At 45.0% G+C, this 72,089-nt stretch overlaps 2 protein-coding genes and 1 pseudogene across 2 annotated transcripts; 2 read left to right on the forward strand and 1 right to left on the reverse strand.

Moving 5' to 3' along the window:
* Positions 1 to 14,404: 14,404 nt before the first annotated feature.
* Positions 14,405 to 36,276, forward strand: LOC103645590 (FIP1[V]-like protein). The gene is made up of 9 exons (XM_020546910.3): positions 14,405 to 15,274; positions 17,353 to 17,585; positions 19,245 to 19,374; positions 19,462 to 19,530; positions 19,616 to 19,759; positions 20,243 to 20,344; positions 22,246 to 22,520; positions 28,118 to 29,735; positions 34,904 to 36,276. Exons 1-9 carry the CDS (start codon positions 14,576 to 14,578, stop codon positions 35,447 to 35,449), a joined length of 3,816 nt encoding a protein of 1,271 aa, XP_020402499.1. The 5' UTR covers positions 14,405 to 14,575; the 3' UTR covers positions 35,450 to 36,276.
* Positions 34,141 to 34,349, reverse strand: LOC111590801 (uncharacterized; annotated as a pseudogene).
* Positions 36,277 to 37,217: 941 nt separating the features above from the next.
* On the forward strand, positions 37,218 to 37,754 carry LOC100274767 (uncharacterized). The gene has a single exon (NM_001149055.1). The coding sequence runs from the start codon at positions 37,269 to 37,271 to the stop codon at positions 37,566 to 37,568; it is 300 nt and encodes a 99-aa protein (NP_001142527.1). The 5' UTR covers positions 37,218 to 37,268; the 3' UTR covers positions 37,569 to 37,754.
* The last annotated feature ends 34,335 nt before the right edge of the window (positions 37,755 to 72,089 follow it).

Here is a 72,089-nt window from a genome sequence, read left to right on the forward strand (position 1 = left end):
ACTTCATTTTGGTGTACAATGTTGACAAAAAAATGCAATTTATTCTGACAAAGTGGTGACATACATCCTACAAAAATGCATGCATCCCTCATATAAGGCTAATTACTAAGTGAGAGATGTTCATGCTTGTGATGGATCTATACTACCATTTTCTCCAAATCATTTTAAACTTTAATGGCATGTTTATTGAACCAACCTATGATGTTGTGTGCAGTTATGCATTTTTCAGACCTAGTTTACCAATTACTGTACTTAATTGATGCATTTCGTAAAGATATTTGTTACAATACCATAACCTAGCTAGAAAAATCTAAAAACTTGCATGGACCATTCATTTTGGTGTACAATGTTGACAAAATAGTTTCAACTCATTCGGACAAAGTGGTGACACACATCCTAAGAAAGGCATACATCTCTCATATAAGGCTAATTACTAAGTGAGAGATGTTATTGCAAGTGAGAGATGTATAGTACCACTATGTCAAAAATATTTCAAAATATTATAACATGATCATAAACCAAACTAATGTGTCCATGAATAGATAATTGCAAAAAAACATGGAGATAAATAAAAAACAAAGAATTAATATAAAAATGGTAGGCAAAACACAAAAAATGTCTACTTGCAGACGCCTGAACCTAGGAGCTTGGTCTTATAGTTAGCAGGTCAAACCATTGAGCTATGCACGTGTTTTCGATATATACCAACGCTAGTATACTTAAACGCATTAGCCTCCACATTGCCAAACACATTGGGCGCCAAAAAACATGTTTCGCTGTCGTCACTAAAACAGACTCCGCTCTCATCCTCTATCTCCCGCACTCCTCTTATTTCTCCCCCACTCCTCTTCTTTCTCCCCCACTATTTTCTCCAAACCTAATCACCGCCGTCGGGACACGACGGCTGTCGACGACCTGCCCCCTCGACCAGGTACCTCACCGCCGCCGCTGGGACACATCCGCCGTCGACGACCTGCCCCCTCGACCAGGTACCTCACCGCCGGCCCCTTACCTCTCATCGCGTCGATGAGCTGCGTCGTCGTCGAGTTCACTCGCCGCATCCTACTCTATCTCATTGCCATTTGCATTTCTCTCGCCCCTTCCACCTAACACGCCCCATCCACATTGCTCTCGCCAACCCCTAAACCCTAACATCGCTGGATTTGGGTCATCGCAGACGACCTTGATGGTGAACAAAAGGAGGCACAGAAGTCAGAAAGGTCCAACCCCTAAACCCTAACCATCGCTAGATTTAGTTTAATTATTCATTCGTTGTTATCAGAGATATTGTAAATTGATTTATGTAATCATTGTGCACTGATATAGTTGTGTTTGGTTCCTTACATTGTGTTATATGCAGTCACATCCATGTTTTAGTAGAGAACTTATGTTTCTAGTACTGGTAGACAAGGTTCAAGAAAGCGCGATTAGGCGCGGTTAAGCGCTGAGCAGAGGGTCAATGCATCGCTTACCTACTAAGCGGGCAATTAAGCGCTGGCCCTGCTTAATCGTTCCCATCCGGCATGTTTAAGGGAGAAGAGGAGGGAGAGGAAGAGGAGGAACACCTCCGGGGTCAATCCAGCAGGCAGCAAATCGACAGATCGACGAGAGAGAGAGCGGACGGACCTACGATGGCTGCAGGCAGCAGATTGGTGAGAGAGAGGCGGAGCGGCTTCGCGGTAGAGGTGAAGATCGCACGAGGGAGGAGAGGCTTCAGGAGAGGGAGCTGGAGAGCATACGGCACGGAGGAGGATAGGCTTCGGGAGAGGGAGGCGGAGAGCACAGGGCGGCGGCGCGGGGCGTGGAAGGAGGCAGCAGAGTACTAGGTCATCACGGGAGAGGGGTTTTGCGTTGAGCCTCCTGGCAGGTGGGCCTAGTGGGATGCAGACTCATGAAGAGAGGAGGTGGGGGTTAAGGGCTGCTGCAGGGTGGCCCAATATCATGTATTTTTTCTCTTTTTAACAAAAATGCTTAAGCACGATTAATCACGCTTAAGCTTTTTCACCACCATACCGCTCGCTCAGCGCTTAGTGCTTTCTTGAACCTTGCTGGTAGAAAGAGATGATAATATCTCCACTTTTTTTGTTCATCAGCTTGTGTAAATCTACATCGCCTAATCAATGTACTAGCTAGTACTTTGAACATTGTTTAAGCCTGCATAAAGATTTCCACAACCAAACAAGGGAAAAACTACAGTTATAGTGCAACCACAATTATGAAATTGCACAATCATAACCAAGCTTCATTATGACTGAATCTACACATCTTATCTATTTGCTTTTAGTCAAATCCTTCCCTGCAAATAGTAGTACCTCTTAGCTTTTAGTAAAATCCTTTACATTATCTAATACGCACAGTATGCTTGTTCTTATCTATCTTGCAAGTAGTTCAACATGAGCGAACTGCTTATGAGAGAAGACGGGATAAACAAGTGGAGGAGAATATAAAGAAGATGCAAGATTTGGGTCTGAACAAATATACTTCTGTTCTAAATAATTATGTATCACCATCTGCATCAACAAAGGGGAAAATGCAGCAAACAAGATAAATAATAGTTCAGATTCGGATTCATATGTCTCTTTCTATCTCCTTGACGATGATGATCAAGGAGATACTGATGATGACACTGAATCTTATGAGCAGCCAAAACCCCTGGCAATGAAGGTGCTCCTTCTATCTTCAAAGTAGTGGATGCCAAATAGTTGCATTGCATTTCAATGTTTTTAATCTGGTGTTTAATATATGCTCATGCTTTTAGATTCATCTTCTGTATTTCATACCTCTTAATTAATATATGGTCTTGCTTTTAAATGCACATGACTATTTTTTTGTGGACAACATCCTAGAAGAGGTAGAAACACAACCCTTGCTTCAAAGAAGAAGATAGACCCCAACATGGCTCCAGGCATTAGGTTCAGCAAGAGAGTGAGGGCAGGTGCACAACCAGAGGAGCAATCTTCAAAAAGGCTTCACTCTACGGAGACAGATGGCCACAATGTACAGGAACCAACAGATGGAAATGATCACATACCAAACAGCCCTACTACACCTGGACTTGCTGATCATTTCAGCAGAGCTGCAGAGGAAGCCATGGCATCTGCTGCTCATGACAGTACAGGTGATGCTGAAGGCAACAGTCGTACTACACCTGGACTTGCTGATCATTTCAGCAGAGCTGAAGAGGAAGACATGGCTGATCATGACAGTACAGGTGATGCTCAAGGCAATGTAGCTAGAGATGAAGAAACGGAAGGCAAGTTCTAGTTTTTTCAGTCAAATATGGCATCTCTTTTGCTGATTTGCATGAAACAAAACAATTTCATTATTCAATAAAAGCGAATTATATTTTGTAGCTCCTACACAGCGAGCACCAAGGAGACCCATGGCAGCAACCAAGGGAAAACAACTGGACAGGATGACTAAAGTTATGCAAAGGAGACTGTCCATAGCTATTGAGGAAGGCAAAAAAAGGCCACATGAACCTGTTCAAGCTGCCAAGTTTGCATCAGAGGCTGGCATCATTATTCGGGAAACCATGCCTATCCTAACTCGGTGGAAAGATTACAAGGACGACCAGAAATACTACAACAGCTTTGTGTCACAGCTAAATGTAAGTGCATTACTGATTCTATGGTTCACTTGTATACTGCTTAACCTGAATTGACTAACTATGGAATTGTCATATGCATAGGGGCGCTTGTCCGTTAACACTGAAGACAAGGCAACAAAGGAAGCTTGCACCGATATGCTACGCTCTGCGGTAAAAAACCAGCGTTATCGGCTCAAGCAGAAATACTTCAATGGTGTACCTGCAAATGAGATTAGCACAACTTCTCCTGTATCTTACATGACTGTTGAACAGTGGAGGGCATTAGTTGCAAAGTGGTATGATCCAAAGAACATGGTATGGGTATCTTGTCATATATTGTTCTTTCACTATAAGTTTGCAAAGGATCTTCGCATATTGAACCTATGATCTAATCTGACATGTTCATTCTCTTGTAGGAAATAAGTGAAAAGAACAAGCAGAACCGCGGTCAAGTCAAGTTTCATCAGGCTACGGGTTCTCGCTGCTATGTGGCACACTTACATGCATATGTAAGTAACTATTACCTTGTACTACTACCTGCACTTTTGCACTCAACTTCTATTGCATTTGATCTGAGCAAACTTCGTTGTGATTGTTTATCCACGAAACAGAAGCAGAAGAGAAACCGAGAAGAACCCAGCTTAGATCAGACTGAAGAACTAGATGTGGTGGACGCCTTCAAGACCTGTCATACCAGCTCCAAACGTGGCCTGAGTGAACCGGCAAGAGAAGCACTTGTAAGTTCAGTTGTTTGCTTTATTTAGTGTAATTTTTATGAGATCATATGAGGGAGGCTGGCTGTGGGTCGATGGAACGAAGGGGAGTGAGATCGATGAGTGAGATCGCCAGTCCCATCCCAGGGGAGTTCAGATCATAGTCTATTTTGTCTGTCATTTGTCTGCCATCAAATTTCTGAAATGAAAGTAAATATCATAGTCTATTTTTTGTAGGACCCGTGCACTAGAAATGTATAGCTTTTAGAGTCTTTGTTAAGCAAATCTGCTATAATTTGTAACTGTTTTCACATTATTTTTCATAGTCTATTTATAGAGTCTTTCAAATGTATAGCTTTTAATTTGCCATCAAATGTATATCTTTTAAGAAAATCTGCTATAATTTGTAACTGCTATAATTTGCCATCAAATGTATAGGTTTTAGAGTCTTTGTTAAGCAAATCTGCTATAATTTGTAACTGTTTTCACATTATTTTTCATAGTCTATTTTTAGAGTCTTTCAAATGTATAACTTTTAATTTGCCATCAAATGTATAGCTTTTAAGCAAATCTGCTATAATTTGTAACTGCTATAATTTGCCATCAAATGTATAGCTTTTAGAGTCTTTCATAGTCTATTTTTCATAGTCTTTGTTAATGCCTTGTAGGACCCGTGCACTAGAAATGAAAGTCACTGTTTTCACATTATTGTCAGCGACAAATCTGCTATAATTTGTCATCTCTACATGCCTCAAATTATTGCAATAACTAACAATTGACATCTTGTTGTTGCTCATTAGCATTAACATGTAACTGTTTCTGTCCATGATATTTCAGTCTCATATGGAGGCTTTGAGGGCTGAACCTGTTGCTGAAGGTGAGATGCCAGCATCCAGTGTGCACCTTGTGTCGAAGGTGCTGTCCCAGAGCAGCTCACACCAATTCCTGAAAAGCGTCGGCATCAAAACATCGGCAACCTCCAAGGCATCATCATCAAATCATAGTGAGCTTCGGGAACAACTTGCAGCTGAAGCGACGACTGCTGTTCAAGGTGAACTCGACCAGCTCAGGAAGAAATGTGAAGAAGCTGAGGAACAGCAGGCGAGGACACAAAGGGAGTTGGAGGAGTACAAGAAGATAACAGAGAAGAACAGCAAGGAGATGGAGGAGACCAATGTGCTCATCAAGAAGCTCTTGTCCTTGCATGGTAACTCTTCTTCGACATGAGGGCTGCTAGTCAGAGCTGCTGTTTTTGGCCTGTTGTTTGACATGAGGGTACCCAAAAACTCTAGTTGCTCGTGGGTGTCAACTTTTTATTATATGCTGTTATGTTTGTGCAAACTCAACTGAAATGTGAAGTCAAGTGGTGATGCTGTGAACTGAGTTTAGTGTTGTCCACTTAGTTTGTATGCGCACTCGAATACTAGTTGTATTCATCTACGGAATATGGAATTGTGTGCTCATTCCTCTGTTCTAGTATCTTTTGCAATTTCCAATAAAATTATTCTCTGCACATCTATGACCAAACTGGTGGCATATAATAAAACATATGCCACGTCAGATGCCACTGTACTAGCCACGTCATCGTTGACGTCAGCACTGACGTCAGCTGCCACGTCACTAGCCACGTCAGCGCTGACGTCATACGCATCAGGACCTTCCAAACGGCTGATAATGACCAAACCACGGCTCTCTCTATGATGATACTGTACCGCACAGAATCCAAATGACGTTAACAACGCCGTCAGGTTGCTCGGGCAGACGACGAATTATGACGGAAAAGTGTCTTCCTCTATGACCACAACTGATCGTCATAGAATGAATTCACTTCCATGACAACGCGTATTTCGTCACAGAATGTATACACATCGATGACGAAAATGGGTGGTCCGTCACAACACAACAAATGTGACGCGACCCCTATGACCAAATCGAACTCGTCACAAATTCGTCACAAATCTTTATCTGTGACGATATATACACATGCCGTGACGCAATACGAACGTCATCGATGATAAGATCTCTACTAGTGCAATCTTTCAGGAGGGGCATTAAGTTTGACATTGTCTCCCTTTTGGAATCCAATGCCATCCTTGATGCCAGGGCGTCTCCCACTATAGAGCATACTTCTAGCAAATTTAAATTTTTCATTTTCTAAGTCATGCTCATTTATTTTGGCATTAAGTTGAGCTATGTGATCATTTTGTTTCTTAATTAAAGCTAGGTGATCATGAATAGCATCAACATTAATGTCTCTACATCTAGTACAAATGGAAACATGTTCAGCGGTAGATGTAGAGGGTTTGCAAGATTTTAATTCAACAACCTTAGCATGTAATATGTCATTTTCACTTCTAAGGTTAGAAATGGTAACATTGCAAACATCTAAGTCTTTAGCCTTAGCAATTAATTTTTCATTCTCATTTCTAAGGCTAGCAAGAGAGACATTCAATTCTTCAATCTTAGCAAGTAAACTAACATTATCATTTCTAAGATTAGGAATTAAATCATTACAAACATTTGAATCAACCTTAGCAATTAATTTAGCATTCTCATTTATAAGGTTGTTAACAACATCATGGCACGTGCTTAGCTCACTAGATAGTTTTTCACATTTCTCTACTTCTAGAGCGTAAGCATTTTTAATCTTAACATGCTTCTTATTTTCTTTGGTTAGGAAGTCCTCTTGAGAGTCCAAGAGTTCATCCTTCTCATGAATAGCACTAATTAATTCATTTAATTTTTCCTTTTGTTGCATGTTTAGGTTGGCAAAAAGGGTGCGCAAATTATCCTCCTCATTACAAGAGTTATCCTCATCACTAGAGGTTTCATATTTAGTGGATGATTTTGATTTTACCTTCTTCCTTTTGACATCTTTTGCCATGAGGCACTTGTGGCCGACGTTGGGGAAGAGGAGCCCTTTGGTGACGGCAATGTTGGCAGCGTCCTCGTCGGAGGAGGAGTCGGTGGAGCTCTCGTCGGAGTCCCATTCGCGGCACACATGGGCATCGCCGCCCCTCTTCTTGTGGTACCTCTTCTTTTCTCTCCTCTTTCCCTTCTTGTCGTCGCTCCTGTCACTATCACTTGACAATGGACATTTTGCAATAAAATGACCGGGCTTACCACACTTGTAGCACACTTTCTTGGAGCGGGATTTGTAGTTCTTCCCCCTCCTTTGCTTGAGGATTTGGCGAAAGCTCTTGATGATGAGCGTCATTTCCTCGTTGTCGAGCTTGGATGCGTCGATGGGGAGTCTACTTGATGTAGACTCTTCCTTCGTCTCCTCCGTCGCCTTGAATGCGACCGGTTGTGCTTCGGGCGTGGAGGAGCCATCTTGCTCGATGATCTTCTTTGAGCCTTTGATCATCAACTCAAAGCTCACAAATTTTCCTATCACTTCCTCGGGAGACATTAGTGTATATCTAGGATCACCACGTATTAATTGAACTTGCGTAGGGTTAAGAAAGATGAGTGATCTAAGAATAACCTTGACCATTTCATGGTCATCCCATTTTTTACTCCCGAGGTTGCGCACTTGGTTCACCAAGGTCTTGAGCCGGTTGTACATATCTTGTGGCTCTTCCCCTTGGTGAAGCCGGAAGCGACCGAGCTCCCCCTCGATCGTCTCCCGCTTGGTGATCTTGGTCACCTCGTCTCCTTCGTGCGCGGTTTTTTGCACGTCCCAAATCTCCTTGGCGCTCTTCAATCCTTGCACCTTTTTATACTCCTCTCGACTTAGAGAGGTGAGGAGTATAGTGGTGGCTTGGGAGTTGAAGTGCATGATTTGGGCTACCTCGTCCTCATCATAATCTTCATCCCCTACGGATGGTACCTGTACACCAAACTCAACAACATCCCATATACTTTTGTGGAGTGAGGTTAGGTGATATCGCATCATATCACTCCACCTATAATAATCTTCATCGTCAAATGTCGGTGGTTTGCCTAATGGAACGGAAAGTAATGGCGTATGTTTAGGAATGCGAGGATAGCGTAGGGGGATCTTACTATACTTCTTGCGCTCTTGGCGCTTAGAAGTGACGGACGCGGCGTCGGATCCGGATGTAGAGGGCGAGGAAGAATCGATCTCGTAGTAGACCACTTTCTTCATTTTCTTCTTCTTTTCGCCACTCTTGTGCGACCGAATGCGTGAAGGGGATCCATCCTTCTTCTTGTTGGCGGACTCCCTTGATGGAGCCTTCCCGTGGCTTGTAGCGGACTTCTCTCCGCCGATCACCATATTCTTGGCGTGATCTCCCGACATCACTTCGAGCGGTTAAGCTCTAATGAAGCACCGGGCTCTGATACCAATTGAAAGTCGCCTAGAGAGGGGGGTGAATAGGGCGAATCTGAAATTTATAAACTTAAGCACAACTACAAGTCGGGTTAGCCTTCGAAATATGAACGAGTCCGAGAGAGAGGGTAAAAACAAATCGCAAGCAAATAAAGAGTGAGACACGATGATTTGTTTTACCGAGGTTCGGTTCTTGCAAATCTACTCCCCGTTGAGGTGGTCACAAAGACCGGGTCTCTTTCAACCCTTTCCCTCTCTCAAACGGTCACTTAGACCGAGTGAGCTTCTCTTCTCAATCAAACGGGACACAAAGTCCCCGCAAGAACCACCACACAATTGGTGTCTCTTGCCTCGGTTACAATTGAGTTTATCACAAGAAAGAATGAGAAAGAAAAGAAGCAATCCAAGCGCAAGAGCTCAAATGAACACAAATGTCGCTCTCTCTAGTCACTATTTGATTTGGAGTAATTCCAGACTTAGAAGAGGATTTGATCTCTTTGGTTGTGTCTAGAATTGAATGCTATAGCTCTTGTAATGTGTTGAAGGTGGAAAACTTGGATGCAATTGAATGTGGGGTGGTTGGGGTATTTATAGCCCCAACCACCAAAAGTGGCCGTTGGGAGGCTGTCTGTCGCATGGCACACTGGACAGTCCGGTGCGCCAGCCATGTCAGTCGGCCGTTGGGTTCTGACCGTTGGAGCTCTGACTGGTGGGGCCTCTGGGTTGTCCGGTGCGCCTTCTGCGCGTGCTCTGTCCTCTGCGCGCGCAGGCGCGCATTAAATGCGTTGCAGTCGACCGTTGCGTGCGAAGTAGCCGTTGCTCCGCTGGCACACCGGACAGTCCGGTGAATTATAGCGGAGCGGCCTCCCAATTTCCCAAAGGTGAGGAGTTCAGCGTCGAGTTCCCTGGTGCACCGGACACTGTCCGGTGCGCCAGACCAGGGTGCCTTTTGGGATGTCTTTAGCTCTCTTTATTTGAACCCATCTTTGGTCTTTTTATTGTCTTGTTGTGAACCTCTGGCACCTGTAAAACTTATAGACTAGAGCAAACTAGTTAGTCCAATTATTTGTGTTGGGCAATTCAACCACCAAAATCAATTTAGGAAAAGGTGTAAGCCTATTTCCCTTTCACTAGTCCCCGTTGAGGAGGCCACAAAGGTCGAGTCTATTTCGACCCTTTCCCTCTCTCAATCGGTCACTTAGACCGGATGAGCCTTCTCCTTAATCAATTAAGTCACTAAGACCCCACAAGGACCACCACACACTTAGGTGTCTCTTGCTAGCTTTACAAAGCACTTAGAGAAATAAGGATGGGAAGGAGAAAGCAATCCAAGCAACAAGAGCAAGGTGTCTCTTGCTAGCTTTACAAAGCACTTAGAGAAATAAGTATGGGAAGGAGAAAGCAATCCAAGCAACAAGAGCAACAAAAGAACAGAAATAGTCCTCTCGCAAGCTTCTAAGCACTAGAGTTGATTTTGGGAGCTTAAAGTGAATTGAATGCTTTGAATGTGTCTTGGAGTGTTTGGATTTGCTCTTGCAATGAATATGGACTTCAGAAAACTTGGATGCCATTGAAGGAGGTGGTTGGGGGGTATTTATAGCTTCCAACCACTTCCTAGTCGTTGGCTGAGTCTGTTGGCGATGGGCACACCGGACAGTCCGGTGGTGCACCGGACAACCACGGTTCACTGTCCGGTGCGTGCCACGTCAGCACACGCCGTTGGGGTTTGGAGCGACTTGACCGTTGAAATGGCTGCACCGGACAATCCGGTGTCACACCAGACATGTTCGGTGTGCTGTGACTTCTGCGCTCTGACTCCTGCTGTACACTGTTCACAACTGTTTACCTTTGCAGTCGACCGTTGGCGCCAGGTAGTCGTTGCTCCGTTGGCTCACCGGACAGTCCGGTGAATTATAGCGGAGCGCGCCCCAGAGAAACCTGAGAGTGGCTGGTTTGAGTGTTGCTCGGCCTGGTACACCGGACACTGTCCGGTGTGCCATTTGCAGCACACTCTCAAGTCCTTTGCTCCAAATCAAATTTAGTCCCCAGCTGAATTTCTTTTTTGGTTTGAGTTGAACCTTATGCACCTGAGATAAATGACATCTAGGCAAACTAGTTAGTCCATGTGTTTGTGATGAACGTCAACCACCAAAAATGATTATAGGAAATGATTAAGCCCATTTCTCTTTCAACGCTTAACAGGGACTGAAACAAATGTGCTACCATCGGTCGTCGGTCTAGTGGATCTGGTGATCGTCTCCGCCGTGCCCAGTGCCCCTGTCCCCGCACTGGAGCCACTGCCATCGGCGTCGATAGTAGCAGCAAAACTGCTACCTAGGAGGAAACATCAGACATCGACTTCCTCGTTGTGAGCTTCAAGAAGTCGCTCCTCGACCTCGGTGGCTTGAACAAACTCATCATCCATGGATATAGCCGCCTGTCGGACCACCCGCGCCCGCTATGTCGACGTCTCCGGCTCCTCACGACAAGCGTCGATCACATACGGGGGCCTCTAGACCTTCATCATACACCAAATCAAACGTAAAAAGCCACAAACATGGAAGAGCAGACTGAATGTTTGGATCCAGAGAATAGAAGAGAAGCAGACGCTTACTTGTGCGTAGTCGGAGCACCGGATCCACTAACTAGGCAAGTCACCGAAGCACATCGAGGACGAGGAGCAATTCTTGAGTAGATCAATGGACAAACTGACGAGGAGACAAACAGATCGAGATGGAGAGAGGGGGAGATATAGAGATAAAAAGGGAGAGAGTTAGGGAGAATAGTAGAGGATCAACTTCTGTCAACGCCAGAAGGAGAGGCGAGGTCGCAAGGCGAAGGCGGCGTACACGAGGGAGGGAGGAGGCGATGAGGCGCTAGGGTTCTGGTTCTGGCCGAGCGACATATGTGAGAGGCGGGGCTAGGGTCGGATGGTTAGCGGGCCTTAGTCGGGGCGACCTATTTAGCGTGCTCAGGCTCGTGCTTTCACTGTGGGCTCGCTTGGCGGACCACGCCCCGCATGAGCGACGGGCCAGGCTAGCATGGGCACGACAGCCGACGTGTCGGGCCGAGCCTGGGTCGTGGCTCACTGTGCCGGGCCATGTGCCACCTAATGGGTCGGACCGTTATGGACATGTACATGTGGGAGCCTAATTGCATGCGTGATTATTTTTACCGTGTATGCATGTTTCCATGAGTGGCCAGACACGCAACGATGATCGCTGATCGGGTTAGAGTTACACCTGTTTCCCAACCATGTCTGCGGCTGTTGGATCATTGATTTGCTTCGCTGCGTATATTGTGCTGCTTCAGCCCCACTCTAATGATATGTCCCGAGTTGTGGACCAACTCTTAAAGCTGATCGTCACCTTTATAGGTTTATATCATTTAAGCAGATCTGAAACCATCTGATGTATAAATGTGTATACTAGCCTCCTGGGACTAGTATTTGTATCACATTTGAGTCCAAGAGGATTGTGACGTTTCAGCTCCTCCCCTAGTACAGTGGTCTCGTCGTTGAAGATGGGAGCATCCTCTACTCTTCCCTAGATAAAGAGGACATCCAGGAAGAAAGAGCTTGGGGCTGTGTCCCGCGTTCCGACCGTCTCCCATGTGAGCGGAGCGGCCGGGACAATCGTCGATCTTGTTTCCGCGGCCATGTTGGTACTGGGGCTATCCACTCTTTTTTGTCCATTAATCAAGGTCCACACCCGGGTAGGTGATGTGGGCAGAGGAGTCCGCCACGACAAGGGTGCAACCTCAGTCAGTCGAGCCACATGTGTTGTTATGGCCCTAGGCCCGCCCTATGCGGACGCAATCCTACGTGGTGCGAAAGTTGGTTGAGGTCTTCGTGCCTTGGAGTTCATCGGAGCAGTTATTGCTGAAGTCAGGCAGGGCGAGCCTTCCTCCGCAATTGGTACCATTAGAGAAGATCTTTTCTCAGATGGATCTGCAATGCGGTGCAAGACACCTTCTTGATCCGCGATGTAGGAGACGGATCCAAAGCGAAACACCTCCCCGACGTTGAAGGTGATCGGGGTGTTAAAGATGATAGCCATGGAGTCATCGTTGATCAACGTCGCATCCCCTACTTGGCATGCCAACTGTCGTTGTTTATGACCTGACTGCGGACCACGGGGTTCCCCACGTGATGCTTTTGAGCAGGACGACGCCGTTGACTGCGACTCGATGGTCTGAGGATGCATGCCATACCACACAAGGGTTTATATAGGTTCAGACCGCTAGAATGCGTAACACCCTACTTCCCGTCGACGCGAAGTATTGGAGTTTCACCGGTGTACATGGGTTACAGATGAACTGTGGGTAGTGGAGGGTGACTTCTCCTGTCGATCTAGTGGTGGTGTGGTTGCTATGAGAAGGCTAATGAGCTATGAAGTGGTGCTGGGACATGACGAGATGAGATGAGATGCGATCATAGGGGCATCCCCTCGATCTTATATAGATATCCATAGGGTTATCCATTTATAAGTCGTGATCGCTATCTAACTCTACCTGAATCCTCTTTTAACGCATCATGCATTCTTGCTCATTAGTCGCTCTTCATTCGAGTTATCGCAGAGTATCTAGCCCTTCAGGTGTGCGCAACCTCTTCGCGAGACATCAACGCTCCTGCTGCACATAATTCGGTTGTCCGATCTTCGGGCCTGTTTGGTTTAGCTTTTTTCTGACCAGCTTTTCCGAGAATCTAGCTGTGGGGAGAATCTGGCTGTGTAGAGAATCTGAGTATCATTAGGATTACGTGCGGAGGAAGATAAAGTTGTCCATGGGGCTCAGGATCTATAAAGTGACGGATTACTACTATTGCGGCGACTCAACCGATTATATGTTTATGTTGATTTTGAATAGTTTTTAACCAAACAAATTTTATAAAAGCTGGCTGAGAAGCTGAGTGTTTGGCAGTCTGCAGCAGCTTTTGGTGGCCAGAAGCTGTGAAAAGCCGAAACAAACAGGGGCTTCGTCTCCCTAGGTCGAGCTCATCTGGCCTGGTTGCGACCCGAGGGCATGTCTTGCTAGGCAAACCATCGGGAGGCCCATCAGACGGCCCATGAGGCGTTTCTACGCTCATAAGGACCCGACATATATCTATCTCCCGCAGCTACCTACATCAAGAACCTCACAACACAAATGAGACCATTCACGAACCACATTGTCGTCGAGGTCACGCTAACCACTTATTGGTTGTTGGCAAAGAATTTATGAGATATTGAAGTCGATGATAATATATGTATTGTTTGTTTCCATGTAATCATTATACACTAAAATTTGTTGAATAGTTTATATGATGTCGTAATGCAAATACATTGTACTAATAAAAGATCAACGAGTTTGGGAAGTCTTGAAGATGCTCTTGGCGTCTGTCAAGGATGAGGCAAACAAACCAGAGCTGAAACGACCCAATGATCCTTGTCAAGGGCCTAAGGTCCTCTTTATGACCTCTAAAGGACTAGAGCTAATGGTTATGCTAAGTTTAAGGCTCCTCTTTGGCAGGGTTTTCGCTCTGGCTCCTTAGTTTTTTCTGGAGGAGCTAGAGCCGTTTTGCAATTTGTTTGACAAAACAACTTATCTTGTGTTTCTTTTTTGAATGTATGAGGAAAACGTAGGTAGAAACCATATTTTTGGTGCTTTGGCTCCTAACAAGAAAACGACTCCGACTATTATCGGGTTCTCGACGATATTATCGGGTTCTCGATGAGAAGCCGATTTTATGGTTGTTTAGTAGGATTTCACGATAAATCCGAGCTAGAGTCGTCCAAATAGCCGTGCGAAAGGGGCTGTGTAAACATCTAGCTAACTATAACAATTGATTTATTAGCTGACTATTAGTAACTCGGAATAGTACCTAATAAGCAGCTCCGTAGCGCACACTCCACGACTCGGCCTCCTCTTCCTCGCACTATTCCGCCGCCGCCGCCGCCGCCTACAATCCTCCACCTCCCCGGGTCCCGCCGCCGCGCCGCGATGGAGGAAGACGACGAGTTCGGCGACCTCTACACCGACATCCTCATCCCCACTCAGCCCCCCACATCCACGTCCGCGTTATCCAACCCTGTTCCAGTCGAAACCCTACCCCGTCCGCCTCCAAACCCTAATCCTAGCCCTGTGGCGGCGGCGGCGGCGGCGGGGGTGGAGGAAGACGACGACTGGATCCTAGGAGGGAGCGACCCCATACCCGGGGTCGACCCGACCGGCGACTGGGCCGACGAGGACGACGACGAAGGCGACCCTGCGCCGCCCGTGAAGCTGCCCGCCGCTGATAATGATCTCGATCCGCTCATGGGGGGTGGTGCGGAGGATTCCGGGCCAGCCATCCCTGGGCTCTCGTCGTCGGCGGCAGCTGGTGCGGCCGGGAGCGACCAATGGGACAGCGATAGCGAGGACGACATCCAGATCGTGCTCAACGAGACAGATGGACGCCGGGGGCTCGGGGATGATGAAGGAGACGACGAAGACGGTGAGGACCTCGTCATCGTCGCCGACGGACCACACATCACCGGGATCGACGAGCAGGATTGGGGAGAGGACCCAGTAGCGGCAGGGGCAGAAGGAGAGCGAAAGGACGGAGGTGATCCTGGTAAGACGGCCGCGGCACCTGGTGGAAGGATCGGGTACAGTGGCGGCGGCCAAGGGTTCCATCAACAGCACCATTCCATGTTCAAGGTCAGTTATTTGGGCCAAGAAGCCGTACGATGCACTCTGGCCACCCCTACAGAGGGAGACGTCGTAAACCCGGTTGCGACTCGCTATCCTTTAGTTGTACTGTGTTACTTTGTGGAAATTTCCTGTCAAGTTTAGTTTCTTTTTACAACCCGGTGCGGACCATTCCCGATGTAACTGTAAATGCATTATTAACATGGTCTATAAAGGAAGAAAGGAAGAAATGAAGAAAATTTCAATGACATTGCATTTTCTATTGGTATTGGATGCCTCTATATAGCATCTTCAAACGTCCATTCCTTGGAGCGGGTTATCTCCATGCTGGAGTAGCATTCACGATGGTAATGTTGAGGCTGATTGATTTCACAGGACAGTAACGGAATTTCATTCTGCAGTACAAAGCTGACCGGTTTTGAAGAATGATGCATTGATGCCACCATTTCACCTGTACAGAGGTGTGCAGCTGGTTCAATTCACTAATATCCTTTGCGGTCTAATAAGAGATATGGGCACATAGTAATTGACATTATCCAGCTCAAAGTGCACTACAATGCTTCTTAAGGGTCCGTTTGGTCAGCTTTTTAAGGGTTCGTTTGGTTCAGCTTTTTAAGGTTTTGGAATGGTCTATTTGGTTAAGCTTTCTGACTCGAGATTCACTGTAAAAAATCTGAAAAATCTCAACCAAAGTGGTACATCATTTGGATAGATTCTTGAAAATGTAGTCCTCTAGTTCAATCCAAAATATCTTTCTATCCTAGATTTTCTAGATTCCTGTTGTCCAAAATTTCCAAAATATTATCCAATTGGCACTGTTTATCGGATCAAATCATTTTATTTTCTATTCGGAGGCTCCACCCGACTCGTCGCCTGACTCCCACTCAACGACACCTCCTAGCGGTGGCTAAAGTTGCCACTGCCTCCCGCCCGACTTCAGTGGTTGATGACATGGTTTAGCTGTTCCTAAACCATTGCATCTCTTCCCTGTTGACCCTTTAACATTGTTCATTGCCCAATACCCATGTTGTTTGTCTGCATCTGATCTTGGCCCCTTCAGCATCTCTCTAGCCCCACTTTGATGTTTGGTTACTGCGAGGCTCAATCCTCATGGAAGACGTTGATGCAACACCTATCGCTTTAGCTGTTGCCATCGTCATACACGCTGCTCATGTAGGGCGCTGTGCATGCGTTGGACTGGGCGTGACTACAACCACAATGCTGGGGCCTAGCACTCCAGGCGTAGGCCCCCCTGTGGCATTGGCGTACTGCCTCCTTACCGCTGATGGCAATGTTGTCGAATGGGCTCATCTGAGTGGCTAGGGTGGCGTGCCCCTTCTGCCATATTGCCAAGCCATTATGCCCTTATAGCATCTACAGTTGACAATTGTTTCAACCAAACAACTTTTAGTTTTCTCACAGCCGTTAGCTTGCAGCAGCTTCTTTACAGTTAGAACCAGGTTTTTAGGAATATAAGCTGAACCAAATAGACCCTAAGTTGCCATCAGTCTAAAGCTTCCGCAGTGTCCCGAGAAAATAGCTGTTTGGCTGTATATACTGAGTTATAATGCTATATGTGCTCAAGTTAGTCTCCATGATGGTCGGTATAGAATTTGATAGCTGGGTTGGTTTGTGAGTGTTCTCAAAAGCAAATTGACAATTTGCTGCTAATTGATATGTTCTTTTTTCCCAGCTAGCGACGAAAATATGGCCCTGCTTACTTAGAACTGGCGATGACCTGGTCAGTCAAGGGAGGTTGTATATATGCCCATATACATGCAAGTAGAGCTAATTAGCTAAATTATTTAAAACTACCTGTAACTAACACAAAAGTGACAACGACAACAAGCCACATTTCCCAAGAAGGTCGGGGTGGGCTAGAGATGAAACAAGGAGATCCACAAAGCAAGTTGGTGTAGCCTTTTGTTCCAAGGAGCTGAGATGACTAATCTGTCGCCAGCGTTTTATTCTTGGAACTTTCTTTCGTATGGATTATTGCATGACTACTCATAATCATATCGAGCTCCATTTTCTTTGCTGTACTTTTTGGCCTGCTCCAAATTGTTGATTATTTATTCTTGTTGCAGTATGTACGCCCTGGCGCTCCTGTTGCTTCAGCAGGTGGGGTACCTGGTGGTCCTGGTCAGTTCCGCCCTGCTGGACCTTCAGGCCCTTTCTCTGGTCGTGGTAGAGGTGACTGGAGGCCTGCTGCTGGTCGAGGCATGAATAAAAGTTTTCATTCAGGTTATGGAACCGCTCCATGGGGTGGTTCAGGGCGCGGTTTTGGTGGCGGACTAGATTTCACACTTCCTCCTCACAAGTAAGTTAACTACTACCAGCAATTAATATACTTCAGAGTTTGGAGTACAGCATACCATTTACTTTCAGTTGTTTTATGCTTGCTAATGTCTTATTGCTGTTGAAACCAAGCCTTCTATGAGCTGCAATGTGCGCCCTGTGCAGACTAGCATAGAGCGTATGCAGTTAGTAATGACTACATTACAATCATTATGATTATCATATACACTTACGGTGCCTGCCATATTGTACGATAGTATGTAGCAGTGGCTGTTCATATATGTCAAAGAACCCCTGAAGAGTGTCATTAGTTTGTATAAGGATTGTTTTGAGCTTTATATAAGGATTATTTTTCATTAAGATGGAGGGTGACAAGCTGGAACTATTTTGGGTCGAGAGTGATGTTTTTGAATTTGATTAATTTGTTCATCAAACGTAATGGTTGTTGTTCACTTATTTGAAAGCCATCACACATGAACAATGTTTCTTATGCTGGGAAAACTTGTAATCTGTTCAAAATTGTAAGTTGTTTTTCGGAAAGCTGTTTTCCTAAAAAATTCAAACAATCTCAATTTGGTTTAGAGGGAGTAGAATTATAGAAATGGTTTGTCCAACGAGAAATGACCGAAAAATTTATATTTTCACGCGGGATGGAGCAAATGATGTATCTTTTTGTCCGTGATCTACCAGATCTACTCAAATGACAATTTGGATAAATGAGACAGATGCATGAATTTGTGTTTTTTTGGAACAATAGCACACGTGGCAAGAATACATGAAGCGAAGAGAGGCACGATAGCAATGAGAAGAGAGGTAGGGGAAGTCTGAAGTTGAAATGAGAAGCGGCAATAAAAGGAGACTTGAAGGGATGGAGTATAACCAAAGATTTAGCTTTGAATAGGAGCGCATGGAAAATAGCTATCTATGTGCCTGAACATTGACGTGTGGTTTCTGTTGGGTTTCAACTCTTGCCTACCCCAACTTGCTTGGGACTAAAAGGCTTTGTTGTTGTTGAATGATTTGCATTTCTTATGACCGTAGATTTTGATTTTCATATCCTATCATGTAAATTCAGGACAGAGTGCAATATCTGTTCCACACACTAATATTTATCCCTTTATCAACCTGTATCTCACAACGTATCCTATGGCCATGAACATTGATTTTATTTAACTCAGAAGAGAGATTTTATTGTAGAAGTTTCCAACCTTGGTCAAACAGAATTTTTACCACACAAAATTATAGAAAAAGAGAGATGCACACATCATACTTACCCAGTTCCTGTGTAAATAAGAAACATCTATAGTTTGAATACTGTGTATTTAAGAAATCATGCATGGATATGGATGCTAAATAAAACTATTAAACATTCTTACCACTGAGCACCGTATGATGGGGATGTGCTTGCTGGATTATAAATGCACTTTAGATTCTAAACTCTAAAGCATGTAGAATCACAAATAGCACTGTACTGGATGCGCATGCCTCATTTTCTGGTCTAGTATGAGATTAAGAGTTATGGGCATCTATGATGTTCTTTCATTTGCAATCAGAGAACAATCCTAGTTTAGACTCTTTCACCATTTTCTTCGTCTAAATATTTTTTTTGGATTATGGATGATTTTAGTTTGTGCTCATTCATTATTAATTTATAGTAAAGACTGATTATTATTTGAACTAGGACAATATTTGATATTGATGTGGAAACCACATTTGAGGATAAACCGTGGAAATACCCTGGTGCTGATATTTCAGACTTTTTTAACTTTGGCCTTGATGAAGAGAAGTGGAAAGATTTTTGCAAGCAGCTGGTGAGTCCATTTCTTACATTTAGTACTGCATATAGTTTGTTTACTTTATATGCCTAATAAATTAAACGATAATTCTTTTATTGCCAGGACCAACTTCGACTAGAATCCACAATGCAATCTAGAATACGGGTGTATGAAAGTGGCCGCTCAGAACAGGTTTATTATAATCCAATATTCCCATTATGGACAACAGTATCCTACTCTACCTGTAGCAATGATAATATATTTGATCTGCATCCAGGATTATGACCCAGATTTGCCACCAGAGCTAGCTGCTGTGACTGGTCATCCAGACATCTCTGCTGACAATCGCAATAAAATGGATAACGGCCATACAGATTTTAGTGCCCAAGGAAGAGGTCCGGCAAACGTGCGGACACCAGTGGTATTGAGCTTTTCTCCATCTCTAGAATTTCACATCCGATTCATGTTTACTTTTGAATATTTTTTTTGTTGTGGTATGGTTTCTCACATTATTGGCTTATGGGTGTAAGATAGACCATCACTCACGTTTATTGACTTATCATGTTGTCTGTATGCCGCATATTGGTGTTCCAGACAATCTGTCAATAGTTCTTTTGTGGTTATTAGCAACAGAGCAAACACAAATTTATACCATTAACAACCATCTATCTATTTGTTGTTTTTTCTGTTTAACTAATACCAGCACGTGGGCTTGATCCTATAAAACCAATACAGATTCCGTAGCCTTTTCATCCCTTGGAGGCTTGGCCACGCGTGGGTGTTAATGTTTGATCCTTTGAGTATTTTTCTTGTAGCTTTGGTCACACATGCTGTTTATTTTTCTTCAATTTTCATTATTCTGTGCCAACATAGTTACATGTAGTGATGTGAGTTTGCTTTTCAGATGACAGGGAGACCTATACAAGTTGAAACTAATTACACAGACCGGTTTCCATCTATTGATTCACGCTCACATCGAATGCGTGAATCATATTCTGTTATTGAGGTAAAATGTTTCCATGATCTGTTCCATGTTTTATCTGTTCTGCGTGGAAACAAGTCGTGTTATTTTGATTGCATGTTAGTTAATTGTTAGAGTATATTAGGCAACTCCAGATATGGTTAGTTTAGGATTGATTGTAATCCCGGGATAACCTTCCTTATCTCTAGGATAGACTACTTGCCCTCCAAGCCATGTACTCCTATATATTCACCCTAGAGGCTCAATGCAATATATCCCATGCATTATACACAATCTCTCCATCCTACATAGTATCACGAGTCTAAGTTCAAACTCTAGGCCTTCGCCTTTCACTGCTCTCGTGCCGCCCTTGGGGAGATTGATCTCCGCCGAGGGCAGCACCCTCGTAGGACACACGACCGATCCTTTTGATTTGCCGCGCCCGTAGTGGTCAAGAAGCAGCAAAGGGGCCTACATCCCGTGGCCGTTCCATGGTAGCGTCGCTTGTCGTCCTCGTCGGGCCCCACACCGCCATGGGGACACCGCCGGTCCTCTCCTACGCACCGTCGTCAGGCTTACTCACCCTCCTCCCTCAGTGCCGCTGTTGTTAAAGCGTGAGGTCGCGGTTGGGAGGGGGACTTATGTGGGTCGTTGGGTTACCGCGCGTCTGGAGTAGAGGTGCCACTCGGATTGCACGCCACCCCATTGAGCTCTGTCGTGCGGGCGAGCCTCGCCCCTTCGTTCCCCTTCCTCCTCTCCCCTTTTCTCTATGTCCACCGACGGGAAGAGATAAGGACATGAGGTGGGAGGGGGCTAGCTAGGTGCACCCGAGATTGTACCTGGAGGTTCGTCTGTCTGTTGCTGTTTTTTTTATCTAAGATCGATTTGGGTCGCCCTGGCATTCGTCGGCGCATCGCCGTTGACACTCTTAATACGAGGTTATCGCTATGCCTCCTTGCTGCAGTGCCAACGCTCGTGTTCAAGCCACCACCACCGGTGTCGCCGCCTTATTTAGGCGGTGGCGCCACTCGTGTTACCGGTTCTCGTCACACTGGCCCTCGATCCACGCTCTTCGCCGCAAGCTCGCGGACACTGCCACCAATGTTGCTGAAGGAATACGAGTTGCGCTCTTTAGCTGCACCATCTCCATCGCCATCTAGCCGGATCACCGTCTTGCTGAACATGCCTGGCAAGAAGCTGCTGATTTTGTGCACTTGCACGCCTTCGTTGACGCTTCGAATCAACGCCCTCCTCCACGTCTTCGATCACGTCCATCTCATCTCGGTTACTTTGACACTAAGGGGCTATCATCTGCATAGGCTACTCTAGTCGAAGCATTCGCACTGACGTTCCGATTGCAGGGGGATATCTCCATTGTTCTTAAAAAAACTCGACTTGCGGGGGGTAAGAGTAAGACATCCCCTGGACATTATATTAAGAAGACATTCTCATGCAGGTCTAGAAACCCCCCAAATCCCTGCCCCACCCATACATAGTGGCATCGTAGCCCATGTGAGAAACGACCGCGACCAGGCCTTAGACCTGTGCTTTGGCGTGGGACAGGCGAGGGGATTTTTTTAACCACAACCCGAAATTCGCTCCTACGGGGAGTCGAACCCAGGACCTGAGGAGTGCTACTCAGACCACCTAACCAACTTGGCTAGAGGCCCTTTCACATCTCCATTGTTCTTCAGTCTATTCGTTCATGTTGCTACCGCTACGACTGCGGGGGGATGTTAGAGTATATTAGGCAACTTCGGATATGATTAGTTTAGGATTGATTGTAATCCTGAGATAACCTTATCTCTAGGATGGGCTACTTGCCCAAGCCATGTACTCCTATATATTCATCCTAGAGGCTCAATGCAATATATCCCACGCAATATATGCAATCACTCCATCCTACATTAATCATTAGGCGCTATTAACATTTTCTTGCTTTTTAGATTGTGTGCCAGGGCCGTGATTCAATGGATGATGAGACAGTGGACCAAACTGAAAAAGATTCTCAAAGAGGTTATAAAGGAGTCCATGATGTTGAGGAGGGTAAGCCATATCCAACAGATAAGATTAATAATTCTGGTCATAACTCAAATTTGGTGATAAAGACAGAACATAAGAGACAGCCACCTGTTTCACCTGAATGTGATATGTTATCCACGGATGTCAATGCTCCCTCCCCTCCCAGCTACAAGACAAGAGGTTCTCCTCGTGAAGCAAGGTATGTATGCCGTACTGTTGAAATGTGCACATAGGACATCACATAATATGGTTCATGTTTTTATGACTATATCTATGTTATTTTCTTGATGAGGTTGTTGCACATACTGTTAATCTTACTCATAGGCCCTCACTCTACGTGGGTGTTTTGCCTGTTGTAACATTGCTGCTCTATTTAGAGTGATGCTGCGGTCAAAGTTATTGGGGTAGGACAGTGGTGATGGCTACAGATGAAACATCTGAAGCCAAAAGAACAAACTGATTTGGGCAACTAAAATTTGGACCTGAAAAAAACTAATGATCTATATCATGTGGCGGTTCAAGTTGAAGACACATACATGGCACAGCGCAAGGATTAAACCAGGCCTATTTGCAGATTTAGTTAGTTGAATTGAATGTTTAGCCTGTTGGTTTGGCTTTAGGAGTTCGGTTTACTAGGATTGATTAGCCTGTTACAGAAACTCTAAGAGACTCTCTAATTCTCCATTCCTTTCCTAAATGTTAGGAATATAAATTTTGATAGAAAAATACCCTACAACAGCTTTTCTAATTGTTATCTAAATATGACCATTCCTATTCTGGATTTTTCGCTAGCTAAAAATAGAGAGTGAGAATGGCTCTCTAGAGTGCGCACAAAATATAGAAAAACTGTTGACGAGTGGAAAGATATAGAATGCGACTTTTATGCAAATGGCTCTCCAAATGATGATTTAGAGAGTGAGTTTTAGAAAGACTCTTAGAGGTGCTCTTACAAACTTTGGGAGATCGATTGGGAGATGTCATTAGAGCCCTATATAAACCTATGGATGCTGTAGGCAAAGATTTACCTCCATTCCTACTCTGTTCCTGCCTCGAGGGTGTGATGAACTGAGCATGGCCCTGCTGTCACGCCATTGAGGTTCAGGCCTTCAGGGCCACATCCACCCAGCAACTATGCTTTATGCCATCCACCTCCCTCTAATGTTACCCTACATCACAAATTGTCCAGTATTACATATAGACAACACAGTGGTAAAATCTCCCGATTTTCAGTCATACATGGAATAGAACATAGCACATATGCTGTTCCACAAGAATCTACACTACAATTTTTCTTCTCCATAAGCATAATAAATTTATGAACAAACGGTACAAACCTTTTCTGTTGAGACAATATGTTCTTTTGTTAGATGGTATGGACAAAAGAAAAGCTTGTCCAATATCAGTTGAGATGGATTGGACATATTTAACGGAGACCTCTAGAAGCGCCAGACCATAGTGGGATCCTAAGGCGCGATAGCAATGAGAAGAGAGAAAGAGGAAGACTGAAGTTGACATGGGAATAAGTAGTAAAAGGAGACTTGAAAGGATGGGGTGTACCCAAAGATTTAGTCTTGAATAGAAATGCATGGAAAACAATTATCTATGTGCTTGAACCTTGATTTTGTGTTCTAACTCTAGCCTACCCCAACTTGCTTTGGGATAAAAGGCTTTGTTATTGATGTTGTTAGATGTTATGGGTTTATGGCCTTCTATAAGTAATGAAAAGTGGGAAAATAGTGATATTATGAAATTAGTGAAAAGTAAACACTAAATAGTTGATGTTCTTTAAGGAAAATATTGAAAGAAAAATGGGAAAGGTCTATGCTGTTTTTTGAATTTTTACCTTTTTGCTTGGGTGATGGATGAGGTCACAAAGGGCATACAAGGGGACATCTTTTGGTGTATATTTTTTGCAGACGATGTAGTGCTAGTTGATGAAAGTTGGTAGGAGTAAATAGAAAACTAGAATTGTGTCTGGAGACTCTAGAGTCCAAAGGTTTCAGACTTAATAGAACTAAAACCGAATATATGATATGCAACATCAGCACTACTAAGGAGATGTTGGTTTGGAAGGTCAAGTATCCTAGAAAGGATACCTTTTAGTATTTAGCATTAATGCTACGGAAAGACGAGGATATTGATGAAGATGTTAGCCATAGAATCAAAACATGACAGATAAAGTGGCACCAAACATCTAGCATTTTATGTGACAAGAGGGTACCACAGAAGGTAGAAGACAAGTTTTATAGGACGGTGATTAGACCTGTTATGTTGTATCTTCTACTATATAAAGCACTAATATCAACTGTCGTCCCGCGTCACCCTTCCCGCTTAATGCAAAAATAAAGTAAAATTGTGCACAAATGAGGGTTTGAACCTTGGTTGTTGGCTCCACGTTTACACCCACCTAACCAATAGAACACACATTTTTTTTTCTCGAACACGCAGGAGAACTGCACATCATTATATTGAAAGAGAGAAAGGTCCGAAATGGACCAAAGTACAAAGCCATAACAGGCAAAAATAAATAGAAAATAAAACAGTGCAGCCTCATGCACTAGGAAAAGCCCTAGCCCCCCTAGCAAAAGCAGCCAGAAGCCCAAGACTCTCGAGCTGCTTCGCACCAGCCAAACACCAGCACTCCACCTCATCCAAGAAAAGCCTCTGAATGGTGCTTAATGACGGGTTGACACCATCAAATACCGCCTTATTGCGATGCAGCCATAAACACCAGGCCCCCAGGATAATGAGACTATGGAAACCTTTTCTGATATGTTTGGGGACCCTCCTATGCACCTTGCCCCACCAATCCACAAAAGAGCCCGCCTCCCTAGTAGGCGTAAGATGACCCATCCTCAAAGCTGAAAATATAACATGCCAAAATTGTCTAGCGAAACTGCAAGAGCACAAGATAGTTTCCTGCTCTTGATCACATAGTGGACAGACCACCGGGTGAGGTAATCCTTTCCTCTGAAGTCCATCCGCAATCCAACATTTATTCCTTATCGCCAGCCAAACAAAAAATTTGCATTTGGGGGGTGCCCACGACTTCCACACCCATTTCCATGGCTGGAAAGTAATAGCTCCCATAAACAACGCCGAATAACAAGATTTGGAAGAGAAAACACCAGAGCTCGAGTGCACCCACACATGTCTGTCCTCCTGATTAAGCACCACTCCACTTAAAGCATCCCACAGCTGCAAATACTGATGTAGACCAATCAAAGATAAAGGATTCGTGATATCGCGAACCCATTGCCAATTATGCAACGCCTGAGCAACAGTTCTCAAACTAAATGGCTTGCTGCTCACCATATTAACAACTTCAGGTGCAAAATCCTGTATCCTCTGCCCATTCAGCCATCTGTCTGACCAGAAAAAAGTATTGGTCCCATTCCCAACAACAGAGATCACCGAAGCATTAAAAAATTGTCTAACTTGCTGCTGCACAGGGATACTCAAACCAAGCCACGGCCGAGTTGGATCAGTCTTCTCTAGCCAGAGCCACTTAGCCTGCAGTGCCCAACTCATCAATTGCAAATTAGGAACACCAAGACCCCCTAAACTTAGTGGCCTTGTCACACTTTCCCAGGGAACAATACAACTTCCACCATTCACCTCCTTTCGCCCTTTCCAAAGAAACCCTCTTCGAATCTTGTCAATTGATTTAATAACCCATTTGGGAATTTTAATGGCAATAAGGAGATAAATTGGGATGGCTGATAAGACAAACCGCACCAAAGTTGTCCTTCCGGCCAGGTTCAATAAACGAGCCTTCCAGTTAGGGAGTCTGTCTGCAATTTTATCTATCCACATCTTAAGATCATTTCGCTTCAGCTTCCTGTCTGAGATTGGCAGCCCCAAGTAAGAGCAAGGAAATGAGGCCAAACTGCACCTCAGCACATTGCAGCCCTCTTGAACCACATGCTCCTCACATCTGATAGGAATAGCATAACTCTTATTCATATTGGTAACCAATCCAGAGGCTGACCCAAAACAATTCAGAATTAATCTAACACATTTCAGATCTTCCTCAATAGGTTTAACAAACAGGACCACATCATCAACATAGATAGAAAGCCTATTACGGACTCCTGCCCTTTCCAAACTATGCAGCAATCCCCTACATTCAGCAGCCCTAAATAGACTGCTAAGCACGTCCATGATCAGCACAAACAGCATAGGGGAGAGAGGGTCTCCCTGACGAAGACCTCTCCGATGCTTTATATGGATTCCAGGAGACCCATTTAATAACACTTGCGTAGAAGCTGAAGCCAGCAGATTTGAAATCAAATTGCGCCAAATAGGACCGAAACCCAGGTGAGATAAAACTTCAAGAAGGAAAGCCCACGATACCGAGTCAAAGGCCTTGGAAATGTCAAGCTTCAGAAACAGGCTGTCAACCTTTCTCTTGTGAAGGGATTTAATCGATTGTTGGACCAACATAAAATTATCATGAATCGATCTACCTCTGATAAAAGCACTTTGATTAGATTCTACCAATTCATGCAGACGAGGGCCCAAACGATTAGCGAGTAATTTTGTGACCAATTTAGCAACACTATGAATTAGGCTAATTGGCCTGAAATCACCAGCCGACGAAGCATCCATCTTTTTAGGAATCAAAATAATGTAGGAGGAATTCAGTTGTCCCAATCTCTGAACATTGCCCTGGTGTATGATAGACAGAGCCGCCAGCAGATCCACCTTAATGATACTCCAACAAGATTTATAGAACCTCCCTGTAAACCCATCAGGCCCAGGAGCCTTATCAGACGGAAGGCACGCAATTGTGTCTAACACTTCTTTCTCTGAGAAGGGGCACTCAAGATCACTGAGATCCACGGCCTCTCTGTGACAACTCGACAAATTAATAGTGCTTTGCCTCTGAAAATCAGCACCCAAAAGACCGGAAAAAAATCCATCTAGCACCTCCTGCATATCCTCATGGTTAGAGACCACTCTTCCTTCATCTTCTAGATATGAAATGAAATTTCTTTTCTTCCTGAAACGAGCCTGCATATGAAAGAATTTAGAATTTGCATCCCCCTCTTTTAGGTACTTAATCCTGGACCTCAATCGTGCAATTGTTCTTTCCAGAGAAGCATAAACAAAACAATGTTGCTTCAGCTTTCCAATCAGGACTTTAGAGTTTTGTCCGAAGAACACACATTTTTTGTGTCTTATTATTTTATCAAAACAAAGTCTACTCATATGATATATATAGAAGCTGTGGCAATGCACGGGCAACGACTAATGGTGCATAATGTTGGCCTAGAAATGACGTCATGTTCAGCTGATAAGTGTTACAGAAGTGCATATGTTGCTTGAATCTGTGGTCATACACGAAGGGATCGAGTTTGAAACGATGATGTACGTGATAGGCTACGAGTAGTGGGATCTCATGGCGCAATAGTAATGGAAAGAGGCAGGGAATGGACGAAGTTTACATGGGAAGAGGCAACAGGAGACTTAAAAGGATAGAATATACCCAAAGATTTAGAACGAATAGAAAACAACTATCAATGTGTCTGAACCTTGATTTATGGCTTTTGTGGGGTTTTAACTCTGTTGTACCCCAACTTGCTTTGAACTAAAAGGTTTTGTTATTGTTGTATATATGTTTTCTAATGTTTATTTTCAAAGGGAGGGAGGGAGATGTCTCTGTTTCCTTCTGTATTTTTTCTTATGTTTTGATTGCTCCATTTGTTTTAGTATCTCTTAGTATTGGTGCCTTCATCCTTTCATTTTCGTTGGAGTTGTATTTCTAACACTTGCCCAAATATTTTTCCTAAGGTCATTGAAAGGAAGTTCACTGAGTCAGAATTCTATTCGGGAAATTGAAAGCTCTAACGACATAATACCTCATCAAATATCTTCAGAGAGACGCCATGATTCCCGGAATGAGAACCTTGTTGAGGGCGATTCAGAAGGATCACTTGCTGCTAATGATAACACGACAGATAAACTGAGTACAGAAGATCATTTTGATGGTGGTGGTGGTGATGATGATGATGCCACATTGGTTGGTAGTGTTGAAGTGGATGGTGATGATGCTACTTTAGACCCCAACATGCCTAGTGATGCAAATGAGGATGATGACCTGGTTCACTCTGATAAAAAGCAGAAACATATAGCTGGGGTTGAGCAACCTACTGGACACAATGGCAGTGAACCTGTTGAATTGAGAACTAATGAAAATAGTAAAGGGATGTCTGGAAGCAGCAAAGATCAGCAGAAACGCCTTGAATTGGGTGAAGAGGTTCTTCAAGATAGGCAATCAAGGAGAGTAAATAATGCAAGAAGGCATCATGACGCAGAAGAACACAATCTTCGCCGGAAAGATGAGTACTCACGAGATGTAAAATCAGATTTGGAAAGATCACATTTACCCTCCAGAGGCAGGGAAGATATCCACCAATCTTATGTAAACAGAGATCGTGTTGACATGCGGGGTAGGAGTTATGATAAGGTAAGAGAGACAGAAATTTTGCCAAGGAGAGATGATGGTGTTCACAGCCGACGAGCTAAAGAAGAAGATTTGAGGCTGGAGTACAATGTTGAAGGTGGTGCAAGGCATAGAAATAAGATGAGGCCCATTGATAGGAATGATAGAGATGAAGATCTTTCACGGAAGCGTTTGGATGATGGCGAGTGGAGGGGATCTCGGCAAAGAGAGCGTGGTGATGTGGTTTTGAATCGCCGTGAAAGTTTGGACGATTCTCATATCAAGAGAAATAAGGACGATGAGAACTTGCGGAGGTTGAAGCCTGAAAATGAAGACATGGTCATGGCACATGGTCATAGAGCAAGAGATGATAATAACAGAAGAAAAAAAGAGAGGGGCGATGAAATTGATCAAAAAAGACGAGATGATAGTGGTAGACTGCAGGGGAAGGTTGATGACCGTTATCATGCCAAACAAAAGGATGACAACTGGAGACAAAGAGAAAGGGACAATAGACAGAGGCCCAAGCATGAAAATGTGTTAACCCTTCCGAAGGAAGAAGGAAGAGGAACTGGTCGGGGTAGTCGGATGATGGATGATAAGTTGGTCAGTGGTGGTAGGAAGAAGGGTGAACCAAGATCTTCTGTATTAAGCAAAGACACTCGAGAACGTACAAGGCAAAATGAATCTTCGAGGAGAGGTCAGGGTGTGGAAGAAAACAACATGCAGAATAAAGGGCGTTCTGATGTACATCCACGTGATGACAGTTTAAACAGTGAGAGGAACTCCAGGCAAGAAAAACAAAACAATAATCGTCTATCTGGCAGTTCTGATGCTCGCCATGCAGGTAGAGATAGGCATAGGGAGAGCACAAGGAAGGGCAGAGGTTCTGAGCTTGGTGAGCATGATCTCCACAGATCAAGCAAAAGGCGACGTGAAGACCATGAAAGCCATCACAGTGGGAAGGTATGAAATTATTTGGAAAGTGGCTCCTAAACGCACAGGCATTATAAATTCAGGTCGTTGTGCACCTATTTCACGGGAATATAAAAATAATAGATAAATTGGATTTTTTTTGCTTTGTATGGTCGGTTAAGTGTGTGTCTAGTGTCTATATATATTCGTCACCTAGGGTGATGATCACCCACTCTGAAATGACTTACAAAGATCATGAATAACTTGTGAAATTCAAGTTATTCATGATCTTCGTAAGTCATTTCAGGGTGGATGATCATTACCTAAGGTGACGAGTAGCCATTGTTATTAAAACGTCGCTTAAACGACGTTTAAGCGTCATTTAAGCGAGAAAACGTGATTAGGAGCTGGAACATCCGATCGTTTTAGAAAACTGGTGTAGAACGTCCGTTTTGGACGTTTAAACGTCGTTTAAGCGTCCTAAACACGTTTTAGGGCGTTTTACGCGTTCTATGGACGTTCTACCCATCTGTGGGCCTTTCCTGGGCCTTTAGGGTTTAGGTCGAGCCAGCGCGTACCCGTGGAGGCTTCCTCTCCAGCGCGGAGCACTCCTCAGCCGGCCGCTGGCCGATCGCCCCACAGGTACGCCGCTGCCCTCCACTGACCTCGGCTCCCTCTCCTCCCTCCTCCCACAGGCGGACAGGCCCACAGCAGACCGCTGCGCGCCTGCGCCACCGCCGGCCGACCGGCGACCGCAAGACCAGCAGCCAGCGCCCATTGTTTTAGGCCCTATTTGTTGATTTTGCTTATAGTGAATCAATCTCTATTTGCTCACAGTGAATTTCAATGGCAACAAATAGTGAGGCATTGTGTGGTTGAACTTGTGTTGTTGAACTTGATCTGTTTCTTTTTATGCTATTTGGTTTGTGAACTCAAGTACTCAACTTATGTATGAACTTATTTTATATTTGAACTTCTATGTCAAATCTGAAAAGACGTTTCAACGTTCGTTTAAATGTTAAAAAGTTGGTTCATAACGTTTTAACGTTTTACCGCTTTAATAACCATGCGAGTAGCACTGTTCTATATATATATATATATATATATATATATATATATATATATATATATATATATATATATATATATATATAAATATATAATGCACATGGGAAGTTTGTATATACAGTGCTTCACGATGACTGTTTACAACATATGTGAGTGCTGATATGTTGGTGTCTTTTCAGTTATCAGGTCATAGTTTCAACTGTTTGCATTTTTTTTGTGGTAAAAGGAGGCTAAATATCTCGATATGTTAGGATCCTATTTTCTTGTAAATGCACTTAACGAATTGAGTACTCAGATATGGTGTATAACTTGTATTAGTACTACAGTGACCTCACACTGCAACACATCCCAACCCAATATATATCTTTTTAGCTTTAACAACAAAATAGTGACACTTGTAGTGTGCTGCCTATGCTTGACATGGTAACCTTTTATATTGAATTAATTACAAGCAAGAAACACTGCCAATAGTGGTAGGTATGTGGTGACCTGATGCATTGTATGCATCATTCATTATTTTACCTTGAACTTGAAGACTCCACTTAAAATAAGCTCACCTTAATATGTATTGGTTCTAGCATAGGGTCCAGGTTACTATCATAACAGCATGGGCGGGCACCCAAGTAGTGATAAATACATTAATTTGCAACCGGGTAAGCTCACCTAAAGCAAGTACTTTGTACAATACTCCATTGAAATGTATAACTCTAAAGACTAGCTTTTTTAGGGTTCCATCCCGCAAGGTCATTGAGAGCAAATTTATATAATATATGCACTAGTTTGAGGTCTAGTAGCAGCTATTACAGTATTCAGACATGCATATGCTCACCAAGGCAGGCCAGTTCATGGGCTTGCTTGTGTTTTACATTTTGACCTTGAATATGCATATGCTTCCATTTCACTAAGATCTCATCTGCCTCTGTATGGTACCTCACATAAAGGCGCTATATTTTACTGTGGCAAATTAAGCTGTGTACTTATGAATCACATCAATCACTCGCACCATGTACGGAATGCTGATATTGTCAACCAGCCGTACTGCTGCAAAACAAGCTACTAATCAGTCATAACTCATAAGTGTAAATAGCACCTGTTAGGCTGTCATCTGGGCTCTGTGTCTCTTGTAATTGCATTTTGTAATCAGTATACTGATGCATCTTGAGTAAGGTATGATGAAACATATTTTTTTGGAATGCCAACCTATTGGCGGCCTTTTATTGAAACACTTATTTTTGTGGCTGGCTTGCAGTCACAACTTAACTCTTCTACACATGAACTAGCCCAATAGACCGCCTATCTTATGTTCTTTTACGCATCAGATTAGTAGATTCTCTAGTTTATGCAATTTCTACTACTTTGTAGGACTTACACCATTGGAGACTATTGTCATTAAAAACGTCATTAGGCTTCATGAGATAGCTTTGGTGCATTGTGAACTTTTTCCTGCTCTTTTACTATGGAATTTGTATAAAAAAGGGTAGACCTAGTGCCGAAGGACGGAAGGACAGAGGCTCCTACATTAGCGAGGTATGGGGAAGAGATAAACTGAGGCAAGCCTTCCCTGTCAAATACTTGGATCGTGGCTCCTGGGTGCTCGCGACCTCGTGTTGTCATTGAAGCCCTCCATGGCTTTGCCATTGCCAAGGCCCCGTGCCCATGTGCTGTCGTTGAATCCTTCAACATCGCCAACATGGAGCACGTAAGCCGGCTATGGCCACTGACGTCGAGTGACCGAGGTCCAAGGATCTTGCTGGCATATCTGCCGGAATAGAGGCGGGAGGTTGGAGCATTGGAGCCAGACGAGGAATGTCGAGCGCCCACAACCACAACACCCATGCGGTCATGTGGCCACGCCACATGAATGCGCTTGATGTGGCGCAAGATGACATCCCAGTGGCAGCTATGCGACGATGGGGTTGACGTCGGATGCATGACAATGTCCTTATGGCTGTCAAGACAAAGACTGGGGCGATGTCCCACACTGTTCCTATTCCTTGTTCAGGTCGAGGAACACTGTATTGTTCAGCGTTCCTGGCTTCTGAGGGGTTAGACCCAGTAGGCCAGTACCGAAGGTTCCCACGTGAGTGAGATCTAGCCGTCTGGGGAAGGGATAAATCGAGGCAAGCCTTCCCTCGTAAACGCGGATGTTGCTTCGAACCCGTGACTTGATGACTCAGTGAGATAGCTCCCACTACTGCACCAGGCTTGCCCTTTCCATGCTTCTAAAAGAAACAGTGGCGGAGCCTAGCCTAGGCATGTGCCCGGACTCCGTTGTTGATGAGCACGGAGAGCAGGAGGTGCACCCTCGTGGTCGGTGATCGGAACACGTCGACAATGGAGCACGAGGACATGGACGCCATCTCCGTGCCCCCACCACCATCCTTGTGACCTCGTCATCGAGCTTGAGCGTGACAACCTCAGGGTCAGGGACGACCCTGCCGTTGGTGGTCGCGATGGTGCGGATGACCCGCAAGGCATCGTCGGGGCGTCGCCGCAAGAGGTACCACCTCGGTGACTTGGAGCCGAACGGCAAGACAGCGAAGTCGAGCGAGGGGAGCGAGGTGACGACGTAGAGCAGGCGCCAGGAGCGCGGGAAGAACGCTGCGATGCCACTAGGGAAGAAATAGAAGGTGGACATGCTGCCTGGGCTATCTAAACTTCCTGGCTCCACCACTGATTAGAAGTGGCCATCAATTACAGCGTATCAATGGTTGGCAGAGGGGAGAAGTTGTTGGACATGACAGAAGACAGAATCATTTTAGATGAACCTCGTGGGAATGGAGACAAAGGCACACATTATCTATTATTTTGGGGGCTGTTTGGAGATCTTACCCTGTGGAGTCGTCAAAACTATGTGCAGAGTAAACCTGTGAGTTCTATTATTTATTCATATATTTTTGGAATGTCAGTTACCGCTTTTTCTATCAGGCAATCTAAACAAACCTGTTGAGTGGTGCCTTGCTTTATCTGTTCCTATGTTTGCTTGTATTGCAGTTGAATCTGTTGCAAAGGCAGAAGATGATACAAATATTTAAATTGAGCTGCTAACACTAAGATGCAAACTGAGCCAGCATGCACGTGTTTAATGCATATCTGAAAAACACAGACTATATTATGATCTGTTGTATAATTATGAAATATTCCTGGATTTCTTAAGTACATTGTACATATATTACATGATTAGAATTCATATTAAGTTCCCTTCATAGGTCTGATTTTGGTTTAGCTAGTGCAATAGTCCTTTCTTGGACAGCAGTGAGCGTGATTCTTGGGATTTATGCGCTGAGCAACTATGTCTCTACTAAATAAAAAACCATCTGCACACGACTAATGTGTAGAAGTTCATTTATTACTCCCTTCATTCCAAATTGTAATTCACTTTGACTTTTCTAGATACATAATTTTTACTAGTAGTTCAATGCTCGTGCGTTGTGACGGATCTAGTAAACCAGTGTAGTAGACCCCCCCTCCCCCCCCTCAAAAACACACATAAAAATAAATTTAATATCAAAGTGAACATATGGTACACATATCAGAGATTAAACTGATAAGAACAAATATTACTCTTTATCTTAGCCAAAAGGACCATAAAGATATGAGTTAAAAAGGAGCCCGATCCCTTTGTTATAGCTCATATGATCGCTCTTTTATAGCTCGTTCGGTCGCTCGACCTCTTTCAAGTAGCGAGCTGATACTATGTGGGAGCACTACGCTACGTACAACTTCCTATCGTGTTGGGCTTAGGTGTTTTTTCACGGCCCATAGATAACGGCCCACTGGTAGACGATAAGTGGGTGAGAGGAACAGACCTACGCGCTTCGCACGTGACACATGACACATTTTGACCCGCGGGTTAAATCAGAAAAAAAGTATAAAGATTTTTTTTTTGCAAAAGGGACGCCGCCGGTGCTTTATAGTAGTAGAGATAGAGAAGAGATGTGTCTAAACAAAGCGGCTTTATAGTAGTAGAGATAGAGAAGAGATGTGTCTAAACAAAGCGCTTATCTAGACGCATAGCAAAAGCTATATACCTAGAAAAGCTAAAACGACTTATAATTTAGAATGTAGTATTTTTTATTTTGATACTTTTGGAGAGTGCTGTTTTGGTCATATTTGCCCCTTAACAGTTACAATAACTCTGTATATAATAGGTTGAAACAAAAGAAGTGAATGAACAAGATAGCAGTAGAGGCCATGCAACATTATCCAAGAAGAGCCAGAATCCTCAGCCAGATAATTCATTGGTGAATCAAGTGGAAGAAGACGCCTCAGATGATGAAAATCACGAGGATTCTAGAAAGGGACGCTCTAAATTGGAGCGATGGACAAGCCACAAAGAGATAGAATATAGTAATATCGATGATGATAATACAGAGACATTTCCGACCATCAAAGCTGATGTTGAAGCCGATGAGGTGGGTAAATCTGAAGTTTCTGCTGCAGTTGGCAATTCAGACATCAATAGCAATGTTGATACTGGGCAAACATCTGATAAGAGTGACCGACATCTAGACACAGTTGAGAGGCTCAAGAGACGAAGTGAGCGTTTCAAACTTCCCATGCCTGGCGAGAAGGATACGCCTCAAAGCAAAAAGGTGGATACCGAAGTGCAGCCTCCCCAAAATGAATCTACTGCTGCTGATATGGAAGTGAAGCCTGAGCGGCCAGCTCGGAAGCGGAGATGGACTGGGAGTTAGTTGAACTAGCATAACGTTTCCACTTTTCAGCAGATTTCATGGCAGATGCTTGCGCTTTGCCACGTTTTTCCTCGTACAGTTGAAAGTTGAATTGATGTATGGTTTTACTGTCTAGCATACACATGTACCTGTAAACTTAGTTTTTTTTTGTGTGGCTGGGAACTGGATACTGTACTAAAACCCCATCCATTTTCCCACTATGATTCTGGTGACCTCAATGTGGCACAGGAGCCACTGTACTCCGGGTAAGTTCCGAGGCTGTTATGGGAAGCAGTGGCCTCGGAGTTTCCCAGTTGAATATCTGGGTTCGGCATGAACTACATTTTGATGAAGCTGGAGTGCCCCTGCTGCAAGGTTCTTTTGTTTGAAGTTCTGGTGGCCTGAAGCACCGGGTCTTGTAACAATCTTGTGTTGGTGGGAGATACTTGCAAGATGTGATGGTTGAATGTTTGGCACGTGATGATGATGCTGTTTTAGGAACCACCAATAGGTGATAGAAACCAGGGGCTAGAGATTTCAGAACTGACATAATCACAAATTTGTATGCTTAATACTATGTTAGTCATGTACATTCTGATAAACGTATAAATGTCGTGCATGATCTACCGGAGTAAGGTGTCTAAGACTAGTGTGTAGAGCTCCACGGTGCACTTTTTGGGTCGAGCAATACATATATATGTACCTGTAGAGAGTGTTAGGTAGAAATAACATGATTGTTTGCTTGTTGTAGGTTTGCGGTGTATGTAACTGGTTCGTGTAGAATTTTGCTAACCATAGAGTTTTGAATGGCATTATCTAAATTTATTGAAATTTAGCATTTCAGATTACTTGCGTATCTGTCCTGTACTCCTGTTTGAGAAGTTACCCGCACGCCCACGAGTTGTGATGATACGTGGCGAGTCAGCCTGTTCCCGACACCCAGAAATGTGCACACCAGGTAAACATCCCAACAGAAGCTTTGGCAATCGGCATAACATAGCCACAGTCCGCTGGTCCAGGTGTTCGTACGTACGTATTCGCAGTCCGGGCGGCGGGCGGGCGCTGATCTAACATGGGGCGGAGCACCTCTGTTCACCCCGCTCCACCCACCGCGATTTGGCGAGTGATCCGGCGCGTCTGTCGTTTCCTTTTCCTTGATGGCTTCCAACCCATTCGTATTCATCGTCGTGTGTTCAAGTGGCCTGTGTCCGTGTGGGCAACGTGCCTGCCTAGGCCCGCCGCGTGGTTGAAGCTAGCCCACGGCGGGGGGACCGCGAGGATCACCCCAAAAATAGGTGCCCGTACCAAGGCAGCGTGTGCCGGCACGGGATTCATGGCCTCACGCGGCAAAGCAATTTTTTTCCAGAGAAATGACAGCGTGATTGCTAGTAACAAACTGTTCGCCCTGTTGCCTGCTTACTCAATTATATATATATAATCCTACTCCTACAGTCCTACTAAGCTTAGACTCCCACATCACATGGACATGGTCCAATACGTTTCCATTTTTCAGCGATATATCCTCGGTGACAACAGCAAAACTGGCGCCTGCGCACCCGGTCTCCTCCCACGGGTTGGCACGCACCGGACACGAGCTCAGGCTCCCATTTCCAAAAGCGTCCCCAAGAGTAATCAAGACAGCCCACTGGTTTCCCCCCCAAAACCTCGGCACACCGGTACACCACCCACCGTAACCGGTCGTCATCCATCCCTCGTTTTGGCAACCGGATCACCTTCCAATCCAACCCGCGTCTATAAATTTCCTGGCACACGCGAGCCCGGAACCGGCAATTCGTTTATAGCGAGCACACCAGCGAACCAGAGATTCATCAGAGTGGCGATGGCCCCGAGCGCGTCGATGCTGTTCCTGAGCTACCACCAGCTCCACAGGCCGACGGAGGTGGGGACGCCGCCGCCGCCGCCGCGCAGGGAGGCGGCTGCCCCCGGTGGCTTCTGGAGGAGGATGAGCGTGAGCAGCGTGCTCTCACCCGCTTTGTTGCAGTGGCGGCCGGAGGGGGAGGCGACACTGCACGAGCGCGACGCCGGCGAGGAGATCAAGTCATCGGCGCCGGCCGACGCTGATAAGGAGCTGGAAAGCAAGTTCGAGGAGGCGCTGCGCCTCAGCTGCTGGTCTTCATGAGCATCCATCCATCATGGGGAACGGAGAGACGCGAGCGTGCCGCTGAATCGAAGCGACCTCTCCTCTAAACAGCCGTCCTGTATATCTTCCTCCGTGTATCAAAATCCATCCTTTTGCTTTAGATTTTTGTACATTTGTAATCGTCACATCCGCTCAAATATGTTATATATATTTTAGTTTGGAGCATAAGTCTGTACAGGTGCACAAATGCACAAACGAAATACTGGTCATCAATCTGGTATCCAACGGTTCATATACAGTTTGCAAAATAGTCGTCCAGTACTCATAATAGTTCCTAGGACTGGGCGTTCGGTTCTTCGGTTCGGTTCCTCGATTCTGGTAGAAATTCGGTTCTTCGGTTCGGTTCCTCGATTCTGGTAGAAATTCGGTTCTTCAAAAACTAGAACCGAAATAGTAAGAAAAAAAACTAGAATCGACTAGTTCGGTTCTCGGTTCTTCGATTCGGTTCTCCGGTTTTAACCGAACTGTAACAGCCACTCTAAAATTCTAAATAACGACAACTTTTATGAGAAATTTCAACATCTCCTCACAAACAACCACAAGTGCACAATGCCCAGAATTTCATAGATAATACATGGATGATTAGAGGTTCAACATAAGTCGATAAAACAACATCCGAAGTTACAAACACATGTAACAAATTGAATCTGGTACTTTCGGTTCTTTCGGTTCTTTCTGTTTTTTCGGTTCTTTGGAGTGCATAACCGAAAATAACTTATTTATTTCGGTTCTCAAAAAACCAGAACCGAATTTCATAACGGTTCCTTTGGTTCGGTTAGTTCGGTTTCAGTTCTCCGTTATTTCGGTTCGGTTCCTCGGTTCCGATTCTTTTTGCCCGGGCCTAATAGTTCCTCCCACTTTTTGAAAACCCTCTCCAGTCTCCCCATCATTTTCTTCCCCACGATGCACATGGGCGCTTGAGCTCTTCTCACGTACATACGAGTATACAAGTGTACGAAATCGCCACCACTGAACTGTCGGCACTGCGCTCGAACGTCATCATCACCTACCACCGTCGTAACCTACTGTCGCCGCCGTCTCCTACCAACATCGACCTCATCACAAACACCACCCTCACCTACGTGTCGTCGGCCCTACATTCATGGAGGAACTGTCATCGTCATGCCCTAATGGTGGCATGATGGCGCTTCTTACGGCCATGGACCCACGACGACTAGGTGGCCCTAATGTTAACACAACCACTCAAGTCTCTGGTAGCATTGAAGTTGATGATCACGTTGGTTCTGTTCAAGTTCCTCATTTCGTTGAGACATGTGCCCATGAAGATGATCATCCCCCCCGCACAACCCACCCCTCGAGATTCTCATGTTGTTGATTATGTTGAGGCCACACATCGTGTTAATCCTTGAGATGGCTTTCATACACACCAAAAACTTCAAATGAGTTATACATCGATGAGCAATTTGACAAGCACACTTTTCTTTTTATTGTTGAATGTTACAAGCTACACACTTTGATATAATAAAACAATGATGTTTTTTTGCAGCCATCGTTGTTTGTTCCTGATTGCGAGAATAGCCTAAAGTCAATCGTTGGAATGACATTTGATAGTCTTGATGAAGTGGAAGAATTGTACAAGGCGTATGCACATGAATGTGGTTTTTCGATTCATATAGGAGCTCAAGGAAAGGAAAGTGATGTCGTTCAACATAGGAAGTTTGTTTGTTCGAGGGAAGGCTTCACAAAGAGACGTTCTTAACCAAGCAAGCAAAAAAACTATTTGAAACAAGATTGGATGCAATATATACTATATTGCTTCATTTGTTGAGGAGCATAACCAAGGTCTAATATCTCCTGATAAAATTCCTTTTCTCCGATCGATCCTAACAATCAGTCAAAGAGCCAGGACAACCTTATTCACTTGCCACAAAGCTAGTATTGGTATCTCGTAAGCCTATAGACTTTTACAAGTAAGCGTTTGATTTGACAATAATGGATACAAGAAGTGGGGTATACAAATTACTATTGGGGACTTAGGGAGAAATAAAAAAATGCAGATGCTCAATTATTTGTGGCGTAGATGGGGGAGGAAGAAAGAGGAAAATTCTGCCTTTTTCTATGACTTTGTTGTGGATGAGCATGGAAAGTTAGTTTACATATTCTGGACAGATGATACAAGTAGGAAGAACTATAAACATTTTGGTGATTTAGTGTCGTTTGATGCAACATACAACACAAACTAGTACAATATGATATTTACACCTTTTACTGGTGTGAACCATCATATGCAAAGTGCTCTATTCGGTGTTGCTTTCCTTGGAAATGAGAAGATTGAGTCCTATGAGTGGTTGTTTTAGACCCTCCTGGGGACAATGGGAGGAAAACCCTCAAGAGTAAAGACTATTATAACATATGAGGATGCTAGCATGAAATCAACAATTAAAAGTGTTCTCCTAGATACAATTCCTAGGTTTGCATGTGGCACATTATGGAGGAGGTTCCAGAGAAGGTTGGTGGTCTAGTAAATCATGACAATGATTTTATTCTTGGTGGAGTCATAAAATGCAGAATCATTTATTTTCAATTCATCCTAACATTTGGGACGTAGTTGAAAATAGAACGCAATGTGTAGATACCAATGATAAGAATTATAATGTTATTCATATGCAAGAAATGATTCAAAAAAACCCAAGCTACTACTGTGGTTTTAGCCTCATTGTGCCTGGATGAATACAACAAGGTTAGTGGCTTGGACAACGCTAAGGAAATATGGGACACCCTCAAAATCTCTCATGAGGAGAACGACATCACCATGATCAACAAGATGGAGTTGGTTGAAGATGAGCCGGGGAGATTCGCCATGAAGAGAGGGGAAAAGCCAACTAAAACGTACAACAGGCTCAAGACCCTTGTGAACAAGATCTAAAGCTAAGGGAGTACAAGATGGACAGATCAAGACGTCATGCAACTAATGCTAAGGTCAGTTATCGTTATTGATCCTAATCTTGTAATCCTTATTCGTGAGAACCCCAGGTACACCAAAATGTCACCCGAAGAAATTCTTGGAAAATTTGTGAGAGGACGCATGATGACAAAGGAGGTGAGATACGTTGACGACATCGCCAACGGACCTCTTCCTCAACATTACGAGCTGCAACCCGTTGCTCTCAAAGCGAGGGCCAACAAGGATGCGCTCCCCGACAAGACAATGCAAATTGAGGCGGTCAGTCTAAACGAGGATGAAATGACGCTTGTGATTAAGCGCTTCAAGACCGCTTTGAAGGGACACAAGGACTACCCCAACAAGAGCAAATCAAAGGGAAAGCGTACATGCTTCAAGTGCGGTAAGTCTGATCATTTTATTGTGTGGTGGATGCACATAAGTATCTCTATGCACTAATGGGGTTGCCAATCACAAGATTATTACTTCTCTAATCTCCTTACTATGCAAAGGGTCTTCCTTTCTCTCAAAGGTTTGCTTCAACTATTGGAAGAGGAAAGACACCACATGAAGTTAATGTGCGCATGCATTTGGGGGTATAAATATCACTAAGGGTCGAACTACTCATTAGGAAACCATTCAAGTTTTTGGGTGCACCAAATGTGTCTGTGCCAACTTTACCACTACATTAGTCATGGTAATGCACTCTAATAGCTAGGTTTTTAAACTAGTCGTTATTAAACTTCACATCCAGTGCAAGCATCGATGCTTGAAAGTCGCCTAGAGGGGGGTGAATAGGCGAAACCTGAAATTTACAAACTTTAAATACACACTAAGGTCGGGGTTAGCATTAGAATTAAATCAGAGTACAAACGATAGTTCTCCTTGCTTAGAGTTGCTCAATCTATTTGGATAACGTTTGAGAGCAAACTCAAACAATATTAGCAAGGGAACTTTTAGAGAGAGGAAAGAGGGGAAACAAATCAAGTCAAGATCAACAAGTGAACACGGTGATTTGTTTTACCGAGGTTCGGTTCCAAAGAACCTAGTCCCCGTTGAGGAGGCCACAAAGGTCGGGTTTATTCCAACCCTTTCCCTCTCTCAATCGGTCACACAGATCGGTCGAGGCTTCTCCTTAATCACTTGGGTTATAGGTGTACATTCGGGCCGCCCGGCCCGGCACGGCCCAAGACCGAAAAGGCCCGTATTGTTTGAATTTCGGGCCATGCCGGCCCGACCCATGGGCCTAGCCCTCGGCCCACGACCCGACACGTAATTGCTTAAACAGGCCGGGCTCATTTTGGGCGGCCCAAAATTATAAAAGCCCAAAACTCAATTTTTGGCCCTAATTTCACATCAGGGTCCAAAATTCAATTTTTGGCCCGAAATTCAGTTTTTGGCCCAAAATTCACATCACAACCCTAAATTCAAAACAAATTTAATAAAACAAATAAAAGATAAGACAAATAAATTTGACCAAAAGCAAACTTAATATTTGTATTAAGTTACCAGAGCTATGCAATGACTACCTCATTTACAAATCATTTTGTTAGAAGGAAACAAGAGTATAATCAGCTTTATACAAAGTTCGTAAGTTCAGCTCATTATTTAATGTTCATAACAAAAGTAAAAACATCTAACTATCATTATCTCTAGCTACAAAAGTGTGGAATGAAGTGTGGTTTTAATAAATATATGGGCCTTTTCGTGCCTCTATATGGGCCATTTTGTGCCTACCTTAAACGGGTCGTGCTCGTGCCCGCCCTTGGGCCACGATCTCGGCCCGATATATCGGGCCGTGTCGGCCCATCACTAAAATATTTCGGGCCGTGCCGTGCCTAGGCCGTGTTTTTCCCGTGCTTCGGGCCGGCCCATCTGGCCCGGCCCAAATGTACACCTATAACTTGGGTCACTAAGACCCCGCAAGGATCACCACACACTTAGGTGTCTCTTGCTAGCTTTTCAAAGCACTTAGAGAATTAAGAATGAGAAGGAGAAAGCAATCCAAGCAACAAGAGCAACAAAAGAACACAAAACACCCTCTCTCAAGTCACTAATGAATTGAGTTGATTTGGAGGCTTGGAGAGGTTTTGATCTTTGGAATGTGTCTTGGAGTGAATGCTATTGCTCTTGTATTGAATGTAAACTTCAGAAAACTTGGATGCCGTTGAAGGAGGTGGTTGGGGGTATTTATAGCCTCCAACCACTTCCTAGCCGTTGGCTGTTTTTGCTGTCGATGGGCACACCGGACAGTCCGGTGGTGCACCGGACATGGCACTCTTCACTGTCCGGTGTGTACCACGCCAGCACGTCGTTGGGGTTTGGAGCGGTTGACCGTTGGGGTTCTTTGTCTTGTAGTTGCATCGGACAGTCCGGTGCCACATCGGACATGCCCGGTGTGCTCTGACTTCTCTGCTCTGACTTCTGACGCGCACTGTTCACTTCTGCAGTCGACCATTGGCGCCAGGTTACCGTTGCTCTGTTGGCTCACCGGATATGTCCGGTGCACACCGGACAGTCCGGTGAATTATAGCAGAGCGCGCCCTAATAAAACCCGAGAGTGACCAGTTCGAGTGGAGCTCGGCTTGGGGCACCGGACACTGTCCGGTGCACCACTTGCAGCACACTCTCAAGTTATTGCTCCAAATTTTATTTGAGCCCCCAACTTAATTTCTTTCTTGGTTTGTGTTGAACCTTATGCACCTGAGATAAGAGACATCTTGGCAAACTATTTAGTCCAAGTGGTTTTGTGATGGACGTCTGAAAGGGAAATGGGCTTAGTCATTTCCTATAATCGATTTTGGTGGTTGACGTCCATCACAAACCACGTGGACTAACTAGTTTGCCTATATGTCATTTATCTTAGGTGCATAAGGTTGAACACAAACCAAGAAAGAATATAAGTTGGGGACTCAAATAGATTTAGAGCAAAGGACTTGAGAGTGTGCTGCTAGTGGCGCACCGGACAGTGTCCAATGCACCAGGCCGAGCACCAAGCGAACAAGCCACTCTCGGGTTTTCTCAGGGCATGCCCCGCTATAATTCACTAGACTGTCTGGTGTGCACCGGACATATCCGGTGAACCAACGGAGCAATGGTAACCTGGCGCCAACGGTCGAGTGCCAAAGTGAACAGTGCGCGACAGAAGTCGGAGCAGGCACCGGACTGTCCGGTGCAACTACAGGACAAACAACTTCAACGGTTGACCGCTCCAAACCCCAATGAGCGTGCTGACTTGGCACGCGTCGGACAGTGAACAGCGCCTGTCCGGTGCACCACCGGACTGTCTGGTGTGTCCATCGCCAGCAAACTCAGCCAACAGCTAGAAAGTGGTTGGAGGCTATAAATACCCCCAACCACCTCCTTCAATGGCATCCAAGTTTTCTGAACTCTAGATTCATTGCAAGAGCAAAACCAAACACTCCAAGTCACATTCAAAGCATTCAATCCACTCCAAGCTCCCAAAATCAACTCTAGTGCTTAGAGACTTGTGAGAGGATTATTTGTGTTCTTTTGTTGCTCTTGTTGCTTGGATTGCTTTCTCCTTCTCTATTCTTATTCTAATAATGCTTTGTAAAGCTAGCAAGAGACACCTAACTGTGTGGTGATCCTTGCGGGGTCTTAGTGACCCAAGTGGCTAGAGAATTTATATCTCTTGTCACATTGATTAAATTTATCCAGTGTTTGTGTTTTTAGTCAAAACCGTCTATTCAACCCCTCTAGAGGTGTCCTAGATCTTACATCGGCCCCTTCACGGGCGAGCCCATCCGCTTGTCTTTGCCGCCTGAGTGGAGGGGGCAGATCCTATTGCCTTTGGGATCCATTATTTAGCCTTCGCCTCTTTCATGTGGTCGTGGCCCTGCACCCAATACTTTGATAGTATGTTAGTGTGCAAAGCAAAGGGGCCGAGGGGGCGTTCTGTCTTCGCTCCAAGAGAGAGGCGCATCCAATCAAGACGAGGGAGTGTGAGGAAGAGAGAGAGGACTGAATGGGGGTAGGGGCACCGTTAGTTGGGGTTAGGGGTAGCCAAGAAGGGTGAGGACCGAGGGATTGAAAGGGAAATGTGCCCTTGGGTCATTTCTAAGTATTTTGGTGATTTAGTGTCCAACACAAGTGCCTAAGTGTAAAAAGGTGGACAAAGTACAAGTCAAGAATAAAGGTATGTTTCTCAGACTTAGTACATTATTTTATGGACTAATGTATTGTGTCTAAGTGCTGGAAACAGAAAAATCGAGTTGGAGAAGAGATGGTCAAGTTCAGCCAAAGTCTGCTCAGTCTGGTTTCACCGGACTGTCCGGTGGTGCACCGGACAGTGTCCGGTGCGCCAGGCTGGCTCGAGCGAAGTGGCCGCTCTCGGGAATTCACCGGCGACGTACGGCTATAATTCACCGGACTGTCCGGTGTGCACCGGACTGTCCGGTGAGCCAACGGTCGGCAGGGCCAACGGTCGGCCGCGCGATCTGCGCGGGACACGTGGCCGAGCCAACGACTAGAAGGGGGCACCGGACTGTCCGGTGTGCACCGGACATGTCCGGTGCGCCAACATCTCTCAGGCTGCCAACGGTCGACTGCGCCATTTATGGAAGGAAATCGGGCACCGGACACTGTCCGGTGTGCACCGGACTGTCCGGTGCGCCAGTCGACAGAAGGCAAGATCAGCCTTCCTAGATTGCTCTCAACGGCTCCTAGCTGCCTTGAGGCTATAAAAGGGACCCCTAGGCGCATGGAGGAGGACACCAAGCATTCCTACAACATTCCTAAGCACCAAGACATCGATTCCGCGCCTTTGATTCTTTGCGATAGCAATTAGAGCTCTAGTTGAGTGGTGAACTCATTGAGTTGTGTTGTGAGCTCTCGTTGCGACTTGTGTGCGTGGTGTTGCTGTGATTTCTTGTCTTGAGTGCGTTGCTAATCCCCCCTTGCTCTGTGCTTCTTTGTGAAATTCAAGTGTAAGGGCGAGAGGCTCCAAGTTGTGGAGATTCCTCGCAAACGGGATTGAGTAAAGCAAGCAAAACACCGTGGTATTCAAGTGGGTCTTTGGACCGCTTGAGAGGGGTTGAGTGCAACCCTCGTTCGTTGGGACGCCACAACGTGGAGTAGGCAAGCGTTGGTCTTGGCCGAACCACGGGATAACCACCGTGCCATCTCTGTGATTGATCTTGTTGGTTATTGTGTTTTGTTGAAGATTCCTCTCTAGCCACTTGGCGGTTATTGTGCTAACTCTTAACCAAGTTTTTGTGGCTTAAGTTTTTAAGTGTTACAGGATCACCTATTCACCCCCCCTCTAGGTGCTCTCAATTGGTATCGGAGCCGTTCTCTTCACAAAGGGACTAACCGCCCGAAGAGATGGATCCTAAGGGGAAGGGAATCGTGATCAACGACAAAGAGAAGGAATCCTTCGTCAACGAGCCGAAGGATGACAAGCCTACCGACTCCGGCTCGAGCCATAGACGGAAAGATGGGAAGAAGAAGAAGACAAGGCGCATCAAGGAAATTGTCTACTACGACGACAGCGATGAGTCTACTTCTTCCCAAAAGGACGACGACCACAACGACTACGAGAGAAGGAAACCGGTCAATTCGAACTTTTCTTTTGACTACTCTCGTATTGCGCAAAGTTCAAATTCACATTTGCTCTCCATTCCTCTCGGCAAGCCTCCACACTTTGATGGGGAGGACTACGGATTTTGGAGCCACAAAATGCGTAGTCACTTGTTCTCTCTCCATCCTAGTATATGGGAGATTGTAGAGAGTGGAATGCACTTTGATAGTTCGGATAGTCCCATGTTCATCAATGAGCAAATTCATAAGAATGCACAAGCTACTACTGTTCTTCTAGCTTCATTGTGCAGGGATGAATACACAAAGTGAGCGGCTTGGATAACGCCAAGCAGATCTGGGACACCCTCAAGATTTCACATGAGGGGAACGACGTCACCTTGCTCACCAAGATGGAGTTGGTAGAGGGCGAGCTTGGACGATTCACGATGATAAGGGGGGAGGAGCCGACACAAACATACAACCGGCTCAAGACCCTTATCAACAAAATAAGGAGCTACGGAAGCACGCGATGGACGGACCACGACATCGTCCGATTGATGCTAAGATCCTTTACCATTCTTGATCCTCATTTGGTGAATAATATTCGTGAGAATCCCAGGTACACCAAAATGTCGCCCGAAGAAGTCCTTGGAAAATTCGTAAGCGGGCGAATGATGATCAAGGAGGCGAGGTACGTGGACGACACATTGAATGGTCCAATCACCGAGCCTCAACCCCTTGCTCTCAAGGCAACAAGAAGCAAGGAGGCGCTACCTAGCAAGGTGGCACAAATTGAGGCGGCCGGACTTAATGATGAAGAAATGGCCCTCATCATCAAAAGATTCAAGACAACGCTAAAGGGTCGCAAGGGGCAGCCAAGCAAGACCAAGACAAAGGGGAAGCGCTCATGCTTCAAATGTGGTAAGCTTGGTCATTTTATTGCTAACTGTCCCGACAATGATAGTGATCAGGATCAAGGGAACAAGAGGGAGAAGAAGAAGAACTATAAGAAGGCAAAGGGTGAGGCACATCTTGGCAAGGAGTGGGATTCGGATTGCTCCTCGTCCGACTCCGATAATGAAGGACTCGCCGCCACCGGCTTCAACAAGTCATCCCTCTTCCCCAACGAGCGTCACACATGCCTTATGGCAAGGGAGAAGAAGGTATGTACTCGAGACTCTACTTATGCTTCTTCAAGTGAGGACGAATCGAGTGATGAGGATGAAATATATTATTCATGTTTATTTAAAGGCCTAGATAGAACCAAGGTAGATAAAATTAATGAATTGATTGATGCCTTGAATGATAAGAATAGACTTTTAGAAAAACAAGAGGACTTGTTGTATGAAGAACATGACAAATTTGTAGAAGCACAAAAATCTCATGCCTTAGAAGTTAAGAGAAATGAAATGCTTTCTTGTGAATTATCTTCTTGCCATGAGACAATTTCTAGCTTAAGGAGCATTAATGATGATTTAAATGCTAAGTCAGAAATAGCTAGTAAATCTACAACTTGTGTAGAAAATGTTGTTATTTGCAATAGATGTAAAGATTTTGATATTGATACTTGTAGTGAACACATAGCTTCTATTGCAAAGTTAAATGATGAAATGGCTAGCCTTAATGCCCAACTTAAGGCTAGCAAAAGTGATTTTGATAAACTAAAATTTGCTAGGGATGCCTACACGATTGGTAGACACCCCTCAATAAAGGATGGGCTTGGCTTCAAGAGGGAAGCCAAGAACTTAACAAGCCATATGTAACACCCCTGGTGTTACTATAACTAAAACTTGAGCATGGCATCATAAGCATTGACATTGCATATGTTTGACACACCTAGAGTGCATTCACTAGGCAAAAATTTCAAACAAGTTGTATTGTTTTAATGTTTTTGCAAATAGAACCCTGGTTAAAGGACTTAACCCTAAATAGTGGTTAAAGGGGTAAAACTTAACCCAAGTTAAGAAAACCTAAAGCTTTAGGGTAAAAGTCATAAAATGACCACAAAAATAAAGTTGAATCACATTTATACCCCTGGGATACCAGAAACCCTAATTGGAACCCTGGAAAAACCCTAAAACTAAACCCTAGGGGCTTATGTGCAAAAGTGGTGAACCTTTGGACTAAAGTGTAAAAACTACTATGTTTAAACATATAAAGTCATTTGGTTCACAAATATGTGAATTTGCAAGTTAAACCCTAAGTTTTGGGCTTATTTGCAAAAATCACCTTTTAAGCACTATAGAGCCTAAGTCTGAAATTCAGTTGAGTTGGTTCAACTTTGGAAACCTGTATCTTTTAAAATATAAGGATTTTGCCCAAAGTGACCACAACAAGTTTGTAGACCAATTAATGGAGAACAACTTTGCTTAAGGTTGTAAGCTCACTTGTTGAGAAAAATCCAGAGATATTTAAGCCTGAAGTCAGGGTGTCAGACTGGTTTGGTCTGAATTTTCAGACTAACAGTGGATTACCACCAACTTCAAACCCAATTTCAGACATGATTCAGTGACTTTTTGTGACAACATCATGTAGCAAAGTTATAGCTGGTTTGTAGCACTCCACTATTGCTGCAGAACTTTAAGTATGTTACCATAAAGATTCGTGAGCAAATTGGGCCTAAATATTGGCTGTCAGACACTCTAAATTGGTGATTGCCATGGTACAGTAAAGGGTAACCGAAGAAGATTCCGTTCCCTGCTCGCCGCCGGTGGTCCATCACCGTCGATTACCGCTCGCCGTGATTCGTGCGCCGTGGACACCAGATAAACATCACCCAGTAAAAATCTTCACCGCCGTGAGCTGGGCTCCACTCCGGTGACCCCTCCCGTGTCTCCCCCTCTGCTTTGCGGTGGAGCGATAGGCTCGCCGGTGAACTGCCGCTTCCCGGCCTCACGCCGCGTGGTTTTGCCTTCCACCGCAACACCGTGACTCGCTACGGCCATCTAATCATCGCCGGTGAGCTTGCCACGACAGTAGCCACGTATTCACCGCGCCGCCTTCATCTTTACCTCCGGCCGCCAACACGGCTCGACCAAATTGAGCACCACCGCCTGCGGGCTCTATAAATTGAGCGTACCCCCATCTCCGCCATGCATCCAAGCACCTACTGCACCCACCTGCATCCCGAAACCCCCACCAGAGAACGCGAATTTGGGACTTCCCCCAAACCGGTTGAAGAACATCGTGAAACCGGCTTCACCGCGGTTAGCCCTTTTCCGGTCAGTCCCCGTCCCCTGCTTTCTCGTTTGAGCACTCTCACATCGTTGTGATGCCTGCCAAACCCTTAATTTGCACGGAGTAGCCTCTGGTCGCCGGGAACGCGTCGGTCCTGCCGCGCTGCTCACGGCCACCGTGGCCAGAGCTCCTTAGTCACTCATGAGCCAAATTAAGTTGGGGGAACATTCATGGGGACTCGGATTTGGTCTCGGCCGAAGCTTAGCGCCTGTCTTAGCCTCAATCGGCCGGTGCAGTGGCTCGCCGGTGCTCAGCCGCACTTGAACGCCGTCGGGGATCGGGAAACGTAAAGGGATAGAATTCGAGGGACCTTCTTGCAAAGTGTAAGTGACCTTGTTAAACAGTAAGAAAACCCGTTCGCAGATAGTAAAAACCTCGAGTCCCTTTGTGCAAAACAGCCAGGGCGCGGATGCGCGCGGGCGCCTTTCCTCCCTGGACCTGGGCCGCTGGGTTGAATCCGGCCCAGTTCTATTCAATCCTTTTCTTTTTCTTTTTCCAGCAGAGCTTTAGAAATATGTAGAAAATTATAGAAAAATGATAAAATTGTGAAACTAATTTTCCTAGGTTTGTTATTTTCCATAGTATTTAATAAAAATAAGTTTGTGATTTTTAGTGGAAGTAAGAAATTTTAGAGTATTTAAAGTAGTTAAAAATGTTGGTTATGGATTTGTAGAAAACAAATGGTAATTCTAAAAATGCTCAAAATTTTTATATGAGTTCCTCATAATATTTAGAAGCCTTGGGTAGGGTTTGAATTGATTTGGACCTTGTTTGATCACCAAACCCAAAAAACACCCCCTGCCCTATGAACTCCTTTACCGACTCCGGAAACCCTAAGTTCCCGGAACTCCGTGAAGGAAAGTTGTATTCAAGACATAAATAATAAGTTTATGCTATCTTTGCATCCTCATGAGCATCCCATGGCATCCATTCTTATACCTATGTATGGTTATGATTAGAACGAGAAGAAGAGATAGAAGTAACTGAAGAAGAGACACCACCACCACCTTCGGAGTCTCAGGCCGGGAATCATTTCTACTTTGATATCTGTGGATCTGAGCCTGATTCACCTGTGAACGAAGGCAAGCCCCGGTGCATGCAACCCCTTTCCTTGTGTTTTTAAATACTTTTTGCACACTTAAGTCTAGTGAAATGTGCATTAGGTTCATAGGAGTTACTTGAAACCCTTTGATGCATTGTTTTCCTTGATATCCATACCTTTATAGATACTTCTGTGAAGTATCAAAATATGATTTACAAAAATGCTTAGCCTTGCTTAGATCTTGTGGATAGAGGTTGTCCTCAATTTAACCATGGAGAGGATGGCTTCTACCTGCAAGAATATTTTCATTTGGAGCAATAGTGGGATCTTACTGCAAAGTTCCCTGTGATGCTCTTTCATCCTAAGGAACAGACACAATCCTAAGGATGGAAATACTTAAATTGAGACTTGGGGTAGGAACAGGTGATGTTCTACCCAAGTTGGTTAAGGATTAACGCGTATGTAGGCGTGCTGACCGAGGACCCTTTAACTGGTCACATGCCTCGTCATGGGTAAGCCTTGCCTCGGGCAGACTAAGGCCGGAATAAGATAACACGAAATGGGCGTGGAGCGGTGGCGAGAGTAGCGTGTACCCTCCGTGGCAAGAGGCTGGACGGTGGTGTATCTGTGCTCTCGGTTTGCGTGAACCTGATCCGGTCTTAAGAACCCCGGTGGCGGGTTGACATATGCAAGGGTTAAGTGCTACATATGTCGTGTGATTGGAGATCCTCAGCTGAGTATAATCGATTCGGATCGCCGTACCTTCGCGGTTATGAAGACTTGGTCACTTCCCTGCAACCTAAAGTCAGGATGTGAACACGATGGATAAAAATGATGTTGTCTTGATGTGATGTGAAATTAGACTAGATGCAAATAGAGTCTATTAATACTTAACATGGCGTTAAAAGACTGAAAGTAAGGACTCACTTTAGTAAGCTATTTCTGCAAAAGTATAAGTTGATTTTTGCTAAAGCCTCTCCTTAACTCCTATTTATCCAGCATACCCTTGAGAGTCTTTTCCTTAGTCGGGTAAGACTTGCTGAGTATTCCATACTCAGGGTTTATCCCTTTGTTGTTTTAGGTGAGGAAGCGACAAACTTCTGTTGCTTTTGCTCCAAGGTGGTACCAAACGAGGAAAAACAAGACTGAAGTGCGGGAGGACTCGGTCCTCCACTTAGGATCTTTTGCTTATAACTTATCGGGAGGAGTTTGTGCCTCCCTTGGTTTGTATAATATTACTTCTATGCACTCACTTTTAGTCTGGTCTGTAATAACATAACTCAAGCTTGCTTTTGAAATAAATGTAAGTTTATGTAACTGCTTCCGCATTTCTTTATCTCCGATGTTCTGTAATGTCTGCAAGACGGGTGAGACGTTCCTGGTAAGGTAAGGAAAGATACCAAACTTGTCAAGTAGTTCAGGGGCACCTACAGGGTTGTCTGAAGTCCGTTGGACAAGGACAACTGTAGGTGGGCCTAATTACTTGGGAAGTTCCGTCACAGCTGGTATCGGAGCATAGCCCTTCTTTGCAGATATTATGAGGCATCTTCAAAAGGATTTTCAAAAGTCTTACCTAAAAATTCTTTTCTCTTCTTACCTAAGTATTCTGAAGAGTCTATCTTAAAGACCAGATAGGAAGAGTGCAATGTATAGAAGGTTGAATCGACTAAGGTTGATTCTGTACTTACACATGCATCATGCTAAGCACTATACTAATAACATTTTCCCCCTTAGAAAAGATGCCGCCACGCACCAGGCTAACGGCACGCAAGTCTACGGGACCAATTGGGGTGCCTCGGCATCAATTGGCTCCCCGACATGAAAGCAGCAGCAGTGGAAGTAACGACCCCATCGGAGACCTTGAAGCTCGTGTGAGTCGACTTCAAGCAGCGCTGCAACATAGGACTGATGCTTGGGTCACCGACGGAGATAGAATCAATGAACTGAGAAGGGACATCCGACACTTGCAGGATCAACTCGCTGATCGAGACTTAGCACTTGACTGGGCCGTGCAGTCTCGTTTGCTAATGTGTGCTAAGGAAGCAAGGGCTCAGGCCCGAATTAAAGAACTTAGCTCAACGGTTGATAACCTGCAGGTTTACTGCAATACGTTGCACGAGGAAGTCCATATATTATACTCACAATTACACCAAAGTGAGCCTGCACAACCTGCTGAGGCGGAAGCTGGACCATCTCACGTTGCGGGACGTGCGCTGGGTGGGGAGTTAGACCTTTTTGAGCCCCCTCCTTCTTTGAGGTTGGTTGATGTCTGGACTCCCACACCTGACGATGAGGCCGCCAAGACTAATGGAAAGCAGGAATAAGGGTGTAATAGAAGTAAAAGTAGAGTAGGGTATTGTAGGGTGTACTGTTGTATAATAGGTTGAACTTTTGTATAATGGGTATTGTATCCTGTTATGTAATATCGAGTTTGTATCATTACTTTTTATAGTAATGTAAAATGGAAGGTTTTCTCTGGCACATTATGTTTACTTCAAATGTTTTTGCCACAGATGCCGACCAGGACTAGAGGACACGATGCAGCAGGAACTTCTGGGGGACGGGATGTTACCCCAAACCCACCTCCAGTTCCTCCCACGTTAGCCGAGGCGATTGCCGCCTTGGTGAATGCCACCGCAGACAATACCCGCTTCCTTAGGGAAATGGCGGGTCAACAGCAATTCCAGCAGCAGGCGGGAAGAGGTTATCCGCAAGGCCCTCGTGAGACTACCTATCTGGATTTCTCGGAAACCCGTCCACCTCTATTCGTCAAGGCAGAAGATCCCCTAGAAGCTGATGAGTGGATTCGGGTTATTGAGCAAAAGTTTGGTCTTCTCCGTTGCTCAGAGACGCAGAAGCCGTTATTTGCAGCACAACAACTCCGTGGTCCTGCCAGTACCTGGTGGGGAAATTTCGTGGCTATTCAACCTGTCAACCATCAAGTCACCTGGGATGAGTTTAAAGCAGCCTTCCGTGAACACTACATCCCCGAAGGAGTGCTGCATATGAAACAAGAGGAATTTATGAAGTTACAACAAGGTGGAGATACTGTCAACCAATATCTCAACAAATTCAATCACCTGTCGCAGTATGCCATCGACCAGGTGAATACTGATTTAAAGAAGAAGAACTGTTTTATGCGGGGACTAAATGATCGGCTACAAAGGAAAATGGCCACATGCATAGATCTCACGTATGGAAAGGCTGTCAGCACAGCCTTATCTGTTGAAGCAAAATACACAAATTCTGGGAAGAATAAGGGATTCGGTGGTGAGAGGCCTAATCAGGGCCAGGCGAAGAAACCACGGTTTGTGATCCGACCTTCAAGCCAAAATCGCCCTTTTTCTCGTCCACCCTCATTCCCCTTCAAACAGCCTATCATTATCCGCCCCAACAATACCCCCACTACCCCAAAACAGCCGGGTGCCCCAGGCATTCGATTCCCTGCCTTGCCTAGTTCTTCAACTGGGTGTTTTAATTGCGGCAAGTCGGGACATTTTATCAAAGACTGCCCATATCCTAGGCAAAATCAATCTAATGCTTCGCAAGGATCTGGGAAATCAGCTCAGCCTAAAGGAAATGCTATGGGGAAGAATACGAAGAAAACGGGGCGTGTATATTACACTCAAGTGGCTACTACACCGGAAGGAGAGCCGGTGATGATGGGTACGTTTCCCATGGCCAGTCACCCAGCAATTATTCTTTTTGATTCTGGTGCTTCACATACATTCATTAGCAAGAAGTTTGTGGAACAACATCATATTGCATACCATGAATCAAAGGAGGGATTTAAAATTCATTCACCTGGGGGACACATTTATACTAGAGAAGTGGCCTATGGGGTGCCAATAACAATGGCCGGACGGAACTTTCCTGCTAACATGATTGTTCTAAAGGGCCAGGATATAGATGTAATTTTGGGTATGAATTGGTTAACCCAACACAAGGCAATTCTCAACACTGAACTCAGAACCGTCAGGTTGAGCTATAACCAAGAAGAGATTCTTTTGACTCTCCCCGCAACCAATCCGGCCAAAGCTTCTGGTAGAGTCTATGAAGCCATTGTACCGGAAATCAAGAACATTCCGGTAGTATGTGAGTTTCCATATGTATTTCCGGAAGATTTGCCTGGACTGCCCCCTGAAAGAGATGTAGAATTCGTAATTGAGCTAAAGCCCGGTACGGCTCCCATCTCCCGAAGATCGTACCGCATGCCCCCTAATGAATTAGCGGAACTGAAGATTCAATTACAAGATCTACTGAATAAGGGATTCATCCGGCCAAGCTCGTCCCCATGGGGTTGTCCCGCCATTTTTGTTAAGAAGAAGGATCAAACCTTGCGAATGTGCGTGGATTATCGACCCCTGAATGAGGTCACTATCAAGAATAAGTACCCTCTTCCAAGGATCGACATCTTATTTGATCAACTGACTGGGGCGAGGGTATTTTCTAAAATTGATCTCAGGTCGGGCTATCATCAAATCCATATTCGGCCTGAGGATATACCGAAAACCGCGTTTACTACGCGGTATGGATTGTTTGAATACTTGGTAATGTCTTTCGGGCTCACAAATGCTCCTGCCCACTTCACTTACTTAATGAACTCGGTGTTCATGCCCGAGTTGGACAAATTCGTGGTAGTCTTCATCGACGATATCTTGATATATTCTAAGAATGAAGAGGACCATGCTCAGCATCTACGGATTGTATTGACGCGCCTCAGGGAACATCAACTATATGCCAAGTTCAGTAAGTGCGCGTTCTGGCTGGAAGAAATTCAATTTTTGGGACACGTGTTATTGGCTAAAGGAATTGCGGTAGATCCTAGCAAGGTCAAACATATTCTGGAGTGGAAACCCCCAACAACTGTTCACCAAGTCCGGAGTTTTCTTGGACTAGCTGGGTATTATCGCAGATTCATACCAGATTTTTCTAAGCTTGTGAAGCCAATCACAAGTTTATTAAAGAATGACATTAAGTTCAATTGGTCTTCTAAGTGTAATGAAGCCTTTGAGCAATTGAAGACACTATTGACCACTGCTCCGGTATTGGCTCAACCGGACATCACTAAGCCTTTTGACGTTTATTGTGATGCATCTGGCAGTGGGCTCGGCTGTGTACTGATGCAAGAGGGCCGAGTGATTGCGTATGCCTCAAGGCAGTTGCGCCGACATGAGGAGCACTATCCAACTCATGATCTGGAGCTAGCTGCTGTGGTTCATGCCCTGAAGATTTGGCGTCACTATCTGCTGGGTAATGTCTGTCACATATATACAGATCATAAAAGTTTGAAGTACATCTTCACCCAGTCAGAGTTAAATATGAGGCAAAGACGATGGCTTGAGCTCATCAAAGACTATGAACTGGAGATCCATTATCACCCAGGTAAAGCCAATGTGGTGGCGGATGCGCTGAGTCGTAAGACTTCCTGCCACTGTCTTATGGCAAAGACCTCCGAGAACACTTTGTGTCAAGAAATGGAAAAGCTAAACCTGGGAATCATCCAACAAGGGACTCTGAATCAGTTAAAGCTTGAGTCAATCATTTTGCAAAGAATAATTGATGCTCAAAAGGATAATCTGGGTATGAAGCACATACGAGAAAAGATAAGGGCTGGAGTAGCCAAATGTTTCAAGGAAGACGATCAAGGTGTGATATGGTTTAAAAACCGCATAGTAGTGCCAAAGAACGAAGAGCTCCGCCAGCAAATTCTTGATGAAGCACATCTTAGTCGTTATTCTATTCATCCCGGAAGCACTAAGATGTATCAAGATTTAAAGCAACATTATTGGTGGACGAAGATGAAAATTGAAATTGCACGCTATGTGGCTAGATGTGACACTTGCAGACGTGTCAAGGCCATACACATGAAAACTGCTGGTCCATTACAATCTTTGCCAATCCCAACATGGAAATGGGAAGACATCAGTATGGACTTTATTGTGGGACTGCCCAGAACGGCCAAAGGGTATGATTCTATTTGGGTTATCGTTGATCGACTCATAAAGATTGCCCACTTCTTACCCGTTAGGGCCAAATATACAGTAGCCACTTATGCAGCATTATATATCAGCCGTATTCTCAGTTTGCATGGTATTCCAAAGACCATAGTGTCGGATCGTGGACCTCAGTTCGTATCCAAGTTTTGGGAAGAACTTCATAAATCCTTGGGTACCAAATTGCTCCACAGTTCGGCCTATCATCCTCAAACCAGTGGACAAACTGAGAGAGTTAATCAGATACTTGAGGATATGCTGCGGGCATGTGTCCTGGACTTCTCGCAAAAATGGGATGAATGTTTGCCCCTAGCAGAGTTTTCATACAATAACAGTTATCAAGAAAGTATCAAGATGGCACCTTTTGAAGCTTTGTATGGGCGACGATGTCGAACTCTGCTAAATTGGTCTGAACCTGGAGAAAGATACTTCTTTAGACCTGATATGGTGAAAGAGGTCGAAGAAAAGGTTCAGAGAATTATTCATAATATGAAGAAAGCTCAGACTCGACAAAAGAGTTATGCAGACCGACGACGACAACCCTTATGCTTTCTGGTAGACGATTATGTCTACTTAAAAGTTTCACCAATGAAGGGTGTATCGCGTTTCGGGGTTAAAGGGAAACTTGCACCTAGGTACATTGGTCCATTCCTGGTACTTGAGCAATGTGGACCAGTGGCATACCGACTTCAGCTCCCCGAAACATTGTCCGCTGTGCATAATGTGTTCCACGTGTCACAATTGAAGAAGTGTCTTCGGGTTCCTGATCGAACCATTGAAGTGACTGATGTTGTCCTGGAACCAGATTTAACATACTCGGAACATCCTATTCGAGTTCTGGATCAAAAGGACAGGGTTACCCGAAGAAAAACTCTCAAGTTCTACAAGATACAGTGGAACCAGCATTCGGAAGATGAGGCTACATGGGAAACCCAAGACTTTTTAGATAAGAATTTCCGAGGCTTTCTAGCCTCATGTAAATTGTAAAGCCTGTATAGCTGTTGTAATAAAGAAGTAACCCCCACATTACCCCTGCCTTGTACCAAAATTAAGGAAATAAAAATGTGATGTGTTTCCTTTACCATTACCTACCCTAGGATTTTTAATCTCGGGACGAGATTCTTTTATGGGGGGAAGGATGTAACACCCCTGGTGTTACTATAACTAAAACTTGAGCATGGCATCATAAGCATTGACATTGCATATGTTTGACACACCTAGAGTGCATTCACTAGGCAAAAATTTCAAACAAGTTGTATTGTTTTAATGTTTTTGCAAATAGAACCCTGGTTAAAGGACTTAACCCTAAATAGTGGTTAAAGGGGTAAAACTTAACCCAAGTTAAGAAAACCTAAAGCTTTAGGGTAAAAGTCATAAAATGACCACAAAAATAAAGTTGAATCACATTTATACCCCTGGGATACCAGAAACCCTAATTGGAACCCTCGAAAAACCCTAAAACTAAACCCTAGGGGCTTATGTGCAAAAGTGGTGAACCTTTGGACTAAAGTGTAAAAACTACTATGTTTAAATATATAAAGTCATTTGGTTCACAAATATGTGAATTTGCAAGTTAAACCCTAAGTTTTGGGCTTATTTGCAAAAATCACCTTTTAAGCACTATAGAGCCTAAGTCTGAAATTCAGTTGAGTTGGTTCAACTTTGGAGCCCTGTATCTTTTAAAATATAAGGATTTTGCCCAAAGTGACCACAACAAGTTTGTAGACCAATTAATGGAGAACAACTTTGCTTAAGGTTGTAAGCTCACTTGTTGAGAAAAATCCAGAGATATTTAAGCCTGAAGTCAGGCTGTCAGACTGGTTTGGTCTGAATTTTCAGACTAACAGTGGATTACCACCAACTTCAAACCCAATTTCAGACATGATTCAGTGACTTTTTGTGACAACATCATGTAGCAAAGTTATAGCTGGTTTGTAGCACTCCACTATTGCTGCAGAACTTTAAGTATGTTACCATAAAGATTCGTGAGCAAATTGGGCCTAAATATTGGCTGTCAGACACTCTGAATAGGTGATTGCCATGGTACAGTAAAGGGTAACCGAAGAAGATTCTGTTCCCTGCTCGCCGCCGGTGGTCCATCGCCGTCGATTACCGCTCGCCGTGATTCGTGCGCCGTGGACACCAGATAAACATCACCCAGTAAAAATCTTCACCGCCGTGAGCTGGGCTCCACTCCGGTGACCCCTCCCGTGTCTCCCCCTCTGCTTTGCGGTGGAGCGATAGGCTCGCCGGTGAACTGCCGCTTCCCGGCCTCACGCCGCGTGGTTTTGCCTTCCACCGCAACACCGTGACTCGCTACGGCCATCTAATCATCGCCGGTGAGCTTGCCACGGCAGTAGCCACGTATTCACCGCGCCGCCTTCATCTTTACCTCCGGCCGCCAACACGGCTCGGCCAAATTGAGCACCACCGCCTGCGGGCTCTATAAATTGAGCGTACCCCCATCTCCGCCATGCATCCAAGCACCTACTGCACCCACCTGCATCCCGAAACCCCCACCAGAGAACGTGAATTTGGGACTTCCCCCAAACCGGTTGAAGAACATCGTGAAACCGGCTTCACCGCGGTTAGCCCTTTTCCGGTCAGTCCCCGTCCCCTGCTTTCTTGTTTGAGCACTCTCACATCGTTGTGATGCCTGCCAAACCCTTAATTTGCACGGAGTAGCCTCTGGTCGCCGGGAACGCGTCGGTCCTGCCGCGCTGCTCACGGCCACCGTGGCCAGAGCTCCTTAGTCACTCATGAGCCAAATTAAGTTGGGGGAAACATTCATGGGGACTCGGATTTGGTCTCGGCCGAAGCTTAGCGCCTGTCTTAGCCTCAATCGGCCGGTGCAGTGGCTCGCCGGTGCTCAGCCGCACTTGAACGCCGTCGGGGATCGGGAAACGTAAAGGGATAGAATTCGAGGGACCTTCTTGCAAAGTGTCAGTGACCTTGTTAAACAGTAAGAAAACCCGTTCGCAGATAGTAAAAACCTCGAGTCCCTTTGTGCAAAACAGCCAGGGCGCGGATGCGCGCGGGCGCCTTTCCTCCCTGGACCTGGGCCGCTGGGCTGAATCCGGCCCAGTTCTATTCAATCCTTTTCTTTTTCTTTTTCCAGCAGAGCTTTAGAAATATGTAGAAAATTATAGAAAAATGATAAAATTGTGAAACTAATTTTCTTAGGTTTGTTATTTTCCATAGTATTTAATAAAAATAAGTTTGTGATTTTTAGTGGAAGCAAGAAATTTTAGAGTATTTAAAGTAGTTAAAAATGTTGGTTATGGATTTGTAGAAAACAAATGGTAATTCTAAAAATGCTCAAAATTTTTATATGAGTTCCTCATAATATTTAGAAGCCTTGGGTAGGGTTTGAATTGATTTGGACCTTGTTTGATCACCAAACCCAAAAAACACCCCCTGTCCTATGAACTCCTTTACCGACTCCGGAAACCCTAAGTTCCCGGAACTCCGTGAAGGAAAGTTGTATTCAAGACATAAATAATCAGTTTATGCTATCTTTGCATCCTCATGAGCATCCCATGGCATCCATTCTTATACCTATGTATGGTTATGATTAGAACGAGAAGAAGAGATAGAAGTAACTGAAGAAGAGACACCACCACCACCTTCGGAGTCTCAGGCCGGGAATCATTTCTACTTTGATATCTGTGGATCTGAGCCTGATTCACCTGTGAACGAAGGCAAGCCCCGGTGCATGCAACCCCTTTCCTTGTGTTTTTAAATACTTTTTGCACACTTAAGTCTAGTGAAATGTGCATTAGGTTCATAGGAGTTACTTGAAACCCTTTGATGCATTGTTTTCCTTGATATCCATACCTTTATAGATACTTCTGTGAAGTATCAAAATATGATTTACAAAAATGCTTAGCCTTGCTTAGATCTTGTGGATAGAGGTTGTCCTCAATTTAACCATGGAGAGGATGGCTTCTACCTGCAAGAATATTTTCATTTGGAGCAATAGTGGGATCTTACTGCAAAGTTCCCTGTGATGCTCTTTCATCCTAAGGAACAGACACAATCCTAAGGATGGAAATACTTAAATTGAGACTTGGGGTAGGAACAGGTGATGTTCTACCCAAGTTGGTTAAGGATTAACGCGTATGTAGGCGTGCTGACCGAGGACCCTTTAACTGGTCACATGCCTCGTCATGGGTAAGCCTTGCCTCGGGCAGACTAAGGCCGGAATAAGATAACACGAAATGGGCGTGGAGCGGTGGCGAGAGTAGCGTGTACCCTCCGTGGCAAGAGGCTGGACGGTGGTGTATCTGTGCTCTCGGTTTGCGTGAACCTGATCCGGTCTTAAGAACCCCGGTGGCGGGTTGACATATGCAAGGGTTAAGTGCTACATATGTCGTGTGATTGGAGATCCTCAGCTGAGTATAATCGATTCGGATCGCCGTACCTTCGCGGTTATGAAGACTTGGTCACTTCCCTGCAACCTAAAGTCAGGATGTGAACACGATGGATAAAAATGATGTTGTCTTGATGTGATGTGAAATTAGACTAGATGCAAATAGAGTCTATTAATACTTAACATGGCGTTAAAAGACTGAAAGTAAGGACTCACTTTAGTAAGCTATTTCTGCAAAAGTATAAGTTGATTTTTGCTAAAGCCTCTCCTTAACTCCTATTTATCCAGCATACCCTTGAGAGTCTTTTCCTTAGTCGGGTAAGACTTGCTGAGTATTCCATACTCAGGGTTTATCCCTTTGTTGTTTTAGGTGAGGAAGCGACAAACTTCTGTTGCTTTTGCTCCAAGGTGGTACCAAACGAGGAAAAACAAGACTGAAGTGCGGGAGGACTCGGTCCTCCACTTAGGATCTTTTGCTTATAACTTATCGGGAGGAGTTTGTGCCTCCCTTGGTTTGTATAATATTACTTCTATGCACTCACTTTTAGTCTGGTCTGTAATAACATAACTCAAGCTTGCTTTTGAAATAAATGTAAGTTTATGTAACTGCTTCCGCATTTCTTTATCTCCGATGTTCTGTAATGTCTGCAAGACGGGTGAGACGTTCCTGGTAAGGTAAGGAAAGATACCGAACTTGTCAAGTAGTTCAGGGGCACCTACAGGGTTGTCTGAAGTCCGTTGGACAAGGACAACTGTAGGTGGGCCTAATTACTTGGGAAGTTCCGTCACAGCTGGTATCGGAGCATAGCCCTTCTTTGCAGATATTATGAGGCATCTTCAAAAGGATTTTCAAAAGTCTTACCTAAAAATTCTTTTCTCTTCTTACCTAAGTATTCTGAAGAGTCTATCTTAAAGACCAGATAGGAAGAGTGCAATGTATAGAAGGTTGAATCGACTAAGGTTGATTCTGTACTTACACATGCATCATGCTAAGCACTATACTAATAACATTTTCCCCCTTAGAAAAGATGCCGCCACGCACCAGGCTAACGGCACGCAAGTCTACGGGACCAATTGGGGTGCCTCGGCATCAATTGGCTCCCCGACATGAAAGCAGCAGCAGTGGAAGTAACGACCCCATCGGAGACCTTGAAGCTTGTGTGAGTCGACTTCAAGCAGCGCTGCAACATAGGACAGATGCTTGGGTCGCCGACGGAGATAGAATCAATGAACTGAGAAGGGACATCCGACACTTGCAGGATCAACTCGCTGATCGAGACTTAGCACTTGACTAGGTCGTGCAGTCTCGTTTGCTAATGTGTGCTAAGGAAGCAAGGGCTCAGGCCCGAATTAAAGAACTTAGCTCAACGGTTGATAACCTGCAGGTTTACTGCAATACGTTGCACGAGGAAGTCCATATATTATACTCACAATTACACCCAAGTGAGCCTGCACAACCTGCTAAGGCGGAAGCTGGACCATCTCACGTTGCGGGACGTGCGCTGGGTGGGGAGTTAGACCTTTTTGAGCCCCCTCCTTCTTTGAGGTTGGTTGATGTCTGGACTCCCACACCTGACGATGAGGTCGCCAAGACTAATGGAAAGCAGGAATAAGGGTGTAATAGAAGTAAAAGTAGAGTAGGGTATTGTAGGGTGTACTGTTGTATAATAGGTTGAACTTTTGTATAATGGGTATTGTATCCTGTTATGTAATATTGAGTCTGTATCATTACTTTTTATAGTAATGTAAAATGGAAGGTTTTCTCTGGCACATTATGTTTACTTCAAATGTTTTTGCCACAGATGCCGACCAGGACTCGAGGACACGATGCAGCAGGAACTTCTGGGGGACGGGATGTTACCCCAAACCCACCTCCAGTTCCTCCCACGTTAGCCGAGGCGATTGCCGCCTTGGTGAATGCCACCGCAGACAATACCCGCTTCCTTAGGGAAATGGTGGGTCAGCAGCAATTCCAGCAGCAGGCGGGAAGAGGTTATCCGCAAGGCCCTCGTGAGACTACCTTTCTGGATTTCTCGGAAACCCGTCCACCTCTATTCGTCAAGGCAGAAGATCCCCTAGAAGCTGATGAGTGGATTCGGGTTATTGAGCAAAAGTTTGGTCTTCTCCGTTGCTTAGAGACGCAGAAGCCGTTATTTGCAGCACAACAACTCCGTGGTCCTGCCAGGACCTGGTGGGGAAATTTCGTGGCTATTCAACCTGTCAACCATCAAGTCACCTGGGATGAGTTTAAAGCAGCCTTCCGTGAACACTACATCCCCGAAGGAGTGCTGCATATGAAACAAGAGGAATTTATGAAGTTACAACAAGGTGGAGATACTGTCAACCAATATCTCAACAAATTCAATCACCTGTCGCAGTATGCCATCGACCAGGTGAATACTGATTTAAAGAAGAAGAACTGTTTTATGCGGGGACTAAATGATCGGCTACAAAGGAAAATGGCCACATGCATAGATCTCACGTATGGAAAGGCTGTCAGCACAGCCTTATCTGTTGAAGCAAAATACACAAATTCTGGGAAGAATAAGGGATTCGGTGGTGAGAGGCCTAATCAGGGCCAGGCGAAGAAACCACGGTTTGTGATCCGACCTTCAAGCCAAAATCGCCCTTTTTCTCGTCCACCCTCATTCCCCTTCAAACAGCCTATCATTATCCGCCCCAACAATACCCCCACTACCCCAAAACAGCCGGGTGCCCCAGGCATTCGATTCCCTGCCTTGCCTAGTTCTTCAACTGGGTGTTTTAATTGCGGCAAGTCGGGACATTTTATCAAAGACTGCCCATATCCTAGGCAAAATCAATCTAATGCTTCGCAAGGATCTGGGAAATCAGCTCAGCCTAAGGAAATTGTGACTAACCTTGTAGGACCCAACAAGAGTTGGGTACCTAAGACCCAAGACTAAATTTGCCTTGCAGGTTTATGCATCCGGGGGTTCAAGCTGGATTATCGACAGCGGATGCACAAACCATATGGCGGGGGAGAAGAAGATGTTCACCTCCTACGTCAAGAATAAGGATTCCCAAGATTCAATCATATTCGGTGATGGGAACCAAGGCAAGGTGAAAGGTTTAGGCAAGATTGCAATATCAAATGAGCACTCTATCTCTAATGTGTTTTTAGTTGAGTCTCTTGGATATAATTTACTATCTGTCAGTCAATTATGTAATATGGGATATAATTGTCTATTTACAAATGTAGATGTGTCTGTCTTTAGAAGATGTGATGGTTCACTAGCTTTTAAGGGTGTACTAGACGACAAACTTTATTTAGTTGATTTTACAAAAGAAGAGGCCGGTCTAGATGCATGCTTAATGGCTAAGACTTGCATGGGCTGGTTGTGGCATCGCCGCTTAGCACATGTGGGGATGAAGAACCTCCACAAGCTTCTAAAGGGAGAACACGTGATAGGTCTAACCAATGTACATTTCGAAAAAGATAGACCTTGTGCAGCTTGTCAAGCAGGTAAACAGGTGGGAGGAGCTCATCACAGCAAGAATGTGATGACCACTTCAAGACCTCTGGAGCTGATGCATATGGACCTCTTCGGACCCGTCGCCTATCTAAGCATAGGAGGAAGTAAGTATGGTCTAGTTATTGTTGATGACTTTTCCCGCTTCACTTGGGTGTTCTTTTTGCAGGATAATTCTGAAACCCAAGGGACCCTCAAGCGCTTCCTCAGGAGAGCTCAAAATGAGTTTGAGCTCAAGGTGAAGAAGATAAGGAGCGACAATGGGTCCGAATTCAAGAATCTTCAAGTGGAGGAATTCCTTGAGGAGGAGGGGATCAAGCACGAGTTCTCCGCTCCCTACACACCTCAGCAAAATGGTGTGGTAGAGAGGAAGAACATGACGCTCATAGATATGGCGAGGACTATGCTTGGAGAGTTCAAGACCCCCGAGCGCTTTTGGTCGGAAGCCGTGAACACGGCTTGCCACGCCATCAACAGGGTCTACCTTCACCGCCTCCTCAAGAAGACTTCATATGAGCTGCTGACTGGTAACAAACCCAATGTGTCTTATTTTGGTATTTGGGAGCAAGTGTTATATTCTTGTGAAGAAAGGTAGAACCTCTAAATTTGCTCCCAAAGCTGTAGAAGGATTTTTATTAGGTTATGATTCAAATACAAAGGCGTATAGGGTCTTCAACAAATCATCGGGTTTGGTTGAAGTCTCTAGCGACGTTGTATTTGATGAGACTAATGGCTCTCCAAGAGAGCAAGTTGTTGATTTTGATGATGTAGATGAAGAAGACGTTCCAACGGCCGCGATACGCACCATGGCGATTGGAGATGTGCGGCCTCAGGAACAATTGGAGCAAGATCAACCGTCTTCCTCAACTTTGGTGCATCCCCCATCCCAAGATGACGAATAGGTACCTCAAGTGGAGGCACATGATCAAGGGGGAGCAAAGGATGATCAAGTTGAAGAGGAAGAAGCACCTCAGGCACCTCCAACCCAAGTTCGAGCGACGATTCAAAGGGATCATCCCGTCGACCAAATATTGGGTGATATTAGCAAGGGAGTAACTACTCGTTCAAGATTAGTTAATTTTTGAGGAACTCAATAACTTCAAGTGCAATGAAGTTTGGACACTGGTGCCTCGTCCCAAGCAAAATGTTGTGGGAACCAAGTGGGTGTTCCGCAACAAACAGGACGAGCACGGGGTGGTGACAAGGAACAAGGCTCGGCTTGTGGCAAAAGGTTATGCCCAAGTCGCAGGTTTGGACTTTGAGGAGACTTTTGCTCCTGTGGCTAGGCTAGAATCAATTCGTATCTTGCTAGCATATGCCGCTCACTATTCTTTCAGGTTGTACCAAATGGATGTGAAGATCGCTTTCCTCAACGGGCCGATCAAGGAGGAGGTGTATGTGGAGCAACCCCCTGGCTTCGAGGATGAACGGTACCCCGACCACGTGTGTAAGCTCTCTAAAGCGCTCTATGGACTTAAGCAAGCCCCAAGAGCATGGTATGAATGCCTTAGAGACTTTTTAATTGCTAATGCTTTCAAGGTTGGGAAAGCCGATCCAACTGTTTTTACTAAGACTTGCGATGGTGATCTTTTTGTGTGCCAAATTTATGTCGATGACATAATATTTGGTTCTACTAACCAAAAGTCTTGTGAAGAGTTTAGCAGGGTTATGACGCAGAAATTCGAGATGTCGATGATGGGCGAGTTGAACTACTTCCTTGGGTTCCAAGTGAAGCAACTCAAGGACGACACTTTCATCTCCCAAACAAAGTACACGCAAGACTTGCTAAAGCGGTTTGGGATGAAGGACGCCAAGCCCGCAAAGACGCCGATGGGAATTGACGGACACACCGACCTCAACAAAGGAGGTAAGTCCGTTGATCAAAAAGCATACCGGTCCATGATAGGTTCTTTGCTTTATTTATGTGCTAGTAGACCGGATATTATGCTTAGCGTATGCATGTGTGCTAGATTTCAATCCGATCCTAAGGAGTGTCACTTAGTGGCTGTGAAGCGGATTCTTCGATATTTAGTCGCTACGCCTTGCTTCGGGATCTGGTATCCAAAGGGGTCTAACTTTGACTTGATTGGATATTCAGATTCCGACTATGCTGGATGCAAGGTCGATAGGAAGAGTACATCGGGGACGTGCCAATTCTTAGGAAGGTCCCTGGTGTCATGGAACTCTAAGAAACAAACTTCCGTTGCCCTATCCACCGCTGAGGCCGAGTACGTTGCCGCAGGACAGTGTTGTGCGCAACTACTTTGGATGAGGCAAACCCTCCGGGACTTTGGCTACAATCTGAGCAAAGTCCCACTCCTATGTGATAATGAGAGTGCTATCCGAATAGCGGAAAATCCTGTTGAGCATAGCCGCACAAAGCACATTGACATCCGGCATCACTTTTTGAGAGACCACCAGCAAAAGGGAGATATCGAAGTGTTTTATGTTAGCACCGAGAACCAGCTAGCCGATATCTTCACTAAGCCTTTAGATGAAAAGACCTTTTGCAGGCTGCGTAGTGAGCTAAATGTCCTAGATTCGCGGAACTTGGATTGATTTATAGCATACATGTGTTTATGCCCTTGATCATGTTCCTTATGCATTCTGTTGCTTACTATGGTGCTCAAGTTGTACAAACACTCCCTGGACCTCACAAGTCCTTTTGCAAGTGATGCACATATTTAGGGGGAGTTGTGCTACAACTTGACTCTTTGAGACTAACCGTGTGCTTGAGTTTGCTTGTTTTAGTCTCAAAGGAGATTTGAAAGGGAAAAGGTGGACTTGGACCATGAAAGACTTCCACTGCACTCCGATGAGAGGGTAACTTATTCCAAGTTCATCTCATGTACTCTTATTGCCTTTGTATTCTCATTTGAAGATTTTGGTGAGGCAATGGGGATAAAGGGCCAAGCGTGATCCCGTTTTGGTGCTTGATGCCAAAGGGGGAGAAAATAAAGGCCAAAGCAATAGATGGATCAGCTACCACGTGAGAAATTTTGAAAATAGTAGATTAGAGCTTTTGGTTTGTCAAAACTCTTTTATTGTCTCTTATGTCAAAAGTTGGCCTCTTGTGGGGAGAAGTGTTGATTATGGGAAAAAGGGGGAGTTTTTGAAATCCTTGATCAAATTTCTTTGGAATACCTCTCTTTATGTCTCTACAAGTGGATTTGACTTAGAGATAGGAATTTGAGTTTGATTTGCAAAAACAAACCAAGTGGTGGCATAGAGTGATCCATATATGTCAAAATTGAATCAAAACAATTTTGAGTTCTTATTTGAATTGATTTTGTACTTGTTCTACTTGCTTTATGTTGTGTTGGCATAAATCACCAAAAAGGGGGAGATTGAAAGGGAAATGTGTCCTTGGGTCATTTCTAAGTATTTTGGTGATTTAGTGTCCAACACAAGTGCCTAAGTGTAAAAAGGTGGACAAAGTACAAGTCAAGAATAAAGGTATGTTTCTCAGACTTAGTACATTATTTTATGGACTAATGTATTGTGTCTAAGTGCTGGAAACAGAAAAATCGAGTTGGAGAAGAGATGGTCAAGTTCAGCCAAAGTCTGCTCAGTCTGGTTTCACCGGACTGTCCGGTGGTGCACCGGACAGTGTCCGGTGCGCCAGGCTGGCTCGAGCGAAGTGGCCGCTCTCGGGAATTCACCGGCGACGTATGGCTATAATTCACCGGACTGTCCGGTGTGCACCGGACTGTCCGGTGAGCCAACGGTCGGCAGGGCCAACGGTCGGCCGCGCGATCTGCGCGGGACACGTGGCCGAGCCAACGGCTAGAAGGGGGCACCGGACTGTCCGGTGTGCACCGGACATGTCCGGTGCGCCAACGGCTCTCAGGCTGCCAACGGTCGACTGCGCCATTTATGGAAGGAAATCGGGCACCGGACACTGTCCGGTGTGCACCGGACTGTCCGGTGCGCCAGTCGACAGAAGGCAAGATCAGCCTTCCTAGATTGCTCTCAACGGCTCCTAGCTGCCTTGGGGCTATAAAAGGGACCCCTAGGCGCATGGAGGAGGACACCAAGCATTCCTACAACATTCCTAAGCACCAAGACATCGATTCCGCGCCTTTGATTCTTTGCGATAGCAATTAGAGCTCTAGTTGAGTGGTGAACTCATTGAGTTGTGTTGTGAGCTCTCGTTGCGACTTGTGTGCGTGGTGTTGCTGTGATTTCTTGTCTTGAGTGCGTTGCTAATCCCCCTTGCTCTGTGCTTCTTTGTGAAATTCAAGTGTAAGGGCGAGAGGCTCCAAGTTGTGGAGATTCCTCGCAAACGGGATTGAGTAAAGCAAGCAAAACACCGTGGTATTCAAGTGGGTCTTTGGACCGCTTGAGAGGGGTTGAGTGCAACCCTCGTCCGTTGGGACGCCACAACATGGAGTAGGCAAGCGTTGGTCTTGGCCGAACCACGGGATAACCACCGTGACATCTCTGTGATTGATCTTGTTGGTTATTGTGTTTTGTTGAAGATTCCTCTCTAGCCACTTGGCGGTTATTGTGCTAACACTTAACCAAGTTTTTGTGGCTTAAGTTTTTAAGTGTTACAGGATCACCTATTCACCCCCCCCCCCCTCTAGGTGCTCTCAGAAGGGTGTGGCAACCATGGCTGGGATAGACTTGGGGTATTAATAAGCGTTGGGGAAGACACGACAAGAAACAAAACAACAAACTAGTAAGTTGTTTAATGAGTGAGTGTGATGAATAATTTTTATCACTTCACCAAATTTGAGTTGGTAGATCGTCTTTTAAGAAGCTTCAATGAAATAATGTTAGATTCAACAATTTAGCAAATTTGTATTTTATGGATCTAAATCATTTAAAGATATTTTTAAAACTAAAACTATGTTTATAAATCTCTACTTCTTTAAAGCACCAGTTTAGTGCGCACATGTGAAGCACATATGTATATTCCTCTCCCCTGCTTCTCATCTAACAATGGAGAAATAGATTGTTACATAACAAATAGGCTATGATAAACCACTCAAACCCAACACGACAGGAAGCCACACACACAACGCAATGCTCCTATGTACCACCATCTCGTTAGCTGATGTAGGACGAGCGAGTTATAAAAAAGGAATCAAGCTTCTTTTCAACTCATACCTTTCTCGATCATTTGGCTAACATAAAGTGTAATATTTGTTTCTACGAGTTTAATATTTAATATGTGAACCATATGTTTACTTTTGAAAGGGAATTAGGCTTACACCTAGTTCCTAAATAAATTTTGGTGATTGAATTTCCCAACACAAATAATTGGACTAACCAGTTTGCTCTAGTGTATAAGTTATACAGGTGCCAAAGGTTCACAACAAGCCAATTAAAAAGACCAATGTTGGGTTCAAAACAGAGAGCTAAAGGCATCCCGAAAGGCTCCCTGGTCTGGCGCACCGGACTGTCCGGTGTACCACCGGACAGTGTCCGGTGCACCAGGGGACTTCGCGCTGAACTCCTCAGCCTCGGGAATTTTCAGAGCCGACGCGCTATAATTCACCGGACTGTCCGGTGTACACCGGACAGTGTCCGGTGCTCCAAGAGGACGCGGCTCTGGAACTTGGCAGCCTCGGGAATTCGCAACGGCTGCTCCGCTATAATTCACCGGATATGTCCGGTGTACACCGGACTGTCCGGTGTAACTGCGGGGCAACGGCTACTTCGGCGCCAACGGCTACCTGCAAGTGCATTAATTGCACGCCAGCGCGCGCAGAAGTCAGGCACGCCCATGCTGGCGCACCCGACACTCTACAGTACATGTCCGGTGCGCCACCGGACATCCAGGCGGGCCCAGAAGACAGAGCTCCAACGGTCGGAACCCAACGGTTTTGGTGACGTGGATGGCGCACCGGACATGTCCGGTGTGCACCGGACTGTCCGGTGTGCACCGGACTGTCCGGTGCACCATACAACAGTCAGCCCCACCAAACGGCTAGTTTGGTGGTTGGGGCTATAAATACCCCCAACCACCCACCATTCATTGCATCCAAGTTCTCCACTTCTCAACCACTTACAAGACCTAGGCATTCAATTCTAGACACACCAAAGAGATCAAATCCTCTCCAATTCCACACAAGGCTTTAGTAATTAGCGAGAGAGATTTGTCGTGTTCTTTTGAGCTCTTGCGCTTGGATTGCTTCTTTTCTTTCTCACTTGTTCTTGTGATCAAAACTCCATTGTAATCAAGGCAAGAGGCACCAACTGTGTGGTGGCCCTTGCGGGGAAGTTTTGTTCCCGGTTTTGATTTGAGAAGAGAAGCTCACTCGGTCGGAGAGACCGTTTGAGAGAGGGAAAGGGTTGAAAGAGACCCGGTCTTTGTGACCACCTCAACGGGGAGTAGGTTTGTGAGAACCGAACCTCGGTAAAACAAATCCTTGTGTCACACTCCTTATTTGCTTCAGATTTGTTTTGCACCCTCTCTCGCGGACTTGGTTTTTATTTCTAACGCTAACCCGGCTTGTAGTTGTGATTAATTTTGTAAATTTCAGTTTCGCCCTATTCACCCCCCTCTAGGCGACTATCAATTGGTATCAGAGCCCGGTGCTTCATTAGAGCCTAACCGCTCGAAGTGATGTCGGGAGATCACGCCAAGAAGGAGATAGAGACCGGCGAAAAGCCCACTACAAGCCACGAGAGCACTTCATCGGAAAAGTCCCGCACCAAGAGGAAGGAGAAGAAGAAGGACTCCTCCAAAGGGAAGGAGAAGAGATCTTCTTCACACCACAAAGAGAAAAAGGAGAAATCCTCTTCTCACAAGCCGCATCGGAGTGGGGACAAGAAAAAGAGGATGAGGAAAGTGGTCTACTACGAGACCGATTCTTCATCGGCATCCACCTCCGGCTCCGACGCGGCGTCCGTCACTTCTAAGCGCCAAGAGCGCAAGAAGTATAGTAAGATTCCCCTACGCTACCCTCGCATTTCTAAACATACACCTTTACTTTCCGTCCCATTAGGCAAACCACCAACTTTTGATGGTGAAGATTACGCTAGGTGGAGTGATTTAATGCAATTTCATCTAACCTCGCTCCACAAAAGTATATGGGATGTTGTTGAGTTTGGTGCACAGGTACCATTCGTAGGGGATGAAAACTATGATGAAGATGAAGTAGCCCAAATCGAGCACTTCAACTCCCAAGCCACAACCATACTCCTCGCCTCTCTAAGTAGAGAGGAATATAACAAGGTGCAAGGGTTGAAGAATGCGAAGGAGATTTGGGATCTACTCAAGACCGCGCACGAGGGTGATGAACTCACCAAGATCACCAAGCGGGAAACGATCGAGGGGGAGCTCGGTCGCTTCCGTCTTCGCCAAGGGGAGGAGCCACAAGATATGTACAACCGGCTCAAAACCTTGGTGAACCAAGTGCGCAACCTCGGGAGCAAGAAATGGGATGACCACGAGGTGGTTAAGGTTATTCTTAGATCACTCATCTTCCTTAACCCCACTCAAGTTCAATTAATTCGTGGTAATCCTAGATACACTCTAATGACTCCCGAGGAAGTTATCGGGAATTTTGTGAGCTTTGAATGTATGATCAAGGGCTCAAAGAAGATCAACGAGCTTGATGATCCCTCCACATCCGAAGCACAACCGGTGGCATTCAAGGCGACGGAGGAGAAGAAGGAGGAGTCTACACTAAGTAGACAACCAATCGACGCTTCAAAGCTCGACAACGAGGAGATGGCTTTAATCATTAAAAGCTTTCGCCAAATCCTCAAGCAACGGAAGGGGAAGGATTACAAATCCCGTTCCAAGAAGGTTTGCTACAAGTGTGGTAAGCCCGGTCACTTTATTGCTAAATGTCCATTATCAAGTGACAGTGACAGGGATAACGACAAGAAGGGCAAGAGGAGAGAAAAGAAGAGGTACCACAAGAAGAGGGGCGGCGATGCCCACGTGTGCCGCGAGTGGG

The sequence above is a fragment of the Zea mays genome, chromosome 1 (assembly GCF_902167145.1).
Source record: "Zea mays cultivar B73 chromosome 1, Zm-B73-REFERENCE-NAM-5.0, whole genome shotgun sequence".
In the NCBI taxonomy this organism is placed as follows: Eukaryota; Viridiplantae; Streptophyta; class Magnoliopsida; order Poales; family Poaceae; genus Zea; species Zea mays.

Coding starts and splice junctions, on each gene's coding strand:
- LOC103645590 (XM_020546910.3), top strand. CDS start 14,576: ATGGAGGAAGACGACGAGTTCGGCGACCTCTACACCGACATCCTCATC. Junction 17,586..19,244: donor TTCACACTTCCTCCTCACAA/GTAAGTTAACTA, acceptor TATTTGAACTAG/GACAATATTTGATATTGATG. Junction 19,375..19,461: donor AAGATTTTTGCAAGCAGCTG/GTGAGTCCATTT, acceptor TTTTATTGCCAG/GACCAACTTCGACTAGAATC.
- LOC100274767 (NM_001149055.1), top strand. CDS start 37,269: ATGGCCCCGAGCGCGTCGATGCTGTTCCTGAGCTACCACCAGCTCCAC.